Source organism: Scyliorhinus canicula, chromosome 11 (genome assembly GCF_902713615.1).
Source record: "Scyliorhinus canicula chromosome 11, sScyCan1.1, whole genome shotgun sequence".
NCBI classification, from domain to species: domain Eukaryota; kingdom Metazoa; phylum Chordata; class Chondrichthyes; order Carcharhiniformes; family Scyliorhinidae; genus Scyliorhinus; species Scyliorhinus canicula.
In genome coordinates, this window is record NC_052156.1 from 150,437,057 (window position 1) to 150,497,085 (window position 60,029).

The 60,029-nt window shown below is 48.4% G+C and overlaps 1 protein-coding gene across 2 annotated transcripts; it reads right to left on the reverse strand.

Annotated features, from left to right (window-relative positions):
- Positions 1-5,131: 5,131 nt before the first annotated feature.
- LOC119973493 (fascin-3-like) lies at positions 5,132-54,243 on the reverse strand. Of its 2 annotated transcripts, XM_038811723.1 has the most exons (7): positions 54,004-54,243; positions 39,652-40,342; positions 36,978-37,096; positions 30,295-30,454; positions 18,930-19,100; positions 14,166-14,388; positions 5,132-5,301 (listed from the first exon to the last, which is right to left on the reverse strand). In XM_038811723.1, exons 1-6 carry the CDS (start codon positions 54,118-54,120, stop codon positions 14,183-14,185), a joined length of 1,464 nt encoding a protein of 487 aa, XP_038667651.1. In that variant the 5' UTR covers positions 54,121-54,243; the 3' UTR covers positions 5,132-5,301; positions 14,166-14,182. The 2 variants fall into 2 exon arrangements, with proteins under 2 accessions (XP_038667651.1, XP_038667652.1); XM_038811724.1 differs by lacking the exon at positions 5,132-5,301 and having other exon boundaries at positions 14,161-14,388.
- Positions 54,244-60,029: the final 5,786 nt, after the last annotated feature.

The following is a 60,029-nucleotide window of genomic DNA, read 5'->3' on the forward strand; positions in this document are numbered from 1 at the left end:
TGGGACCCTGGAGCTGTGAAGCATTTATGCTAACCACCATGCTAATTCTCCATACTATAACCAAGATTCAAACAAGATTTTCTGCAGCATTCAAAGTGTTTGCACAGGTCTATGTACACCAATCTACTCCCTACAGCTCCCTTTGCTGTCCATTGTGATCTCCTAATGAGGTAGGTAATGTCTCCCATGCTCGAGGTTTGGACCTTGTTTAGTCACCACAGAAGCAAGACCAGTTAGTATAGTGTCTAGATTGCTAATGTATGGTTCAGAGTTAACACCAATTGCACGGGTTCAATTCCTGCTCCACCTGAGGTGGTGCATGCCCCTGTGAGTGCAGAGCAATGGCAAAAGCTGCCAAAGAAATGGCTCAGGATGAAGCATCAGCAGACAATGAGCAAAGGACCTGTCTTTGGACAGACATATGCCTGAATGGGTCTTTAATATACAGATGTATGTTTTCAAAGTTTTCTATGGCTATTCTACTTTGTACCCAAATAACTTACATAACATACCATATTGCAATGGGATCCCAAAATGAATGAAAGAGATTTGCAGATAAAGTGAGGTGTTACCCAATGGAGTAGGGGCAGCCTCTGAGGTGAGGTTAAGTTCTCAGCTGTGATTCAGTGCGTAGCATTTATTCTCTCTGAATCAGAAGTTGCTGAATTCAGATCACGTGCCAGAGACTGGAGTACAAAGCTTAAGCTGACACTTCAGTGCATACTGAAGGAGTGTTCGCTGTCCAAAGTGCTGACTCTCTGATGAGACGTTTAATCTCAGGTTGATGTAAAACAATCTGTGAAGTGATTCAAAGATGAGGAGGGTTTGAACCCTCCTTGGCGTTCTACTCAATATTTCTCTTTCAACCAACCTGACTAAAACAGATGATCTGGTCATTGTCACAATGACATTTGTGCGACCTCAGTGTGTAATAAACTGGCAGCAGCAATTAAAGCTTGTTGGCACTGGCTGAGGTTGTGGTAGATGGGATATCAATGCAAGTCTTTCATTTTCCCTTTTAACTTCCATGTGCTTCACCGTGGCTGAACACCCAGCTGTGAGTGGCAGGATCACGAGAAGCAAGTCTTTCACCTGCCTTCCCAGTTCCGGAGAATAGGAAATGACAGGCCTGAAGTTAGGGGCTTGTTTAGCACAGTGGGTTAAACAGCTGGCTTGTAATGCAGAACAAGACCAGCAGCGCAGGTTCAATTCCCGTACCGGCCTCCCCAAACAGGTACCGGAATGTGGTGACTAGGGTCTTTTCACAGTAACTTAATTGAAGCCTTCTTGTGACAATAAGCGATTATTATTATTATAAGTGTAAGTTTGTGCAGGCAGTTTGTTTTCCCAGTTCTCACTTGAAGTTGGTGAGTTGTGACTCCCCTTGTTGGACAGGTGCTGGCATCTTCTGGTACCTCATCCTCGTGACCACTGTTCATGTTTGAACCTGGCTGCATTCATCAAGCTATTGGTTACACGCAGAAGGGAATAAAGGCAAGCTTGATCCCATCAGATAACCCACATGTAGCGCTGCAGGAGAGCAATCAGGAGCAGAAACACTAACTGAATTTCTCGTTGTAAAATGTAAAATGTGGAGTGGAAGAAAATGGTCTTTAACCGTGCCTATTTTGTGCTCTATTAAAATTGAAAAGTTTGCATTTACCTTTCATGACTGGACATCCTAACGGACTTTACAGGCAATTAAATATTTTTGAAGTGTAATGTAGGAATCTAAGTTCTAAAATGACACCCACAGTAGGCATATTCTGCTAAAGTAGAAGACCTGAGAAATAGGAACAGGAGTAGGCCATTCGGCGCCTCGAGCCTGCTCCTCCATCAACAGGATCATGGCTGATCCGACATTCCTCACTTCTACTTTCCTGAGCTTTCCCTGTAACCCTTGATTCCCTTACTGACCAAGAATGTACCTATCTCAGCCTTAAATATACACAAGGGGCGGGATTCTTTCAGCTCGGGGCCGGGCCGGAGAATCCCTGCGACTGGTGTGAATCGTGCCATGCCGCCCCGACGCTGGCCTGCGAATTCTCCACAGAGCGGCGAATCGGCGCCATTGGCGCCAGCGTGGTTGGCACGGCGCGAGTCGGGGGCCACTCTACGCGGCCAGCCTGCCGATTCTCGGCCTGAGTCCCACCGCCGCCGTCCACACCTGCTCTCAGCCGGCGGAACCTCGGCATGGAAGGGCAGGGGAGGGTCGACCCCGGGGGTGCCTCCGATGTGGCCTGGCCCGTGATTGGTGCCCACCGATCGGCGGGCCGGCCTCTCTGGCTGGGGGCCTCGTTTCTTCCGCGTCAGCCCCTGTAGTCCTGTGCCATGTTGTATTGGAGCTGGCGCGTTGAAGGAAGCCACTGCGTATGTGCGCATTGGCACCGGCTCCACTGCGCATGCACAGATCCCGCGGCACCCAGTTTGCGCCGGGATCAGCAGCTGGTGCAGCGCGAATTGCACCAGTGCCATGCTGGGCTCTTTTGCGGGCCAGAATTAGTTGGCGGGTCGGCCCATTCACGCCGTCGTAAAATGCGAAGGCGTTTACAACGGCGTGGACACTCTGCCGCGGGACTAGAGAATCCCGCCCAAGGACTCTGACTCCACAGCTATCTGTGACAAGGGAGTCCAAAGACTCACAACCCTCTGAGAGAAGAAATTCCTCCTCATCTCATACTGGCACCCCTTTATTCTGAGACTATGTCCTCTAGTCCTAGACTCTGCCATGAGGGGAAATATCGCCTCAGAATTTGCCCTGTCAAGCCCCTTAAGATGTTTCTTCTAAATTCCAATGAGTTGAGTCCCAACCTGTTTAACCTTTGTTCATAAGACAGTCCTTCATTCCGGAGATCATCCTTGTGAACCTTCTCTGAACTGACTCCAATGAAATATATTTCCTTAAATAAAGGGACCAGAACTGCTCCCAGTGCTCCAGACATGGTCTCATCGTTACCTTGTACAATTGCAGCAAGACTTCCTGACTCTTCTACTCCAACGCCCTTGAAATAAGGGCTGACATTCCATTAGCCTTCCTGATTACCTGCTGTACCTGTGTGCTAGCTTTCTGGGTTTTGTGCACAGGTATCCCCAAGGCTCTTTGTGTTGCAGCTTTCTGTAGTTGTTCTCCATTTAAATAATACTGTTCTTTTGGTTTCCCTTCCAAAACGAACATGGCAACCGCCCATCTTGTTAAAGGTGCGTCATGCACAGTTAACATCCGCTGAAAGTATGCCAAACAGGCATGGCGTCCATGACATCAATCACTGATTTTATGCCAGTGTTGCCATTTTGCAGCTCGAACTTCCAGCTGATGACCTCTGAAGTTGATACAGCTTAATAAAGGATCCTTATCATTGGTGTTTAAAGTGATCATCAACTACTAACGGGTTCGTCTTTGGTTGATTTCATCTGTTTTTTTCTCAAATTTTCTGTATTTTGATGCTTTCCATTGTTGCTTCAAGTTGTAGTATCTACAGGCATGGCAGGTGCTGAAGCGCTTTTGCTGACTTTATCACTTCTGCACAAACCAATCACACAGACATGGGGACACCAGTAGATAGTCTTCTTGGATTTGAGCAAGACTGGGAGAATGAGCGCAAGGGAGCAGGACCAGCTACTGGAGGATGGAGGAGGAAAAGGGGAGGGGGAGGCACTCAGTGGAGGCCCTCAGTGGAGGTTATGTCTGCCCAGAGTGTTTGAGCAATCCTGTTACCGGAGCCTCAGGAATGACTAATATCTGTGATGCCCGTGCTTCACGAAGGAGATTATCATTGAAATCTACCGACTGTTGCAGGCACAAATCCAATGGCAGGACAAGGGCCACATTGCCGGTGGGTGCAAAGTTGTCCAAAAAAAAACCTTAAATTTATTAGCGTACCTTTTTATTTCTCTCAGGATGAACCAAATTTACATGCAATGAATTGGTTTGAAGTGTGGCCCCGGATTGCTGTGGAAGTGTGCAGTCATGTCCCACAGAGCAACATCTTTCACACAGCAACAGGACAGTGGATAAAGCATATTTTTTTGTGTGATGGGTTGTGGGGTAAATGAGTTGGCCTGGAGATTGAGAAGATTCTTTTCTTCAAACACTGCCTTTGGACCCTTCGGGTTCCTCTGAAAAGGCAAATAGATCTTCACTTAAATTCCCCATTTAAAGGACAGAACCTTGGACACTGCAGCACTTCCTCAGGATCCCTCAGATTCCATTAGATTAAATGGTGAGACTTGCATTGACAGACGTGAGGAGACTCACAGCTTATTCCTGAGTTGCCGTTTCTCAGATTCTATACATCGATTATTTGGAGTTTGTCAGGAGGTTGTTGACCCTCCATCATACTGCTGAGTTCCGAGTCCCAGGGCTTTTATTACAGACATGGTGATTATTTTACTGGACTGATAACACAGAGGTCTGGATTAATAATCTCGAGGCAGGGAGTTTAAATCCTACCATATTTGAGAATTTGAATTCAGCTCAAGCTAAAAAGAATCCAGATACAAATCTGGTAAAAGTGACCATGAAGCGAATGGGGTGGTTCATACATTTCGTTTAGGGAAGGAAACTTGTCAACCTTACCTGGTCTGATCTAGATGCGAGTCCAGTCCCACATCTAGATGGTTGACTCATAGCTCCCTTTAAAGTGGCTAAGAAAGCGGCTCCAATAGCTTGCCACCAATTTCACAATAAATGCCTGTTATGCCCACTCCTTTTAAAAACAACGGTAATAATAATATCTTTTATTGCCACAAGTATGAAGTTACTGTGAAAAGTCCCTAGTTGTCACATTCCAGCACCTCTTCGAGTGAGCCGCACTGGAATTGAACCCACGCTGCTGGCCTTATTTTGCATTTCAAAGCAGCTGTCTGGCCCACTGAGCTAACGACGCTTCAGTGATTCAGTTCTCCCAACATATAGGAGGAGAGAGAAAAGGATGTCATTCTGGATTGTGCTGGTGACAGAGTGGAAGGAGTTTGGGAGCACCCCACTCACTTATTTCTCCCTCCTCTCCACCATTGAGGCTTCATGAGTTCCTCATGAAGGCCAAATTAGCAAAGAAGAAACTTTAAAAAATAAAATGTGCTCCCCTCAATTTTTCACCCACCAAAAATAAGGAAGACCCCAATCCACACATTTCCAGGAGATATAGGAATTACTTTAGATACAGGCTGAACATTGAACAGAAAGTCACAGCTGGAGAACACAATTTGGGCAACCACCTTCTTCGTCATTGAGGGGTGGGTTTTGTTTCTGTTGCACTCACAACCTTTGGTCGCATATTCCTCTGAATCTTTTATTCTCACCTGGATGTACAAAATAGAATGGAGTTAAAATAATCAGCTACTTCCCACCCACGCCCTCTCCTCATAAAGTAGAATTGCAATAAAAGAGGGTGTTTAGTGAAAAACATTTGACGTGCCAGAAGCAAATTCAACCATGACAGAGGCTTACAAAGTATCTCACAATTTGTGGCCCAGGTTTTGGTTCCCTTTCTGTAATGCTGCTTAGAATCTGGCCCCATGGCTTCCAATGATTGAATAAAATCACGTTATGTTTCCATTAAAATGGGTTTTGACTGATGCTTCTATTGGGAATTGCATTCTGTGATTCCCACCAACGTCTCCATGTTGACAACCTTGACTGTGCTATCTGATTTAGTGGCAACGCATCACGGATGAAGGAATTCAGTTATGTGGAGAGATTAGAGAAGCCGGAATTGACTTCCGGTGGCGGCGATGTTTGAGTGAGCCGCACATTCGGCGGGCTCTCACTCCGGCGGGGCTTGAGGGCTGATTCCCCGCGATAGCGGGACCAAGGAGCGGCAAAAAGGCGGCCGCAAAAAGGCTGAAGAGCGGGCTGCAATCGATGGAACCGTGGGAGTCCAGGAAGCAGAGGAGGAGAGAGAGAAAGAGACAGAGGCAAGGAGCAGAGGAAACTGACCTGAAACTTAAGATGGCGGGCACACGGACCTTTCTTGCTCCAAGAGAAGAAAAACAGTTTTGGAGTTGCTGAAGCAGGACAACTTGGACCCACTTCAGATGCTCAAGAGGTAAAAGTTAAGGAGCGGGGAGAAGGAAGGCGGCAGCGAAAGTGCTGAGGAGCGGGCTGCGGCACATGGAACAGCGGGAGTCCAGAAGGCAGAAGAAAAAGGAGAAAAAGGGACAGAGGCAAGGACCTGAAGAAAATTACCTGGGACTGAAGATGGCGGACACACGGACCCCGGACTCAGCAATCCAGCAGGCGCTGGATAACATGCTCCAGGTAATGAAGTCCAGTTTTGAAGCGCTGAAGCGGGACAGCTTGGACCCAATCCAGAAAACGATGGATCAGCTGAACCAGAGGCTGGATGCGCAAGATGTTAAAGTTAAGGAGCTGGGAGAGGCGGTGGAGGAGCAGGCGGATGCGCAGACGGTTGTGGCGCTAGAGGTTGACGGGCTGAAAGAGCGGCAGAGAAGACTGCTGGACAGAGTGGAGGAGCTGGAGAATAGAGTCCGCAGGAACAACCTGAGGATGGTCGGCCTCCCGGAGGGGGCTGAGGGAGCTGATGCCGCGTTTGTAGCAGACCTGTTGAAGCAGCTGATGGGGGCCGAAGCCTTTCCATGACCGCCGGAGCTGGAGGGGGTACACAGAGTGCAGGCGAGGCAGGGGCGGCCGGACGGACCCCCCCCGCCCAATGGTGATTAGGTTCCACAGGTTCGTGGACAAGGAGCGGGTGCTGCGGTGGGCAAAGAGCGCCAGGAGCAGCACGTGAAACAACAGTATTCTCCGCATTTACCAGGACCTAAGCCAGGAGGTGGCTCGGCGGCGAGCAGCCTTTAAGATTGTCAAGGAGGTGCTGTTCAAGAAGCACGTGAGGTTTGGTCTGCTGTTCCCGGCTCGCCTATGGGTCATGCACCAGGGTCAACACCACTACTTCTCTGAGCCTGAAGAAGCGATGGATTTTGCGAGGGATCAGGGGCTGGTCCCGAAAAGAGGCCCCACGGACGCGAATTAGGGCCCGAGGATTACCGTGGGAAGGTACGCCGAATGGGCCTGGACTGCTGTTCAACGGTTTGCTGGGCCAAAGGTGCCAAGTGGAACATTTGGGACTCTTTCCTTTGTTCATGGACATTGGTTTGGGGGGTTTACTTTTTTTTTCTCTTTTTTTATCATGGGGGTTTTTTTTGATTGTTTTTTCCTCTTATTTCTGTTTGTTCCTTTTTGGGCGGATTTGTACTTTTTGTGCAGCTCGCGGAGGACACTGGAGCCGGCTTGCTCCAGTGGGTTGAAGAGGGGGATAGGGCGCCGGGGAGTGGGGAAGGAGGACGGGGAAACAATGGGAATGCGACAGGAAGGCGCCGGAGTGTTGAGTCACCGGGCTAGCAGATTAGCTAGTCAAGGGAGTCAGGTGGGGGGGGGGGAGATCACAGCCAGTGGATGGCAGGGGTGGGGGTATCGGGGCATGTACTGCTGACATGGGAGGAACTTGAAATAGGCACTGGAAAGGAGGTCGAGGGTGGAGGCAGCCAAAGGGCGGGTCAGGAATGGCGTGACGCACGGGCCGGGGGCCGGCCCGAGAAAGGCTATGGCTGACCGGCGTGGTGGGGGGGGGGGGGGTGGGTTGTGCCCCCCGACCAGACTGATCACCTGGAATGTCAAGGGACTGAATGTGCCAGTTAAGAGGGCGCGGGTGTTCGCGCACTTGCGAGCCCTGAGGGCGGACGTAATTTTGGTGCAGGAGACACATCTGAAAGTGTCTGACCAGACCAGGCTAAGGAAGGGCTGGATTAGCCAGGTCTTCCACTTGGACTTGGACTCGAAGTCCAGGGGGGTGGCAATCATGATCAACAAGCGCGTGCAATTTGAGGCGGAGGGCATATCCGCAGACAGGGGGGGCAGATACCTGATGGTACGGGGCAGATTGGAGGGGAGAAGAGTGGTGCTGGTGAATATATATGCCCCGAACTGGGATGACGTGGACTTCATTAAAAGAGTGCTGGGGAAGATCCCGGACCTGGATTCTCGCAGGCTAATAATGGGAGGGGACTTTAACATGGTCCTTGACCCGGCTTTGGATCGGTCGTGTCCCAGAACGGGTAGACTCCCAGCAATGGCAAGGGAGCTGAAAGGGTTTATGGAGCAAATGGGGGCAGTGGACCCCTGGAGACATAGACAGCCGACAGGAAGGGGCTAGTCGTTTTACTCGCACGCCCATAAAGTATATTCTAGGATAGATTTCTTCGTACTAAGCAGGGATTGTATAGGGGAGGTAAAGAACACGGAATACTCGGCAATTACTATCTCAGACCATGCCCCGCATTGGGTAGACCTGCAGATCGGGGGAGCGAGCTACCAACGCCCGCAATGGAGGCTAGATGTGGGACTGCTGTCGGAGGAGGGGATCTGCAAGAGGCTTCGGAGGTGTATGCAAAATTACTTGCAGGTGAATGACACGGGGGAGGTCTCAGCGGCAACCTTGTGGGAGGCGCTAAAGGCAGTAGTGCGGGGGGAGCTGATTTCAATTGGGGCCCACAGAGTCAAGGCAGACAGGGCAGAGATGGACAGATTGGTCAGGGAAATGGGTCGGATAGATGAAGAGCACGCGGAGTCCCCGGGGGAGGTTTTACTCAGGGAGAGGCAGAGACTACAGGCGGAACTGGGGGCACTATCCACGAGTAGGGCCGTGGAACAGCTTAGGAAGGCGAGGGGAGTGGTGTACGAGCATGGGGAAAAGGCTAGCAGACTGTTAGCGCAGCAACTCAGGAGGAGGGAGGCGGCCAGGGAAATAGGTAGAGTGAGGGATGGGGAGGGGCGCAAAGTGGAGGACCCGGCAGGATTGAATAAGGTATTCCGAGACTTCTATCGCAAGCTGTATACTTCGGAGCCGCCGGAAGAACCGGAGGGGATGAAAAGGTTTCTGGACGGGTTAACCTTCCCAACAGTAGGTGGGGGGCGAGTGGATGAGCTGGGGGCCCCGATTAGAGTGGAGGAGGTATTGGGGGGCCTAAAGGCCATGCAGTCGGAGAAAGCCCCGGGGCCGGATGGATACCCAGTAGAGTTCTATAGGAAGTTTTCTGAGCTGGTGGGCCCGGTCTTGGCGAGGGTTTTCAATGAGGCAAGGGACAGAGGGACCCTGCCGCCGACAATGTCACAAGCCACCATATCTCTGATATTGAAGCGGGGTAAAGACCCGGAGGTGTGCGGATCCTACAGGCCAATCTCCCTGATTAATGTTGACGCCAAGCTCCTGGCAAAGGTACTGGCGGGGAGAATGGAGGACTGTGTACCGGAGGTGATTGGGGAGGACCAAACTGGGTTCGTGAAAGGTAGGCAGCTGGCGGCCAACCTGAGAAGATTACTTAATGTGATAATGATGCCCCCGGTGGGTAGGGAGGTGGAGGTAGTGGTGGCAATGGACGCCGAGAAGGCCTTTGACCGGGTGGAGTGGAACTATCTATGGGAGGTGCTCGGACGGTTTGGGTTCGGGGAGGGATTGGTGGATTGGATCAAATTATTATATCAGGCCCCGAGGGCCAGCGTCAGGACCAACAGAGAAGTGTCGGAGTACTTTAGATTGTACCGAGGGACCAGACAGGGCTGCCCGCTCTCCCCGCTGCTGTTTGCGCTGGCCATAGAGCCGCTGGTGATTGCGCTGAGAGCCGCAGAGGGTTGGAAGGGGATGGTGAGGGGCGGGGTAGAACATAGGGTCTCTCTTTACGCAGACGACCTGCTCCTGTACGTGTCGGACCCAGTGGCCGGGATGGGAAGTATACTGGGAATGCTGAGGAACGTCGGCCAGTTCTCAGGTTACAAATTAAATACGGCCAAGAGTGAAATGTTTGTGGTGCAGGCAAGGGGCCAGGAGAACAGATTGAGAGGGCTACCGTTTAGGCTGGTTGAGGAAAATTTCCAGTATTTGGGAATCCAGGTGGCACGAGACTGGGGCAGGCTGCACAAGTTAAATTTGGCCAGGGTGGTGGAGCAAATGAAGGGAGAGTTTCGGAGATGGGATGCACTCCCGCTGTCGCTGGCAGGGAGGGTGCAGACAGTAAAGGTGACAATCCTCCCTAGATTTCTGTTTATTTTTCAGTGCCTCCCGATCTTTATCCCACAGTCCTTCTTCAAAAGAGTTAACAGGATGATCATGAGCTTTGTCTGGGCGGGAAAATCCCCGCAGGTGAAAAAGGCGATGCTGGAGAGGAACCGCAGCGAGGGAGGGCTGGCTTTGCCGAGTCTGATTAATTATTACTGGGCGGCCAACATCGCTATGATAAGGAAGTGGATGGTGGGTACGGGGTCTATTTGGGAGCGGGTGGAGGCGGCTTCGTGCAGGGGCTCCAGCTTCTCAGCCCTGGTCACGGCTCCTCTACCACTGCCGCCGGCCAAGTACACCACCAGCCCGGTAGTGGTGGCGTCCCTGCGGATATGGGGCCAGTGGAGGAGGCATGTAGGGGAGATGGGGGCGTCTGTCTGGGCGCCAATCTGCGACAACCATCGGTTTGCCCCCGGGAGTATGGATGGGGGGTTCCGAGTATGGCAGTGGGCGGGGGTGGGACGGGTGGGCGATATGTTCCTGGAAGGGAGCTTTGCGAGTTTGAGGAGCTTGGAGGAGAAATTTGGGGTGGTAAGGGGAAATTATTTTAGGTACCTACAGCTGCGGGACTTTGTTCGTAGACAGGTCCCATCTTTCCCACACCTCCCGCAAATGGGGATCCTGGACAGAATAGTCTCTAGGGGGAAAGAAGGGGAGGGTAGAGTCTCGGGTATTTATAAGGTGCTCATGAGGGAGGAAGGGTCCCAGACAGAGGAACTGAAACTTAAATGGGAGGAGGAGCTAGGCGGGGAAATGGAGGACGGGCTGTGGGCAGAGGCCCTGAGTAGGGTAAATTCGACTGCGACATGTGCTAGGTTCGGGCTGATTCAATTTAAGGTCGTTCACCGGGCCCATATGACGGTGGCTCGGATGAGCAAATTCTTTGGGATAGAGGACAAATGCGCTAGGTGCGCGGGAGGACCAGCGAACCACGTTCACATGTTTTGGGCATGCCCTAAGTTGAGGGGGTACTGGGAGGGATTTGCGGGGATCATGTCCCGGGTGCTAAAAACAAGGGTGGTGATGAGTCCAGGGGTGGCCATTTTTGGGGTTTCGGAAGACCCGGGAGTTCAGGGGGAGAAAGAGGCTGATGTTTTGGCCTTTGCTTCCCTGATAGCCCGGCGACGAATACTATTGGCGTGGAGGGAATCAAAGCCCCCGAAGACTGAGTTGTGGCTTGCGGACATGTCGAGTTTCCTGGGTATGGAAAAAATTAAATTCGCCTTGAGGGGATCTGTACAGGGGTTCGCCCGGAGGTGGCAACCATTTATTGACTTCTTTGTGGAAGAGTGAGCGTCAGCAGGGGGGGGGGGGGGGGGGGGGGCGCGTAGAGTAGAGTAGGAGGGAAAATATGGCGGGTAGTACCGGTGGGAGAAGAGCGGGCTTGTGCAGTACGTTACGATTGAAGTATTGAAAGTACATGGATGTTTGCACATTTTTGCCTTTTTTGCTTTCTTTCTGTTGATGTCTGTAACTGTTTACAAAGCCAAAACGACCTCAATAAAATTGTTTATTTAAAACAAAAAGAGAAGCCGGAATTATTCTCTTCCTATTTTTAAAATATATTTTATTACAAACATGTATCAAAACAGGTTACAACAAATAAACAGCCCCCCCCCCCCCCCCCCCCCCCCCCCCCGGCAACAAACAGCTCCTCAAACACGGTCACAAACATCTCCCTGGAATTGTTCTCTTTCAAGCAGAGGGGGTAAAAGGAAATTCAATGGGAGTGTTCAAAATTATGATGTATTTTGATGTTGCAAATAAGGAGGTAGGAAAGCTTTAAGGCAATAAAATGCCAGAGTGGAGATGAGTTTGCAAAGTATGAAGTGGTGTGCATTTCTGTAAAGGATGGTGGAAGCAGATTCAATCGTAACTTTCAAAAAGGAATTGATTACATATTGAAGAGCAATACTTGTCTGTGTTGTATGATCCTGCTGCTGATTATTTATGCCTGTGCTCTGTTATGATCATTTGCTCGTGACTGGTCAGTGAAAATGGAAGTGGGGGTAGTTCATCAGTGATAAGTTACCCTTTCAATTTTGGTTTTGAGTCTAGGCCAGCGGCGTAGGTTCCTTTGACATGAGGGTCAACTGCAACTGGTCTCTGCATTCTCGAGTCCATCGATGTGTTCCACCTGAATATTATTAATTAAACACTGGGGGCTCCTCTGATATGAACAAGTGACCTGCAGCAATTCCATTCCAAGTTCTCCTCTATTGAAAATTACATCTGGAAAGGCTGATATAAAAACAGTCAATGCATTGCCACACCAACTTGAATATTGATTGGATATAATATGAAGTTGTTGGTAGCTATTCCACTGTAGCTGAACTATTCCAAGAGGTTCCATTAGGTGATCTCCTGCTTTCAACTGCCCCGCTCCCACGCTTCTGCCATTGGTTGTCAAATCCATCCATTTGCAAGGTCACTGATGGAACCATACCCCAGTGTTCATTCACCTTCCAGAAGGGAAGGGGAGGATATGTTGGAGGTAAATCCCAGGGAAATGTGTGCAGAGACATCAAAGGCTTCCAGAACTTGAATTCTCCCATATTTCAACAAATGTCCAAAAATAAACTGAGAACCATTTTATAGAAATACAATTTGTTCCTTGAGGCCTCGACCCTGACTTTGTTTTGTCACAATATGTGGATCTTGTAAAGCACATAAAGGGTTAATGTAATGTTACTACCCTAGTCACTAGATGGTGCTATAGAGCAACCATATAAATATCACATGCCTCCTTGACTTCTGGGAGATACATGGATATATCTGGAGAGAGTGGAAGAGAGCAAGACAGAGTAGTTGTGAGATAGTTGAACTAATAGTATAGTTAATAGTGTAGATGTGAGGGCAGTACAGTGGCGCTGTGATTAGCCCTGCTGCCTCACCTTGCCGAGGTCTCAGGTTCGATCCCAGCTCTGGGTCACTGTCCGTGTGCAGTTTGCACATTCTTCCCGTGTTTGCAAGAGTTTTGGATCCACGACCCAAAGATATGCATCATAAGTGAATTGGCAATGCTAACTTTGCCCCTTAATTGGAAAAAATGAATTGGGTAACCAAAATTTTTTTTTAAAATAGTGTAGATGTGTAGTGTAATCTTTACTTAATTAGAATCTAATTCAGTGTGGAGTAACAAATTAGCTTTGTTTATTAAACACAGCTTGCTGTTCTTTGTTAGCGCTACAACCTTCTCTATCCTGAAAGAACTAAAAACAAAGAACACAACAAGTGTGATGGTATAAGATGGGTAAAAATTAATTGGCAGGCTCTTATACACCTCTCCTGATTTTAATCTCAATTGAAGTCAACCGAAATTCAAGTTGGGTGAAGCGTAAAAATGAGCCGCTGAATCGCTATCACCTACATTACTCAACCGTACAAAATAGAGCTCTGTTGCAGCCAAGGGCAGTGCGGCATTTAGGTAAAGGGAACATGGAGGTCAAGGATAATTGGACCAAGGTGTAACGGTGAAATTTAGCCATCACTTCTCTATTTTTATCTGCTTCCAACTGCATTTGTAATGGAAAGTACTGTGTAAACTGGTCACATTGTCATTATATCCTCCCACCAGTGGCTGCGCTGTAGTGCCTGCACTGGTTGAAGGATATAGAAGTACAACCATTTTGCAGGGGCAGTTCCTAATTTAAACGTGGTTGAACAAATTTACAATGGAAAATGTGGAGAAGGAATGCATGAAATTTTTCTTTTAGCTATATTATAATTGTAAATAGGGAGTGAAGCGGTAACCTGAAGTTGGTGTCAAATCTTTGTGGGGCTGATTTTCGGTTGTGGGTGGTGTGATTGCACATTTGTATGTTTGCATGTTTAAAATGGATTCCCAGTGGTTTTGGGTGGGAGTGCTCCTCACATGTTTTCTGACCTGTGCCAAAATTGACATGGGTTGGACGTTGGAAAGAATGGGACAGTAAGTACAGCAGTGCCATTCTCATCCCAATCCCTGGGATGAAATATACTCTTCGCCTACCACACCTGCTCATCCCAGCAAATCTACTTCAGAGAAAATGTCACATTCAATCTTTCAACTGGTTTCCCCCTTAGATTTAAGAGAAGCAAATGAGTAAAGCTTACCTCTGTCTGAATAAGGTCTAGAATTCCCACAGACTGTCATTGCTGATAACTGTACTCAATGCATTCAGTATACCATTGTGGTCACTGCAAAGATAGTGACCATTTGGAACTTTGACTGACAGAAGGTTGTCCGCATGGATTTCGATGGAGAAATCCAGGGGAGTATCTCCGGAGACGGAGAAAATGCCGTTGGGTTTCATGGTCCAGAACTTTCCAGTGTTACCTGAGGAATGAAGCAGGAAGAGGGTTTTTGTCATGTGCCTATCTTCATTTCATGAGGGAAAAAAAAATTAAACAAAGAATTGTAGAATACAATCAGAGAGTTATTGCAGGTGGTAAAAACAAAATGCAGAACACAAGAGACTTGGAGTAAGGCCACTGTTACTCAAATGCATCGACGAAGCACATTTACATTTTATGCGAGTGATGGGAAGACAGCATTCTTGGGACTGGGAAAGTTCAGATGGGGATGCTGGACAATGACATTGACCATAACCATCTCCATTAACAATGTCTCCTAGACATGAATTATATTCCTCTTCCTGACCAATGTTTCAGGAAGAACAGACAGATCAAAATTCTGATGTCTGATTTACACACATGCTGAGCTGGCAACACATCTTCGCCATTACAGGCCTACTCTACTTGTCTCTGTCCCTACCTTAGCCCACCTGCTGCTGAAACTCTGACGCATTCTTTACCTCCAAGACTCAATTATTCCAATCCCCTCCTGACAGGTTGCCTAATTTTCACCCTCATTACACTTGAAGTCATCTAAAACTCTGCTGCCTGAGTCCTAACTTGCACCAGGTTCCACTCAGCTATTACCCCAATGATCTCCATCATGTTTAAATCCCTCAATGGTCTCAACTTTCCCCATCTCTCTAACCGCCCTTAGAACCCTCTAGTCCCTGTCCATTCCGAGATCTCTGGCTTCTTGTTCATCTCCAGTTTGCTTCACCACACCATTGGCAGCTGAGCTTGCAGCCGTCAAGGCCCTAAACTCTTGAATTTCTGCCTCTCCACCTCTTGCCTGCCGAACGTTTCTCTCTTTGACCAAGCTGTTTTAATGTCTCCTGCTCTGAGCTGATTAAAGACCGCCACCATAAAGCTAGGATATAGTTAAAGAGCCCAATTAAACTTTTGAGGAAGTAACTGAAGTAATGGTCAGGGATGGACGATGATTTAATTTATTTCAGAAGGCATTTAATAAAGTTCCACATAAAATATTGTTGCTAAAATGAAAGCTCATGGCATTGGAAGAAAATTGTTGAGCTGATTAGATTATTCAGGAATAGAAGACAGATGAGGGATAAAGGGTATTGTATGTAGCAAGGGGTCGGGTGACGACATAGGCAGGTTAGAGACACAAGGCAGACAATCTGAAGCCCATAACCAATTAGTAGACAATTTATTGATTAATACACACAGGGGCCGTTGTCAGGGGGGAGGTGGAGTGGACGCGGGAGAGCCGGTGACCACTATCGTATCCCTGTAGGGAGGCTGTGGTTCAGCCTCCAGCGCTCCCGATTGGTCCATAGATCCCTGGGGATCACATTGGGATGAAAGGGCAGCTCGATTGAGCTCGGATGCCCATGCTACATCTGGCTCTGCCAGTCCCAGAGGCTCCCCAATGTCTGCACCATGGTGTTGATGGCCTTAGCGATGCCCCTGTGTGAGTGGGCCATGCTCCGCAGTGCCCCAGCAAAGGTCCACCTGCATCAGGGACATGTTCCCCAGCGACTCGGACATGCTGTTGGGGCGCTCGGCCAATGGCCGGCACTGACTGAGCAACACCTTGGGCACCACCGCTTATGGTGCTGACGTTATGCTCCAGGGTTTCTATTGTAGTCACCACCCTAGCAATGTTGGCCTTAGTGCCACGCATTGCCAGCACAGTTTCCTGCACCCATAGCCTTTGGGACTCCTCCAATTCGCTATGGAGTGTCGCTGACATCCCCCTCTGAATCTCACAGCCACACGCTATCGATGCATCAGCTCCAGAATAGCCTGGTCCAGAGGCTCAACATCTGACTGGGACTCAGCCAGGTCCTGGGATCGAGCAGACCTTTGACTGTTATCTCTCTTGGATATTCCTGCCTCCTCCTGATGCACCTCTGACTGCTGTCTCCCCCAGATGTGCATCTGCAGCTGTGTGGTGCTCACCAGATTGTGCCCCGGAAGCCTGTCCACTACTTTTGCCCACCGAGGTGTGCGTTCCTGCGCTGGTGGACAGTGGGGATGACAGCCATGACGCATTGGGATCTCCTCCGAGATGTTCTCATGGATTGGGGGTTAGTGGTGGTGATTGGGGGGGGGTGGGCCCATCCTGGGTGGGACGGCACCATCAGATTGAGATCCTGTGGGAGAATGGACATGTGGGAGCGAATGATCATCATGCCGGCATGAACAATTCGCATGTGACAGACAGGTCATCCAGGTGGGTGCCGGGGGATACTCACCTCTGCGGCACTGGCCAATCTCGACGTTGGTGACCGCTCTGTCCTCGGCAACCCTCGCGACCTCCAGTGCCTGTTCCTCATAGGGGGTTAGCACCTGGGGTCCGGCACCCCACCCACCCGTCAGGATCCTTTCCTGTTTGTTCTGGGCCAACCTCTCCTGCTTGGGGGCATCATGAGCTGCATGCTTCATGCATTGTTGGGGGCGGGGGCGGTTTGGGAGTATGGTGGGGGACAGGCCGGTGCCAGCTGCTGGGCATGGGTGGGGTGTGCTGTGGATGCCATGGTGTGCGGGGGCCGATGACAACTCACTTGTGCAGCCCGATAGAGGCTGTTGAGCTTCTTTCAGCACTGGGTGATGGTCCTCCTGGTCACAATCCCCGTGCTGACGGCTACTGCCGCTGTCTCGCAGGCGGCACCGGCTGACCCTCCAAACCCCGTTGGGGGAACAGGGTGTGTCATCTGGACTCGATGTTTTTCCTCAGTCTGGCCAGGTTGGCATCTCCAAACTGTGAAGCAGATCTGCGCGGTGGCATGGCTGCGTGCTGTCTGGGGTTTGCTCTGTGGGATCGGTTTAAGAGCTGCTCCCCTGATTAACGAGGAGCTTCCGGGCGTTGTCCCGGCGAATCAATTGGCAGGACAGTAATTTGCGGCATGAAGCCCGTGGGGTACCATTGTGCCCTAATTAACATTCGATACCGGTGACAGCCTTGTTGGATTGGCTATCGGGAAACACCCGGCATTTCCTGCTCGCTAACAGACTTAGAAACGTTTCCGTTAGATTACGCCCTCTGGCATTCCCGACCGACTCTTCCTCTGCGGTTTATGTGAAGCCTCTCATAAACGGTCCAAAATGCCTCTTTATCCGGGGTGGAAACCAGCCTCCCTTCCACGTCCTGGATCTGGATACTCTCCCATGAGGCCATCTGTCATGTTCGCTGATGAACCAAGAGACAGCTGGCTTTCTCCCATATTCATAAGTAACCCCCCACCCCTCAGGCGCCACAACTGACACACGCCCTATCAATAGACAGCAGGTCAAACTGCGTGTGCAGCTTTTCCTGCTTACTAGGAGTTTCGGGGTTGGGTCAATCGAATATCCACGGTCCACTCCCAAAATGTCATCAGCTATTCGAATGTTAGCCTTTCTATCATGAGGGCTCAAATCTCAAGAAGAGGAATCTTCGATGTGGATATTAGACCAGGTGACCAACAGCTTATTCAAAAAGGTAGAATTTAAGGGGCAACTTAAAGATGGAGAGAGCAGCAGAGAGAAAGTGAGTTATAAATAGAAATAATTCCAGAGCTTCGGGTTGAGTAGCTGATAGCATTGCTGCCAATGACCGAGACAAATGTTTAGCGATGAACAAAATGAAATCATCTTTATTGTCACAAGTGGGCTTACATAAACACTGCAATGAAGCTACTGTGAAAAGCCCCGAGTCGCCACATTCCGGCACCTTTTCGGGTATACCGAGGGAGAATTCAGACTGTCCAATTCACCTAACAGCACGTCTTTCGGACTTGTGGGAGGAAACCCACACAGACACAGGGAGACTGATAGGGCGTGTGTCAGTTGTAGCGCCTGAGGGGTGGGGGGGGGGTTATTTATGAATATGGGGAGAAAGCCAGCTGTCTCTTGGCTCATCAGCGAAGGTGGCAGATGGCCTCATGGGAGAGTATCCAGATCAGGGACAGACAGATCCACACAGACAGTGACTCAAGCCGGGCAGAACGGTAGCATAGTAGTTAGCACAGTTGCTTCAAAGCTCCAGAGTCCCAGGTTCGATGCCCGGCTTGGGTCACTGTCTGTGTGGAGTCCTCTTTCCAAGGGCCCGTGCAGACTCAATGGGCGAATGGTCTTCTTCTGCACTGTAAATTCAAATCAAATTCTAATCGAACCTGGGACCCTGGCACTGTGACGCAGTGGTGCTAACCACTGTGCTACACTTAAAGAGCAGAATGGGAGGAACCCCGGGTTGTTGGAAGGTGGTGGGGTTGGTGAGTGGGAAGGGAAGATTTTAACACAGGGGTGATATTACAGAGGCAGACTTGATGATGTGAACCCAGAGAGAAAAGCAATATAAACGGGAAAAACGGTCCGAATTGTTATTTCCTTCTGGGGAGGATACGAGATCAGATCTCAGCTCAGGGTCAAGTTGGACGCTGATGTTGTGGATGGTCTGGTTTAGCTTCAGACAGAGAGAGGTTTGGAGTGAGCAGAGAAGTAACAGAGTTTGTAGCAGAGGCCTATGAGACTGACTTCAAGATCTTTGTTACAGTAATGGGACAGCCAGCCACTTGCCTTGGAAGTGATAGAAGCCGCCTTTGCAGTGTATCAGTCGGATGATTTCATAGTTACTCCTGCTGCACTGGAGTTGGTCTGAGTGGCAGTCAGTGGTAATGTAACCGTGTTTACCACGCAGGATCAGGAAGGGTCGGTTCACCAGCCTCACGGTGAACAGCTCATTTGGCCCTGGAAAAGAATGCAGACAGTATTTGAGAAAACACTCTTAAGGCATAGTTTCATGGTGTGCAGTTAAAACTGGCTTATGCTCAATGAACTCTGTCCAACAAACAGTTAGGACCTGGATTAACGTAGAGCTGGAGAGTTGTGCTGAGGAATTGTCTAGGGATCATGATTGGAAGCTCCACTATTTCTGATTCATGTTAAATATGTGGGAAACACAATGTAAGGTGAACAAATTGACAAAGGACATTAAATTGGAGGGAGAGGGCATATGTAATCTGGTCAACCAGGAAAGCGGAATTACAGAAAACCCTGGACAGTGTGTGTCGTGTTATGTACTCTGGGATAACACAGGCTGCAACTGAATGCAGCTTTAACCAAAAGATACTCCAGACCTTGAAGTTAGTTCAATCTGATTTATTGAACCAGTAGCACAGTTAGCACAGTTCTCTATGAGTTCGACTCTCTGCTAACCTAAGTGTGGTTACTCTGTCTGACTGAACCAGACTAGCTCTTAGCTACGTGCTGGAGGTGTGATACTGTAAATACACCCTGACTCACTCTGTAGATGTTCATCAGCGGAAAGAGGTGGAGTGTGAGCGCCTTGTGCCTTTTATAGTGAGATACCACCCCTGAGTGTCCTGCCTGCTCATTGGTCATGTCCTGTTCCCTGTGTTCATTAGCTGCCCCTCTGTGCCTGTCTGTATATCATTATCTGCATGTCTGCATATCATGACAGTGTGTATTGTGCTGCAGTACTATTGTGGATAAGATTCAGTAGTTTACGTATCTGACATGTTGGAAGTAAAACATGGGGAACATATTCTTCAGTGAAGTGGCATATGGAGAAGCTCGAAGACGTGTGGTGGTGATGGTAACTCAACAATCATGTCCAGTCATTGCTGTTGTTATGATCTTGAATACGAACATATGAACATAAAAATGAGCAGAGTAGGCCATTCGGCCCCTTGAGTCTGCTCTGTCATTTAATAAGATCATGGCTGATTGGATTATGGTCTCAACTCCACATTTCTACCTACCCTGACAACACTTGACCCTTCTACTTATCAAGAATCTATCTACCTCTGCCTTGAAAATACTCATTAATCTTGCCTCTGCCACTCTCTGGGGAAGTGAGTTCCCAAAATTCACAACACCCACTCCTGGTGGCCATGAAGGTCACCGCAGCCAGAATTTCTTTGCAACGGGTTCATTCCAGGGCGCGAGCGGGAACTTGTATGGCATTTCCCAAGCCACAACCCACAAGTACATCTGTTGTCATGGTACGCTGGGCTAGTGCACAGTCAATTCCAGTCCCAAAGACCCCAGAGTCCCAACATAAGTGAATTAAGCAATAATTCGTATATATTTTCTGAGATCTTTGACCCTTGACTGCTCCAATGGCTTACAGGCTCCAGAGTTGTAAGTAAAACTTAATAACTGTTTATTTATAAGAAGAAAAGAGATAAACATATAATGGTGAGAATAGAACTACGGTCTGCTAATCTAATCTCATTTTCCTCCCTTCGCCGTCCCACCCTCTACCCACATACACACAAGACAGAAACACAGTGGGGAAACGAATGATAAAAATAACAGGGATTAAAATTGGAATGAGAGATGAGTATTTTCACTTTTGAGGTGTAGTCTCTGTAGTCGATTATCTTCCCGGGACACAACGTGTTGAAATCCCTGTTATTTTTATCTTTCCTTTTCCCACCTTGGACCTTCTGGTTTGTTCCTTAAATTAGAGCCCATAAGCTGTAGAATTTCTTCTGGGGAGTCACTTTCATTTGACTGACCTCTACCAGATTAGCTCTCAGTCTCACTGAGATAAAATTAGAATTATCTGCCTGAGGATTTAAAAGCGTTTTCTTCGTCCACCCCACCCTCGACCGCTGGCCTGCTCTTTCCGCAGGTCAGAACTAATTGTAGTGGAGAGAGAGAATAAAAGGGTCTTTTATTCAAGACCACCGGAGATCTCAGGAGAGATATCAGCCTGGGCTTTCCTCAGCCTTTCAAACAGGGTTAGGCTTTCACGTATGGCCGAGAGACTGCCTTCAGCCTTTTAATCAGAAATTAAACTTTCACATGCAGGTGGGGAGAGTTTTAATCAGAAGTTAAACTTCCACAGGCATAAAATGATAATGGAGTCCAAACCTGTGACCCCCCCCCCCACTTTCCTGAGTCAAAACAGGACTGAACTCTAAATGGAGTCTGCCTTCATTGCCAGAATCTTCTGGAACTCTCCACACCAATCAGGATCAAGGGTCAGTCAAGACCTGTGATTGCAAAGGAGCCGATTGGCTACTAGCCAAGTCCATCAAAATGTGACATCACTGGACCAAACCAAATATCACATTGTTGTCCTGGCTGGCGTGGGGGGGGGGGGGGGGGGGGGGGGGAGAGGGTCTCCTTGGGCCAAATCAAATAGTACCTTGTACCGGGGGTGTTTCAGTAGTCGCCCAGATGCATAAGTTAAAATCCAAAGCGGACAAAAATTATAAAGGAAAACAAGGGGACTGACAAGACTTTGCAAGACTTTCTTTACACTGTGAAGTCATGGATACGTTGTATGCCCGGGTAGCTGACTATAGTAACTTTGAGCTGGATCAAGCCTATCAAGATGCTTGATCAGAAGGATCCTCCGACATCGTTGGGATGTCTCAGGTCCAGGGGAAATAGATGGCATGAGGGAGGCCCTCATCCTCATCCGCTTTTCATAGGACGAGACTTTGTTTGTCAGTCGCTCCCAACTCCCTCCAATCACTCCTCCCCTCATTTACCTCCCCACTTGATCCCCATTCCCCTCCCACCATTTCCCCCCTTCCTACCCCACCTTCCCCCACTTCCTGGCCCTCCCACACACCCCGCCACCCTCCCCGACTACCCTGGTTGACTGTTATAACAAGACACTCAGTTCAAGGACGATAAATGCTGGCCCAGCCAGCGACGCCCACATCCCATAAATGAATGTTAAAATATTCAAACGAGAGCGGAGGACACTAGCCAGTGTGAGAGACAATAGTTATCCTTCTACCGACATCATTAAACACAAATTGATCGCCGCATCTGTTCCATCAGAATAGAGACGACACTTCAAAATGACATAATTACTGCAAAACATGGCAGCACGGTGTGCAGTGAAGCAGTGGTTAGCACTGCTACCTCACGGCTTCGAGGTCCCAGGTTCGATCCCGGCTCTGGGCCCTGTCAATCTTCCACAAGTTGAACCAATCACATCACCCTGCTTAGGTGTGGATTATTCCTCTTCATCTGTAACTGATCAAACTGTTGATGTTTTAAAAGGATAGCCATTAAGTAGTCTGAGCAAAATAGTTAAATGTTAATATTGGGAGCTAACCAGAGGAGTACCGTGAGACAGGACAGCTAATTTGGGAGGAAACACTGGTGCAGAATGAATGACTTATTTCTGTTCCTCCTCTGATTGTATGATTTCTAGAAGCAGAGAACATATCGAGAAGGATGTTTGTGGCTTTGGTACCTCAATGGGTTCCGATGGAGAGCTCAGTGCATCAGATAACAGTGGTGTCTTGAATTTCCAGGTCTGTTTCTAAAAGATCTCCTCAAAACTCTGCTTGAGGGACAGCCAGTGAAATAGCTACTTCATGTTGCAGTTATAATAATCGTAATGCTTTGCAATGTGATATCCTGCCAGGTAATTGTTGTAGGTCAGTTTCAAGACACTTGGGCTCTCAAAGTGCTGATTCACACTTGAAATGAAATGAAAATGAAAATGAAAATTGCTTATTGTCACGAGTTGGCTTCAATGAAGTTACTGTGAAAAGCCCCTAGTCGCCACATTCCGGCACCTGTTCGGGGAGGCTGGTACGGGAATTGAACCGTGCTGCTGGCCTGCCTTGGTCTGCTTTAAAAGCCAGCAATTTAGCCCAGTGTGCTAAACCAGCCCCGTGATTCACCCGAAAAATGACTACGTTTCATTTTGTGCGAGTTTGGTGGAGAGTTTCGCATTGACTGTCATGGTGAGAATACGGCCTGTGATCACCTGCACTTAGTGGAAAAATAGACCCCCATGTGAAAGTTGCCATATCTGGTTCCCACGCCGCCTGTCAGCTGCTCGCCGCTAACAAGGGGGAGCTGCTTTTTAACGCTGCCTCAGCACTCACTCCCAGTCAAGACCTGAGGTTAGCATGCGCAGAGGCCTGCTCCTTGCTTTGTCGATGCCGACCTGGCCAGGCTTCCCAACACTGTGGATGAGGGACGGGGCACCCTTTACCCCAGAGGAGGTCGGAGAACCAGCAGCACAGTCAGCAATGTTACCTGAGAGGCAGTGGCAGCTGCAGTCAGTGCGGGCAGCAAGATCAGGAGGACCACCATCCAATGTAGGAAAAAGATGATGACCTCCTATGAACTGCAAGAGTACACATCTCTCTCCTGGCATCAGTCCCACCTGCCCTATTTCCATTCCTCACCCCCTTCCCAATCTACTAGCTGACACCTCGCAATAAACATTCTCAATAGAAATGCCATAGCGGCCGTTGGGAGATTCCCCCATCATCAGGACCACGGCGGGTATACCGCGACCAATCGCTCTCCGATCTTGCCAACACCTGCCTGCGACTGACCTGTGGATCATAACCCGCTATAACATACACAGGAGCCGCTATTCCCTATAACATACACAGGGGCTGCTATTCCCTATAACATATACAGGAGCCGCTATTCCCTATAACATACACAGTGACCGCTATTCCCTATAACATACACAGGGGCTGCTATTCCCTATAACACACACAGGCTGCTATTCACTATAACATACACAGGAGCCGCTATTCCCTATAACATACAAAGGAGCTGCTATTACCTATAACATACACAGGGGCCGCTATTCCCTATAACATACACAGGAGCCGCTGTTCCCTATAACAGACACAGGGGCCGCTATTCCCTATAACATACACAGGAGCCGCTATTCCCTATAACATACACAGGAGCCGCTATTCCCTATAACATACACAGGAGCCGCTATTCCCTATAACATACACAGGAACCGCTATTCCCTACAACACACACGGGAGCCGCTATTCCCTATAACATACACAGGGGTTGCTGTTCCCTATAACATACACATGAGCCGCTATTCTCTATAACATACACAGGGTGTGCAATTTCCTATAACATACACAGGAGCTCCTATTCCCTATAACATACACGGGGGCCGCTATTCTCTACAACATACACAGGCACTGCTATTTCCTATAACATACACAGGAGCCGCTATTCCTTATAACATACACAGGGGCTGTAATTCCCTATAATGTACACAGGAGCCGCTATTCCCTATAACATACACAGGGGTTGCTATTCCCTGTAACATACGCAGGGGCTGTAATTCCCTATAATATACACAGGGACCACTTCTCCCTATAACATAAACAAGATCTGCAATTCCCTATACCATACACAGGAGCCGCTATTCCCCACAACATACACAGGGGCCGCTATTCCCTATAACATACACAGGGCCGCTATTCCCTATAACATACACAGGGGCTGCTATTCCCTATAACATGCACAGGAGCCGCTATTCCCCACAACATACACAGGAGCCGCTATTCCCTATAACATACACAGGGGCTGCTATTCCCTATAACATACACAGGGCCGCTATTCCCTATAACATACACAGTGACCGCTATTCCCTATAACATACACAGGGCCGCTATTCCCTATAACATACACAGGGGCTGCTATTCCCTATAACATACACAGGGGCCGCTATTCCCTATAATATACACAGGGACCACTACTCCCTATAACATAAACAAGATCTGCAATTCCCTATACCATACACAGGAGCCGCTATTCCCCATAACATACACAGGGGCCGCTATTCCCTATAACATACACAGGAGCCGCTATTCCCTATAACATACACAGTGACTGCTATTCCCTATAACATACACAGGGGCCGCTATTCCCTATAACATACACAGTGACCGCTATTCCCTATAACATACACAGGAGCCACCATTCCCTACAACACACACAGGAGCCGCTATTTCCCATAACATACACAGGGGCCGCTATTTCCTATAACATACACAGGGGCCGCTAGTCCCTATAACATACACAGGGACCGCTATTCCCCATAACATGCACATGAGTTGCTATTTCCCATAACATGCACAGGAGCTGCTATTCCCTATAACATGCACAGGGTCTGCAATTCCCTCTAACATGCGCAGGAGCCGCAATTTCCCATAACATACACAGGGGGCGCTATTCTTATAACATACACATGAGCCGCTATTCCCCATAATATACATAGGGGCCGCTGTTCCCTATAACATACACAGGGGCCGCTATTTCCCATAACATACACAGGAGCTGCTATTCCCTATAACATGCACAGGGTCAGCAATTCCCTATAACACACACAGTAGCCGCCATTCCCTATAACATGCACAGCAGCCGCTATTCCCCATAACATACACAGGGGTCGCTATTCCCTGTAATATACGCAGGGGCTGTAATTCCCTATAATGTACACAGGGACCACTACTCCCTATAACATTAACAAGATCTGCAATTCCCTATACCATGCACAGGAGCCGCTATTCCCCATAACATACACAGGGGCCGCTATTCCCTATAACATACACAGGGGCCGCTATTCCCAATAACATACACAGGCGCCGCTATTCCCTATAACATACACAGTGACCGCTATTCCCTATAAATATTCACAGGAGCCGCTATTCCCTATAACATACACAGGGGCTGCTATTCCCTATAACATACACATGAGCCGCTATTCTCTATAACATACACAGGGGCCGCTAGTCCCTATAACATGCACAGGAGTTGCTATTTCCCATAACATACACAGGAGCTGCTATTCCCTATAACATGCACAGGGTCTGCAATTCCCTATAACATGCACAGGAGCCGCTATTTCCCATAACATACACAGGGGCCGCTATTCCTTATAACATACACATGAGCCGCTATTCCCCATAATATACACAGGGGCCGCTGTTCCCTATAACATACACAGGGGCCGCTATTCCCCATAACATACACAGGAGCTGCTATTCCCTATAACATGCACAGGGTCTGCAATTCCCTATAACACACACAGTAGCCGCCATTCCCTATAACATGCACAGCAGCCGCTATTTCCCATAACATACACAGGGGTCGCTATTCCCTGTAACATACACAGGGGCTGTAATTCCCTATAATATACACAGGGACCACTACTCCCTCTAACATAAACAAGATCTGCAATTCCCTATAACATGCACAGGAGCCGCTATTCCCCACAACATACACAGGGGCAGCAATTCCCTGTAACATACACAGGGGCCGCTATTCCTTATAACATACACAGGGGCCGCTATTCCCTATAACGTACACAGGGGCCGCTATTTCCCATAAAATACACAGGGGCCGCTATTTCCTATAACATACACAGGGGCCGCTATTTCCTATAACATACACAGGAGCTGCTATTCCCTATAACATGCACAGAGTCTGCAATTCCCTATAACACATACAGTAGCCGCCATTCCCTATAACATACACAGTGACTGCTATTCCCTATAACATACACAGTGACCGCTATTCCCTATAACATACACAGTGACCGCTATTCCCTATAAACATTCATAAGGAGCCGCTATTCCCTATAACATACACAAAGTGTCTGCAATTCCCTATAACATGCACAGGAGCCGCAATTTCCCATAACATACACAGGAGCCGCTATTCCCTATAAACATACACAGGAGCCGCTATTCCCTATAACATACACAGGGTCTGCAATTCCCTATAACATACACAGTGACCGCTATTCCCTATAAATATTCACAGGAGCCGCTATTCCCTATAACATACACAGGGGCTGCTATTCCCTATAACATACACATGAGCCGCTATTCTCTATAACATACACAGGGGCCGCTATTCCCTATAACATGCACAGGAGCTGCTATTTCCCATAACATACATAGGAGCTGCTATTCCCTATAACATGCACAGGGGCCGCTATCCCTATAACATACACAGTGACCGCTATTCCCTATAACATACACAGGAGCCACCATTCCCTACAACATACACAGGAGCAGCTATTTCCCATAACATACACAGGGGCCGCTATTTCCTATAACATACACAGGGGCCGCTAGTCCCTATAACATGCACAGGGACCGCTATTCCCCATAACATGCACAGGAGTTGCTATTTCCCATAACATACACAGGAGCTGCTATTCCCTATGACATGCACAGGGTCTGCAATTCCCTCTAACACACACGGTAGCCGCCATTCCCTATAACATGCACAGCAGCCGCTATTCCCCATAACATACACAGGGGCCGCTATTCCCCATAACATACACAGGGGCTGTAATTCCCTATAATATACACAGGGACCACTACTCCCTCTAACATAAACAAGATCTGCAATTCCCTATAACATACACAGGGACCGCTATTCTCTATACCATACACAGGTGCCGCTATTCCCTATAACATACACAGTGACTGCTATTCCCTTTAACATACACAGGGGCCGCTATTCCCTTTAACATACACAGGGCCGCTTTTCCCTATAACATACACAGGAGCCGCTATTCCCTACAACATACACAGGGGCCACTAATACCTATAACATACACAGGGGCCGCTATTCCGAATAACATGCACAGGAGCCGCTATTCCCTATAACATTCACAGTGGCCGCTCTTCCCTGTAACATACACAGGAGCCGCTATTCCCTATAACATACACAGGGACCGCTATTCCCTATGACATACACAGGAGCCGCTATTCCCTATAACATACACAGGGACCGCTATTCCCTATGACATACACAGGAGCCGCTATTCTCTATAATATACACAGGGACCGCTATTTCCCATAACATACACAGGAGCCGCTAGTCCCCATAACATACACAGGGACCACCCCTCCCGATAACATAGACAAGATCTGCAATTCCCTATAACCTACACAGGAGCCGCTATTCCCTATAACACACACTGGAGCCGTTATTCCCTATAACATACACAGGGTCTGCAATTCCCTATAACATGCACAGGAGCCGCTATTTCCCATAACATACACAGGAGCCGCTATTCCCTATAACCTGCACAGGAGCTGCTATTCCGTATAACATGCACAGGGTCTGCAATTCCCTATAACATACACAGGGTCTGCAATTCCCTATAACATACACAGGAGCTGCTATTTCTCATAACATACACAGGGGCCGCTATTCCCTATAACATGCACAGGAGCTGCTATTCCCTATAACATGCACAGGGTCTGCAATTCCCTATAACATACACAGGAGCCGCTATTCCCTATAACATGCACAGGAGCCGCTATTCCCTATAACATACACAGGGTCTGCAATTCCCTATAACATACACAGGAGCCGCTATTTCCCATAACATACACAGGAGCCGCTATTCTCTATAATATACACAGGAGCTGCTATTTCCCATAACATACACAGGAGCCGCTAGTCCCCATAACATACACAGGGACCACCCCTCCCGATAACATAGACAAGATCTGCAATTCCCTATAACCTACACAGGAGCCGCTATTCCCTATAACACACACAGGAGCCGTTATTCCCTATAACATACACAGGGTCTACAATTCCCTATAACATGCACAGGAGCCGCTATTTCCCATAACATACACAGGAGCTGCTATTCCCTACAACATGCACAGGAGCTGCTATTCCCTATGACATACACAGTGACCGCTATTCCCTATAACATACACAGGAGCCGCTATTCCCTATAACATGCACAGGAGCTGCTATTCCCTATAACATGCACAGGGTCTGCAATTCCCTATAACATACACAGGAGCCGCTATTCCCTATAACATGCACAGGAGCCGCTATTCCCTATAACATACACAGGGTCTGCAATTCCCTATAACATGCACAGGAGCCGCTATTTCCCATAACATACACAGGGGCCGCTATTCCTTATACCATACACAGGAGCTGCTATTTCCCATAACATACACAGGGGCCGCTATTCCCTATACCATACACAGGAGCTGGTATTCCCTATAACATACACAGTGTCTGCAATGCCCTATAACATGCACAGCAGCCGCTATTCTCCATAACATACACAGGGGCCGCTATTCCCTGTAACATACACAGGGGCTGTAATTCCCTATAACATACACAGGGACCACTACTCCCTATAACATACACAGGGACCACTACTCCCTATAACATACACAGGGATGATATTCCCCATAACATACACAGACATTGCTGTTCCCAATATCACACACAGGGCTGCTATTCCCTATAAAAGATCCCGGGACCGCTATTCACTATTAAAGATATGGAGGTAGCTATTCCCTCTAAAATACACATGTATTCTCTCTAAAATTTGTTCATGGTCCATGGGCATGACAGGCTGTGCAGCATTTATTGCCCCTGATGGTGCTGTGGGGCCTGGAGTCACATGTAGGCCAGACGAGGTACAGATGGCAGATTTCCTTCTCTAAAGGACATGAGTGAACCAGATGGGTTTTTACAATAATCACGTTAAGGTCATCATTAGATTCCAGAGTTTTACTGAATTCAAGCTTCACCATCTGCAGTGGTGGGATTTTGAACCTGGGTCTCAGAGAATTACTCTGGGTTTCTGGTTGAGTGACGATACCACTACGCCATTGCCTCCCCACAGGGGTTGCTATTCTGTATAACATACACTGGGGTTCCTATTCCCTACAATATACACAGGGGCTGCTATTCCCTATAACATACACAGATTCTGCTATTCCCTGTATAAAATACAGGGGCTTCTTTTCCCTAGATTATATCCCCTGGATCTGCTATTCTCTAGACTATGCACAGCGAACACCATTTTCTATAATGTCCAAAAGGGCTGCTACTTATAGTATAGGGAGGGGCAATTATTTTCTAGAAATGGTGACCTGTATCCCAATCCATTTCCCACCTTTGCTCCATATCTCTCGATAACCTATGCAGCAAACACCTGTCCACCTTTTCCAAGGATCTTTGCCCTTTTGGGGGGGAGGGGGGGGGGGGGGGGGGAGTATTCCAGATGTCCAGTACCGTTTGTGTGAAAAAGTCTTTCCTAATTTCCATCCTAAAATAGCCTCTTCTAATTTTCAGGAAAAGTTTTTGTTTAGGTCTCCCTTACCTGCCTGCTGAGCACTGGCTACGATCTGTCCAATGGGTTTCATTGTCAGGTATTGTTTGTTAGCAGCTTGTAACGCTACTTTGCCGTGACACCATCTCACGGTGAAGTAAGTGGTCTCCTCAATGTCTTGCCCATCAGCCAAAATGGCAGCTTGTCTCCGCTGTTCAAAAAGTCAGATGAGAGAAAGCAGGCAGATATTTGTATTTAAATATCATTAAAGTCTGTTTTTATTGCCAATTTAATAAACCATGGGCCTGTGAGGGGGTGAATTTCTACTTTTTTCCATTGCCCTATCATGAACTCACCATCAGGTTGGCGGGTACCCCATTTAGGCACCATAACCAGGGCCTCTCAAACCTCTCACCTCAACTTCAGCTCAGCCACAACTCTGCTGCAGATCTTCTCATCCACGCCAAATCTCATTCACTCATCATGCCTGTGCTTTCTGGCCTACGTTGGATCCTGGCAATGCTTTGATTTTAACGTTTTAATCCTGATATTCAAATCCCTCCAAGCCCTCACCCTCCCCATTCTGTAAACTCCTCCAGCACTACAACCCTTGAGATCTCAGCATTCACTAAATTCTGGCCTCTTGTGCACCCCTGTTTCATTGCTCCACTGTATTGGAGGCCATGTCTTCAGCTGCCTAGACCCTCAGCTCAAATTCCTTCCATAAACCTTTCTAACTTTATCTCCTCATTGAAGTTGCTTCCATTCTTTTGGTCATGTGTCCTCACATCTCCTAATTTTGCCTGTTGCCAAATTCTGGTTGATAACACACCTGTGAAGCACCCTGGAGCCACTAACGACTTTAAAGATGCATTATGAATGCAAGTCATGGGTGTTGTTGTGGATCTGATGGTTCAATGGGAGAAGCTCCTCAGGATTTGGTCTTAGTGGCGGGTGTGGGTGGAGCAATTGGACTCCAAGAAATGACGAAGCAACAATCGGCTTTCAATGTGAATATTGCCAGAAATCAAGGGAGCGGCTGAGGGGTTTCAGAAAAGTCCAGTCAAGCTAAACCACAAGCCAGAGATTTAAATCAGGAAGAATATTGGAGCTGGTTAAGTCAGGTAAAGAATGTTGTATTGAATTGACCGTCTGTTTTTCAGTGGAAAAGGTACATGAGGATGGTGTATTGCCAGCAGATTATCCAAATTCACTTATAGCCCCGCCACAATTGAAAATTCCAACCCAATTTCTTCAGTCTCACTATCATTCCCCCACGATAACCCCCTCTCCATGGAGCTTAAAGGGTTAAATTATAAAGACAGGTTATATAAATGTGCTTTGGAGTCTCTTGAATTTAGGAGCCTCAAAGGCCGCCCTCTTGAGCTGTTTAAAATGTGAAAGGGATGCAATAGATTAGATGGAAAGAAACAATGGAGCTCAATATCCTGCCCCAAGGCAGGTTTGGAGTCAGGGGGCATTTAATCAGGTGGAAGGGTGCTGGGTGGGCACCCCGACCCCTTCCCGCTCCTGCCCCGATTATATCCGGGTTGGGCGGGTATGGATGGATTTCCCGCCCCGATGCCAGTCGAGGCCCTTAATTGTGCAATTCCTTTATTATGTCTGCTTTCATCAACCTTACAGAACACTTTCATATAAATAAATATGAATAAATAAAAAACCATTCCCACATGCCGCCTTGGATTCTTCTGCCAATCACTTTAAATCAGTTTCCTCTGCTTCCAGAATGTTCTGCTCCTCAAACTGTTTCTTCTTGTTTTCTTTAACATGCTGTGAGATTTTGAACATTTCTAACTAATCTCCCCTTAACCTTTTCTGCAACCAGGAAAATAAATCCAGCTGCTTTATTCATCTTTCGAAACATTCTGATAAATTTCCTCTCCACCTTCTCGAAGGCTTTCATTTCCTACCTAAATTGCGATGCTCAGAATTGGTCGGCGTACTTCAGCTAGGGGTTAACCAGTGTTCGCCAAATGTCTAGCACACATCCTTCCTTCCTTTTTCTACACGACGTCTCTCTTGATCCCGGAATCTATCTTTTAACCAACTTCCCAACTTGTCCTGCCACCTTCAAAGATGTGTGTACAAACCCTTGCTCCATGCCTTTACCTTCTTTAAAATGCTACCATTTGGCTTGCATTGCCCCTATTCATTCTTCCTACAAAGACAAATCACTTCTCACTTTCTGTGTTATCTTCCGTCTGTCCGCACATTTCACCAGTCTGTCTGTGTTCCCCTGATCTGCCTCACTGCTCAGGGGTTCTGCTTCATCTGCGAATTTTGAGATTATCTCGAAAAGAACAATAGTTCTATCACTGACCCCTGGGGTCACCATTACATATTTCCCTCCAATCTTGAAAATAACTCTGCTTTCTGTCCCTCGAGACAATTTTGTATTTACACACCCTCAGTCCCTTTAATCTTCAATTTTCCTCATAAATCTATTAGGCGATTCTCTATTAAACACATTTTAAAAGTATAAAAATGCACAACTGCATCGAAGATCCTGACACACTTTCTCCATTACTTCATCAAAGAACTCAATCAAGTTGTTTGTGCTGGATTTCAATTATTAATCCACGTTTTCCCAAATGCAAGATAATTTAGCCCAGATTATTGTCTTGAAAAGTTTCCCACTTCCGACGTTGGTCTGACCTCCGTGTAATTGGCAGGTTTATCTTTGTCCCTTTGTTTGATCGGGGATGTAACATTTGCAATGCCCCAGTCCTTCGATACCACTTCCACATTGAAGCATTGAACCACATTGAACCCCACATTGAGGGGGTTGGAACATAGTGACCACAGCCGCTGTAATTTCCACCCTAAATTCCCTCATCAATCTCATCTGCCCTTGTACTTTGAGCACAATAAACCCTTTCAGTATCTCCTCTTCATCTATTCTGAACTTATTCAATTGCTGTGTTACTTCAGTGACAGCATTTTGTCTTTCACATTTTAAAATCAGCCATCTCTTTCTTTTACGGTAGCATAGTGGTTAGCACAATTGCTTCACAGGCTCCAGCGTCCCAGGTTCGATTCCTGGCTTAGGTCACTGTCTGTGCGGAGTCTGCACGTTCTCCCCGTGTGTGCGTGGGTTTCCTCCGGGTGCTCCGGTTTCCTCCCACAGTCCAAAGATGTGAAGGTGAGGTGGATTGGCTGTGATAAGTTGTCCTTAGAGTCCAAAACTGCCCTCAGTGTTGGGTGGGGTTACTGGGTTATGGGGATAGGGTGGAGGTGGGTGCTTGGGTAGGGTGCTCTTTCCAAGAGCCGGTTCAGACTCGATGGGCTGAATGGCCTCCTTCTGCACTGTAAATTCTATGTGTCTATGTAAACGTTCGAAATTATAAATAAAAATAGAAAATTCCTGGAAAACCTAGCCGGTTGGCCTACATCTGTGGAGAGAAAATGGAATTTTTCATTCTGGAGATTAGGTTCGGTGGCGGAAGTGAAGATTGGAATGACTTCAGTTGGAGAATGGAGGTGGCGGAGCAGATCTTGTACAGATCAGCCCAATAATTTTGTAACCCATCAAATCTTACAGCAGGGTGGGCAGGATGTGGTCTGTCCCGTCATTACCTCAGGCTCCAATGTCTGCAATACTGTGAACAGTTTTGGGTCCCTTATCTAAGGAAAGATATACTTGCATTGGAGGCAGTCCAGAGAAGGTTCACTAGGTTGATCCTGGGGACCTGGGTATAGAAGCATTTCTTATGAAGCGAGGTTGAGTAGGTTGGGCCTGTGCTCATTGGTGTTCAGAGAATGAAGGGCGACTTTACTGAGACATATCGGATACTCAGGGGGCTTGACAAGGTAGATGATGAGATGATGTTTCCCCTTGTTGGAGAGCCTTTGACCAGAGGGCATAATCTCAGAGTAAGGTAGGTGTCACCCATTTAAGACAGAGATGAGGAGGAAGTTCTTCTCTCAGAAGGCAGTGAATGTGTGGAATTATTTACGACAAAGAACTGTACCGTCTGGGTTGTTAAGGCTGAGATAGATAGATTCTTAATCAAGTAATGTGGGGAGTAGGCGTAAAGTGGAGTTGGGGATTATCGCATCAGATCAGTCATCATCTTGTTGAAACGGGGAGTAGGCACGATGGACCGAATGGCCTACTTCTGCCGCTATGTCTTATGGTCTTATTCTGGTCAGGGCACCATATTTAAATGGTACCTTGGCAACCATTCACTCTGCCACTCTGCTCATTGACTATCCCCCACCCCACCCCGGTTTCAAGGCAACCTCACTAGATGCACGCCACTTAGGTACAGTTGTGGAAGTGAATGTTTGAGATTCCTGCTGGTGGGTGCTTAATTTGGAGCGGGGTGGGGAGGCAGGATTCCGGTGTGCTGGCCTTTTAACGAACATTGGTGAGGTACCAATGGGTAGGAAGGAAGAGATAATGCAAAAAATAGCTCAGTTTTTAAATTTGCCAGAGACACAGCCTGAATGTGAAAGTAGACTGTTAATCTCTTTTAAATGAATGGCAGTCAGAGCAAAACTGTCTGACTTGTGGTCACAGCTTCATCCAGAACTGCACTGCCCCGCTTTTCCTACAAAATGCCTGACGCCTTTGTTCCACCCAGCCATAACATCATATTACCAAGTTGAAATCTAGTTAACTCCACAAGGAATCCCCTTAGTCAGAACAAACCTCCATTCGCCCAAAGCTTTTACGATGCTTTAATTACACCCCTGGCTCCTAACCTTTCACATCAAGATTCTTTTAAAACATGACTACAGCAGTCAAACACACTCTAACCCAGGCTTTCAACCCTTACTGCAGCAAATATTCATGATACAATACATCTGCAATTGCTATATTCATCACACCACCGATTAGTAAACGTGTGGGTCTTGTGAAGAGGAGAGTTGGAGGAGGTTCACTCAGATAATAAACAGTAGCATAGACCATTTAGGCTTGTTTCTGGTATGTCAATTTTGCGCAAGGCAAGTGTGTCAATTTGTGGTATCCATAATGCCGCTGCCCCCCCCCCCAACCACCATTTCCACATTCAGGAGAAGAATATATCTTTTTAAGTTTCAACCAAAATGTTTTACTCGTGTTTACCATATTCCAAAAAAAAAGAAAATCTTGGAATTTATTGGTGGAAGTCCAAGGGCTGTAACAATCTCAGTTCAGACTACAATACTCTTCTCAGCAGGAATATTAAGAAAGTTCAGGGGATGTGAAGCCCAGAAAACCCCACGTTTATTTATTGCTTCTCTCTAATTCTTTCCTCCCCGCCCCCCCCCCCCCCCTTCCCTCTTTCGAGTACCTCACCAGGTATAGTTTCACTGAGCGTCTCTGACTCTCTCACCTTACATTATTTGGTGCAAGTGCTGAACACACATGATTGCCAAGTAAATATCATGAGCAAAAGTAGCAGAAGGCAAAGCTCCTAGGCTCTGTACATCAGTACAGATAGTGCCAGTGAAGGGGATTACTGGCATATGATTAATAGAAAATTAATCACCTTAGTGTGATTTGAAGTGACGTTTATATAAAATTGTGGATTATGCAAGCTTTATCAGCAACCCTTCCTACTGAGCCCTTGGCCTAGTGGATAGTATGCACACCACTGAGCCAGCAGGTCAGAAATTCATGTCCCATTCTGGACAGTTTTGAACACGTTATATTTTGGTGCAGTAGTGAGAAGAGTGTTTCACTGCCAGAGGTGCCACCTTTCTAATGCGATGTCCAACTAAGGCCGCGTCTGCCATCGCAGGTGGATTGACAATATCCCCCATGGTGCTATATTGGACAAAACCAGGAGCGTCCTCCGCAGTGCCCAGGCCAACATTTATCCCTCTAGCAACATCGCTAGAAACAGATTGCCTGCTCATTATTTCATTGCCACATGTGGGAGCTTTGTGTGAGCACATGAATGCGTCGGTGCAGACTCGATGGGCTGAAGGGGTTCTTCTGCACTGTAGTATTCTGTGATTCTGAAATTGGCTGCCGCAATTCCTACATTGCAGCAGTGACTACACTTCGAAAGTATCGCATTGGCTTTAATGTGCTTTGTGACATCCTGAGATTGTGAAAGGTGCTGTTATTTGTTTTTGCCCATATCTGTATCTAACTACAAAGCACTTTGAGCCGTTTTTTTCTGACATTCTGGAACTTTTGTGAATTGCAGTAGTTGATGTGGTATTTCTTTCAAATGTGCTGAACGCTCATTTTCCAATTGTATTTTTCTTTCTTTAACCTCGGTCAAGATAGCACATAATGATTATCTTGTTCCTAGTTTACTGTACCTTTGTTTACAGAAACATCTTAGGGACACCAGGAAGTTGCTTGACAAAAAAAGGTCATCCCCTGCTAAACTTCATTCATTTTAAATGAGGGCAGATTGAAGTTTTGCAATGATGTTGGCCCAAATATCTCACATTAAATTTATCTTTGTCAGATTCAGAGTGTGTTACAGTGCAGAAACAAGACACGTCAATCGAGCCTGCACTCGTGGCTTCCCCCACACAAGGCACACTGGCTAACCCTACTCTTCTGTGTGTTGCATTTAATATTTAATCCATTTAATATTTATCCTTTTCCAGCAACTATCTAATTCCTTTTTAAAATAATTTTATTGACCCTTTCCTCCCACTTATTTGTAGCTGGGGTTGGGTAAATGCCTGGAAGATTCACTGCATTTGAACTCTGCATGACCTCACCATGTGATAATATTATGTGATAATACTGTGTGACCTACCTGTGCCAGGAGCTGCCCATTGATTGTTCTTAGTCTCACACGGTCAGAATTCAGGTTGACCTCATACTGAAACAGTGAGAGCTGAGTGCAATTCTCAAAACGAGCATAAACCTCCACCCCTAGGAAGCAGAGCAAAACACAGCAGAGAGTTGAGTAATCATCACCTTGTGATTGTTTATCACTGTATTGTTTGATCTGCTAATGGTAAAACACAGAATGTGACGGGAAAACAGAATGACTGTACAATGATAGGAACGCCAAATCAAAGCCCTATCTATTCCATCAATAAAAGACCTCAAGGCGTAATGGTATTGTCACTGGACCCGTAATCCAGAGACCCAGGGTAATGCTCGAGGGATCTGAGTTCGAGTCCCATCACGGCAGATGGTGAAATTTGAATTCAATAAAATTCTGGACTTAAAAGTCTACTGGTGACCATGAAACCATTGTCGATAGTCGTAAAAACACATCTGGGGGCCGCACGGTTAGTATTGCTGCCTCATGGTGCCGAGGTCCCAGGTTCGATCCAGGCTCTGGGTCGCTGTCCGTGTGGAGTTTGCACATTCTCCCAGTGTCTGCGTGGATTTCGCCCCCACAACCCAAAGATGTGCAGGGAAGATGGATTGGCCGCACTAAATTGCCCCTTAATTGGAAAAACTGAATTGGCTACTCGGCTACACAACATTTACAAAAAAAAACCCATCTGGTTCACCTAATGCCCTTTAGGGAAGGAAATCTGCCATCCTTACCTGGTCTGGCCTACATGTGACTCTATACCCACAGCAATGTGGTTGACTCTTAGCTGCCATCTGAAATGGCTCAGCAAGCCACTCAGTTCGAGGACAATTAGGGCTGGGCAATAAATGTTGGTCCAGCCAACGACACCTACATCCTAGTAATGAATGAAAAAATACATTTAAATAAGACAGAGAGAGCTTTCCCCGGTAACCTGGTCAATACTTGTCCCTCCACGAACATCACAATACAGATTATAATATTGCTGGTTGTGGGATATTGCTGTGAGCAAATTGGCTGCTTTATTTCCAATAGTAACTACTCTTCAATAAAGTGTAAAGATAATGTTGCCGTAGCCCAGATGACCGTAGGCTGCTTTCCCTTTTGAGGGGGAGAGCTGACAGGTGGTGATTTAACCCAAGGATGACTACATCTCAGGCGAGGGACAAGGTTGAGAAGGCGGGCCTTACAGTAGTACCTCTTTGGCTGGGTAATGCCTTGGAACATCCTCAGGTCATGAAAGACATTATGTGAATGTATGTTTCTCATTTGTACAGTTACTGATTATTCAACAGGTTTATTTAGCAGGTTAAAAGTTAAGTTGGTAAACACAATAACAATAATTCTATTTTTTTTAATAAGGTATGTTTACAAGACGGATTTGTCACATGATAAACCCGCCAGGAATATACCCGATCTGAGTTGACAACCTTATCAACTATTGACACTTCTTTACTCAGACTCCAGGATTTGTTTCATAATCAACCTTCTGTTTCAGCAGCATTTATGGAGCATGTATTTTGCCTATTCTGTCTATCAGTGTGGAGAACTATATACTTGTCTGCATTACATTTTATCTGCCATCACTCTACCCACTTGTCCAACTTTATTCTGTAATCTGTGAGCTGTCTCTTCGTGTTCCTCGGGCTAGATCCTACAGACCACCGTGGGCAGGAAAACAAGCGGGCGGGCTGTACATTAGGCTGCTGTGCTACGCCACGAGTCCACCCACTCTCGCCCCACCACAAATTTACATGCGGAGTGGGGGAGGCATTGAATGGGTCATGTGCCTGTGGCCCAATTCAGCTCTTTAAGTGGGAGATTAGTGCCCAATTAAGGATCTCACCCTGCTGCCCCTTCAATATAATGAGCAGCAGAAGATAGTGCACAAGGTTCCACTTCCTCATTCTTGGTGAATTGTTTGAGACTCCCAGCACCACTTATCTTTCCATGCCAGTGCTTTGTGCTTACCATGATGTGGAGATGCCAGTGTTGGTCTGGGGTGAGCACAGTAAGAAGTCTTACAACACCAGGTTAAAGTCCAACATGTTTTTTTCAAACACTAGCTTTCAGAGCGCAGCTCCTTCCTTAGGTGAATGAAGAAGTATGGTTTTATGGGGGCCTGCGCCCCTGACACCTTCACTGCTTAATCAGCCAAAAGCACCTGAAAAGGCAGCGACTGGTTGCACCAGCAAATACCCATGCCATTTGTGCAGGGTAGGAGCCCACACCAAAAGCGAAACTGGAATTGTTTCAGGTGGAATGTTAGCTAGAGGGCCATGGTACTTACTGCCCTACCAAGTGTGCCACATAAATTTGCTAGAATTGATTTTGGTTTATCAATAACAGCGGATAAGTTTGGATAAAATAAGGTGGGAGGAAGCTCATGGATAGCATAAACAGTGGCATCAACCAATTGGGCCATGTGACATGTTTCTGTGATGTAAATATGTTTAGCTTCTCTGGCAGTGTAGCATTCCCTCAATAAAGTACTGCAGTGCCATTATAGATTGTTCACTCCTAGCCTGGGATGGACCTTGAACTTTTAACTCACTGGCTCATGGATAAATATTCCAACAAACCATTATTCGGCAATTGGTAGAACAAATAAAAAACTCAACCACACAGTGCATGGGGTGAACCTGCTAGTTTGCCTCACCGTAATTAATTGCCACATATTTCTGTGACTTAGTCTTCAGTGTGATCCAAGGCTTGCTCCTCTTGATGATGAAGATATCTTGCATATCTGATGGATGCATCCCAATGGACAACAGGCCAGTTCTTGAGTGAGGATACAAGACCCCTCGGTTTCCAGCAGAAAAGGTGGCCATGTAGCCGGCCTTCAAGTGCATAATGAAAGCCGTCAGCTTCGAACGTTTGCTCAGCAGTTGATTTTTAACGGACAAGTAGCGACAGTCACTTGTTTGGAGGTGATACTTTCCATTGTCAAAGTGAATCAAGAAAATACATTCCTCCGAGAAAGGAGCTGGGGCCTCAGCAAAGCCATTGTCCTCACTACAGTGCATCTGTACATAGGTCTTCGACTGAGGGTGGTATAGTACAACTTGGGGATGAATGGCAAGATGAGGAATCCATTGCTGGGATCTGTTCGTCTCCTTCTGTGTGCAGCGAACCCCATCAATATTCTTCTCAAGGTAAGTTCCAAGCACGATGGACTTGAAGATCCAGGATCCATTAGGCTGGTATTCCAAGAGAAACAAGCTGAATTCATTGGGAGGCGCACATTTAACTAAACCATCTGCATTTGTCTGCAAAGCCAACCCGTTAAATGCTATCAGTTCCACTCGGACCTGAAATCCTTGACTGGATTTGAATCTCACTTCCCAGATCTGCACAAGAAACAGTGAGAGACAAAGTTCATTTCTGGAGACCACTGTTGCAAATAAAAGCACAACAATCAGCAACAACCCACTTAACTCTTGTCACACATTACTGCCCCCCCTCCCCCCCCCCCCCCCCCCCCCCATCCCTGGTGACCAATAGGAAAATTGCCCCCTGTTTCCCATGCAGGCAGCAGAAGTACTTACTCAATGCTTGTTCAAATAGTTAGTCTCCATCATGGGAATCTGGAGAATAAGTGGCCAATTACTATTTGGCTAAGGGAGTGAGTGGTGTTGAGCTTGGTCATGTTCCCAATCAACAGCCCAGTCAGTGATGGTTATTTTCGAAAATGCATCACTTGGTGATATTGCTTTTCTTGTCAAAATGGCAACACTGACTGTAGGGGCAGCACGGTAGCATTGTGGATAGCACAATCGCTTCACAGCTCCAGGGTCCCAGGTTCGATTCCGGCTTGGGTCACTGTCTGTGTGGCGTCTGCACATCCTCCCCGTGTGTGCGTGGGTTTCCTCCGGGTGCTCCGGTTTCCTCCCACAGTCCAAAGATGTGCAGGTTAGGTGGATTGGCCATGATAAATTGCCCTTAGTGTCCAAAATTGCCCTTAGTGTTGGGTGGGGTTACTGGGTTATGGGGATAGGGTGGAGGTGTTGACCTTGGGTAGGGTGCTCTTTCCAAGAGCCGGTTCAGACTCGATGGGCTGAATGGCCTCCTTCTGCACTGTAAATTCTATGTAATCTATGCAATCTCCCCCAACACAACTGAAGCAAGGGCAGCACGGTGGCCTAGTGGTTAGCACAACCGCCTCACGGCGCTGAGGTCCCAGGTTCGATCCCGGCTCTGGGTCACTGTCCGTGTGGAGTTTGCACATTCTCCCCGTGTCTGTGTGGGTTTCGCCCCCACAACCCAAAAATGCGCAGAGTAGGTGGATTGGCCACGCTAAATTACCCCTTAAATTGGAAAAAATAATTGGGTAATCTAAATTTAAAAAAAAAACACAACTGAAGCAATTGGAGTTATTAGTGACTGGCTTATTTCTGTGTATGCATCTTAGTCTTTCCCCACAAAGTGCTCACATTTATTCCACATAAACCCCTTCAGAATTTGAACGAGTCCAATTGGGTCACCTCTTTAGCGAAAAACCCTCACTTGTTCAATCAATGCGAATCAATGAGGGGATCCTGAGGGGTCAGTAACCCGGGGATATAGATTTTATGTTATGGGTAGGGGATTTAGAGCGGTTTTAAGGAAAAACCTCGTCGGCCAGAGGGTGGTGGGAATCTGGAACTCACTGCCTGAAAGGGTGGTAGGGGCGGGAATTGTCACAGCATTTAAGAAGCATTTAGATGAGGAATAGCAGATAAGGCTACGGACCAAGTGCTGGGAAATGGGATTAGAATAGGTAGGTGCTGGTTTTCGGGGATTTCCCCGAGCTTCAACGCATCCCCCAACTATTGTCGGCTTTTGGGGCCGTCACAGGCTGCCAACGGGGCCGGTTTAAAATCCGGTGAAGAACCCCGCTCGGGTGTCGGGCCGCGGGGGCTGAGGCGCTGGACCCAGCGCGGCGTCGGGGCCAAAGCAGCGGGGGCGGAGCTACGAGGAGGCCGAGGAGTCAGGCCCGAGTCCAGGGCACCATGTAAGTGGGGTGTCCCACATCGGATGGCTCCCATCTAGGAGGAAGAAAGAAGGCTGGGACCTGGTCCCAGGGGAGCTCTGGATGAATACAGAGGAGAAAGAAAGAAAGTTGGAAGATTTAAAGAAATTTAAAGAAGTTTGGTGAAGTTTTTGTTTTCGTCCCCCAAAAAGAATAATTCAGATTGATGAAGGACAGAAGGGTGGAGGGAGAGAGAGGAGAAGAGAAAAAAAGTAAAAAACAATAAGCCGCTAAAGGATGCGAAAAGCAGCGTCGAAGAAAGGAGGAAACGCGGGTTCGCCGCTGAAGGAGAGACGAATAAAAGTGGTGACAGGATGGCGGAACCCGAACTGCAAAGGGGGGGCTCTTTATGGTGGAGAAGATGACCGAGGTGATGGCGGGGGAGCTGGAAAAACAGTTTGCGAGGCACATGGAGGCCTGGAAAAAGGAGACAGCGGCCGCATTGAAGTTACTGGTGGAGGAAGCAATCGCCCCGATAATTGCCCCGTTGAAGGTGTCGGTGGCAAAGGCATTGGCCGAGGTGAGAGAGCAGGGCAAGAAGTGGAGGAAGTCATGTCACGACATAGCGACCAGGTCACCTCGATGGGAGATGAGTTACGGAGGGCTGTGGAGATTAATAGAGGACTCCAAGCAAAGCTGGAAGACTTGGAAAACCGCTCAAGGCGGCACAATTTGAGAATTGTGGGCTTGCCCGAAGGGACAGAGGGCCCAAGGCCAACACAATACTTCGCTAAGAAGTTGGCGGAGCTGATGGGGGAGGTTGGGAGCCCCTCCCAGTACGAGCTAGACCGAGCCCATCGGTCATTAAGGCCGAAGCCCAAAGTGAACGAGCCGCCAAGGGCAATAATTATCTGCTTTCATAAGTTTAGCATGAAGGAGAAGGTGTTAAACTGGGCAAAGCAGAATCGGGAGATACTATGGGATGGTACTACGGTCCGGATCTACCAGGACTTGACGGTGCAGTTGACAAAAAGACGAGCGGCGTTTGGGCGAGTGAAGGCGACGTTGTACAAGGGGGTGTGATTTGGAATGGTGTACTCAGCGAGGTTGAGGATGCGGCTGAGGCGTTCGAGAAGGCAGAAGGCTTGAGACAGACATGAAGAGTGGAACTGGAAGAGAGACTGTGGACTGTGTTTGAACAGCCCGAAAATGTATAAATGTTATAACTTTCTTTTTACGGATTTGTATTGTAATCTACTTCTCTTGCATTGTTATAGAGTTCAAGTTAATGGTGGGTGGATAAGTGCTCTGTGTTACGACGGTTAATTGTTATGTTAGTGAACTGTATGGGTTGGATTGTTGGGTTTGGTTTTTTTTCTCTGGGACTGGGTGGAAGGGGATGATATGTCTTGGCGGGGGGGGGGAGGGGGGGGGGGGGCGAGCCACCCACACTACCTAGCTAAAGTCAGCTAGTGAACAGAGGTGAGAGGAGAGGAGGGCTGCGGACATTGGAGCCTGGATATCAGGCGTCAATGGGCCTACGAGGCGAGCGAGAGGGGGGGAAGGGATGGATGCTGGGGGATGTTGTTTCAGGGGGAAATTTAGGGGGGTTTTCGGGAGGGGGGAAGGGATTCGATGTTAACAATGGACGGGGGGGATTTCCGGTGGCGGCGATGACGTAGGAAGCTGCACATTTGGGAGCTCCCATTTCAAACGGACTTTTCGGCTCTTTGTAGAGCCCAAAACTGAATTTTTTCAACGTCTCCCGGTGGGAGAAGGTGTGCTGATCGACTTTCTCTGCATTTCATGACTTGAACTTGGAGTGGAAAGGGGGAAAAAACGGCAGCAGCTCCCCAGAAAAAAACGGGGGAAGGAATCCAAGATGGCGGCCGGCGGAGCACCAGAGGAGTGGAGGCTGTGGGCACAGGAGCAGCAAGCTGCTCTCCTGCGCTGTTTTGCAGACTTCAAGGCTGAGGTACTGAGCTCTCTGCAGGAAACGAACAGAAGGCTGTCGGAGATTCAGACGACCCAGGGTGCTGCCATCCAGGCGTTGCAGACGCAGGCCACTGAACGAGAGGAGGAGGCCGTGGTCCTCGTGAGTAAGGTGGAGGGGCACGAGGCACTCCATAAGAAGTGGCAAGACCGCTTTGAGGAGCTTGGTCACCGCATGAGGCGGAAAAATCTGAGGATCTTGGGCCTTGTGGAGGGGCTGGAGGGGTCGGATATGACAACCTACGTGGCTACAATGCTGAACTCGCTAGTGGGGGCAGGATCTTTCCATCTGCCCTTGGAGCTGGAGGGAGCCCACAGGGTACTGACCAGGAGGCCTAAGGAGAATGAACCCCCGCGTGCGGTGCTGGTGAGGTTCCACCGGTTTAGTGATCGGGAGTGCGTGCTGCGCTGGGCCAAGAAGGTGAAGAGCAGTAACTGGGAGAATGGGGTAGTACGGATCTACCAGGATTGGAGTGCGGAGGTGGCTAAGCGGCGGTCCGGGTTTAATCGGACGAAAGAGGTGCTTTACAAGAAGAAGATAAAGTTTGGAATGTTGCAGCCTGCACGCCTGTGGGTAACTTATTCGGACCGGCATTATTATTTTGATTCCCCGGAGGAGGCGTGGGCCTTCGTGCAGACAGAGAAACTGGACTCGAACTAGGGGTTGGGGGTTGCGGGGTCGGTTGTAATGCTTTATTGCTGGTTTCTGCTGTTGCTGTGTTTTTTCTGTACTTTTGTAATTTTGATATGATTATTTATTGGGGTGTTGTTCTGTTTTTTTGTTGTGGGGCATTGTTTGAGTTTTGTATCTTGCGGGGAGGGTTGGGGGGGTTTCTTGTATTCTATGTCGGGTTGGGGGTATGGAGTGGGGCTGGTATTTGGGAGCTGCGTCAGAAGGGTGTGGTGGGGCAGTGTGAAAGCGCGGGCTTTCCTCTGGTTTCCCGCGTTGCGGGGCTGGGGGGTGGAGGCGGTGATGGGGTGGGGCGGGGCCTTAACTGGCTCTTCCCCGCGCTGGAGCGGTGCCTGGAGGAGGGATAGGATGGGGGATGATCCCACTTTGCGAGGGGTCGGGTTATTGGCGGGAGTTTCCGGGGTCAGCAGAAGTTAGCTGACCCACGGAAGTACAATGGAGGACGGTTCACGGCTAGGAAGGTTCCTAGCCTGGGGGGGAGGGAGGGGGGGGAAAGGGGAATACCGGGTTGCTGCTGGCAGGGTCAGGAAGGAGCTGGTGGGGGCTGGGGGGACAGAGGTGAGGTGTTGTCGCTGTGGGGACTGGGTCGGGCGGGGGGTGCTGGCCTGGGGCGGGCAGTCGACGGGCTATGGCTAGTCGACGGTGGAGGGGGGCGGGACGCCCTCTGATCCGGTTGGTCACCTGGAATGCGAGAGGATTGAATGGGCCGGTGAAGCGGTCGAGGGTGCTTGCTCATCTGAAGGGGCTAAAGGCAGATGTGGCAATGCTTCAGGAGACCCACCTGAAGGTGGCGTACCAGATCCGTCTGAGGAAGGGGTGGGTGGGGCAGCTTTTCCACTCTGGGTTGGATGTGAAGAACCGGGGAGTGGCGATTCTGGTGGGGAAAAATGTGTCGTTTGAGGCATCGGAGGTGGTGGCGGATAAGAGGGGTAGGTATGTTATGGTTAGGGGCAGGCTACAAGGAGAGAAGGTGCTACTTGCTAGTGTGTATGCCCCAAATTGGGACGATGCGGGCTTTATGAGGCGTATGCTGGGACGGGTCCCGGATCTAGAGGCGGGAGGTCTGATCATGGGGGGGGGGACTTCAATACGGTGTTGGACCCTTCACTGGATCGGTCCAGCTCCAGGACGGGTAGGAGGCGGGCGGCGGCCAAGGTACTGAGAGGGTTTATGGACCAGATGAGAGGAGTGGATCCATGGAGGTTTGTGAGGCCGAGGGCACAGGAGTACTCTTTCTTCTCCCACGTACATAGGGTCTATTCTCGGATAGACTTCTTCGTGGTGAGTAGGGGACTGATTCCGAGAGTGGAGGAGGCCGAATATTCGGCCATTACAATCTCCGACCACGCTCCGCATTGGATAGAGTTGGAGATGGGGGAGGTGCGGGACCAGCGCCCGTTGTGGCGGTTGGATGTGGGGTTGTTGGCGGAGGAGGAGGTATGTAGGAGGGTCCGGGAAAGTATTGAGGGGTACCTCGAGGTGAATGATACGGGGAGGTCCAGGTGGGGATGGTCTGGGAAGCCCTGAAGGCAGTGATTCGTGGGGAGCTGATATCCATCCGGGCACACAGGGAGAGGAGCGAGAGGAGTGAGAGGGATAGACTGGTGGGAAAGATGCTGGAGGTAGACAGGAGGTTACGCAGAGGCACCAGAGGAGGGACTGTTGGGGGAGAGGCGCAGCCTACAGGCTAAATTTGATTTGCTGACCACTAGAAAGGCTGAGGCACAGTGGAGGAAGGCACAAGGGGCAGTGTACGAACATGGTGAAAAGGCGAGTAGGATGCTGGCTCATCAGCTCCGCAAGCGGGATGCGGCTAAGGAAATTGCTGGAGTGAGAGATAAGAGTGGGAATGTGGTGCGGAAGGAGGTAGAGGTGAATGAGGTCTTCAAGGACTTTTACGGGGAACTGTACCGGTCGGAGCCAACGGTGGAGAGGAGGAGAATGGAGAGGTTCCTCGACGGGCTTTCTTTCCCGAAGGTGCAGGAGGAGCAGGTGGAGGGGTTGGGGGCGCCGATTGAGCTGGAGGAGCTAGTTAAGGGGATCGGGCAGATGCAGTCAGGGAAGGCGCCGGGGCCGGATGGGTTCCCGGTGGAATTTTATAAAAAGTTTGTGGACCTAGTAGGTCCCTTGCTGGTGCGGACACTTAATGAAGCGTGGGAAGGGGGGACTTTGCCCCCGACGATGTCGCGGGCGCTGATTTCGTTAATCCTAAAGAGGGACAAGGACCCCCAGCAGTGTGGTTCATACAGGCCCTTCTCTCTCCTTAATGTGGATGCCAAGGTGCTGGCAAAGATCCTGGCCACCAGGATAGAGGACTGTGTGCCAGGGGTTGTACACGAGGACCAGACAGGGTTTGTGAAGGGAAGGCAGCTGAACACGATGTGTGGAGATTGTTGAATGTCATCATGATGCCGGCGATTGAGGGGGAGGCTGAGATAGTGGTGGCGCTGGATGCGGAGAAGGCCTTCGATAGAGTGGGGTGGGGGTACTTATGGGAGGTGTTGAGGAGGTTTGGATTTGGTGAAGGGTTTATTAGGTGGGTGAGGCTGCTATATGAGGCCCCGATGGCGTGTGTGGCCACGAATGGGAGGAGGTCGGAGTACTTCTAACTTTACCGAGGGACCAGGCAGGGTTGCCCCCTGTCCCCCTTGTTGTTTGCATTGGCAATCGAGCCGCTGGCGATGGCATTGAGGGGTTCAGGGAGGGAGGTGGAGAGGTTTGGTGCGAGGGGGGGAGGAACATAGGGTGTCGTTGTATGCCGATGACCTGTTACTGTATGTGGCGGACCCGGTGGGAGGGATGCCGGGGGTGATGGATCAGCTAGCTGAGTTTGGGACCTTTTCAGGCTATAAACTAAATTTAGGCAAGAGTGAGGTGTTTGTGGTGCACCCTGGAGACCAGGAGGAAGGAATTGGTAGGCTCCCGCTTAGGCGGGCAGGGGAGAGTTTTAGGTACCTGGGGGTGCAGGTGGCCAGGGACTGGGGGACTCTTCACAAGCATCATTTCACCAGGCTTGTGGATCAGATGGAGGAGGAGTTCAAGAGGTGAGACATGCTGCCATTTGTCGTTGGCGGGGAGGGTGCAGTCCGTCAAAATGACGGTGCTTCCGAGGTTCTTGTTCCTCTTTCGGTGCCTGTCCATCTTCATCCCCAGGGCCTTCTTTAGGAGAGTGACTAGCAGTATTTTGAGCTTTGTGTGGGCACATGGGACTCCGAGAGTGAAGTGGGTTTTCCTGGAGCGAGGGAGGGATAGAGGCGGGCTGGCGCTGCCCAACCTTTTGGGGTACTATTGGGCGGTCAATGTGTCAATGGTGTGTAAATGGGTGATGGAGGGGGGGGGGGGGGGCAGCGTGGAATAGAATGGAGACGGCGTCATGTAGAGGTACGAGCCTGGGTGCCTTGGCAACGGCGCTGTTGCCGCTCTCTCCTAAGAGGTATACCACGAGCCCGGCGGTGGCGGCGACCCTAAGAATCTGGGGACAGTGGAGACGGCATCGGGGGGAAACAGGGGGTTCGATGGAGGCTCCATTGGGTGGAAATCATCGGTTCATCCCGGGGAACAATGATGGGGGATTTAGGGGGTGGCAAAGGGTGGGTATCAGTAAATTGAGGGACCTGTTTATTGGCGGGAGATTTGCGGGCCTGGGGGAACTGGAAGATAAATTTGGCCTTCCCCAAGGGAACATATTCAGATACTTGCAGGTAAAGGCGTTTGCTAGACGACAGGTAGAGGAGTTCCCTTTGCTGCCCTCGCGGGGGGCGATGGACAGAGTGCTTTTGGGGGTGTGGGTTGGAGAGGGGAAGGTGTCTGACATTTATAAGGTAATGCAGGAGGTGGAGGAATCGTCAGTGGAGGAGCTGAAGGCTAAATGGGAGGGGGAACTTGGGGAGCAGATAGAGGACGGGACTTGGGCGGTTGCCTTGGAGAGAATCAACTCTTTCTCTTCAGGTGCGAAGCTTAGTCTCATCCAATTTAAGGTGCGGCACCGGGCCCACATGTCCGGGACTAGGATGAGTAGGTTCTTTGGGGGTGAGGACAGGTGTACCAGGTGTTCGGGGAGTCCAGCAAATCATGCCCATATGTTCTGGGCATGCCCGGCACTGGAAGAATTCTGGAAGGGGGTGGAGGGGACGGTGTCGAGGGTGGTTGGATCCAGGGTCAAACCAGGATGGGGACTCGCGATTTTCGGAGTTGCGGTGGAGCCGGGAGTGCAGGAGGCGAAAGAGGCCGGTGTCCTGGCCTTTGCGTCCCTAGTAGCCCGGCGGAGGATCTTGCTGCAATGGAAGGATGCGAGACCCCCAAGTGTGGAGACCTGGATCAGTGACATGGCGGGATTTATAAAATTGGAGAAGGCCAAATTTGCCCTGAGAGGATCAATACAAGGGTTCTATAAAAGGTGGCAGCCTTTTCTGGACTTCCTGGCTCAAAGACAGGTATATTGGTCAATAGCAGCAGCAACCTGGGGGGGGGGGGGGGGGGGGGGGGGGGGGGGAAGGGGGGGGGGGGGGGGTGGTCCTTATTGTAGTTTCTATTTTTTTTCTCTACAGTTATGTAACTTAACATTGTGTTAATTTAAGTTGTTAATAAGTTGTGTTGTTCATTGAGGAGGGGCGAATGTTTATGATTGCTATCATTATTGTTATTGTTGGTATTTTATTATGGTCAGATGTTGTTGTATATTCAAAATTTTTCAATAAAAATTATTTTTTGAAAAACAATGGACAGGGGCGGGTCAGGCTTATGGGGCAGGGCCTGGTGGTATGTTGATGGTGGATAAGAAAGGTGGGGGGGGGGGGGGTGAGAGACCCCCAGTAAGGATAGTCACGTGGAACGTGAGAGGGCTAGGCAGTCCGGTCAAGAGGTCAGGGGTGCTCGCACATCTTAAAAGTCTGAAAACCGATGTGGCAATGCTGCAGGAGACTCACTTGAGGGTGAAGGACCAGGTGAGACTTCAAAAGGGCTGGGTTAGTCAGGTGTTTCACTTTGGATTTTATGGAAGGGCTCGAGGGATAGCGGTGTTGGTCAGCAAAAGGGTACGCTTCTAGATGGAGAAGGTGGTGGCAAATCAGGGGGGGTAGATATGTGATTGTGGCCGGGGCGCTGGACGGGGGATTAGTGACGCTGTTAAGTGTATACGGTCCCAACTGGGACGATGTGGGATTGATGAGGAAGGTGTTTGGAGCCATTCCTGACTTGGACACACACAAGCTGATTGTGGCGGGGGGGGGGGGGGGGGGGGGGGGGGGGGGGGGAGTGCCGGAGCCAAGGTTGGACAGATCACGGCCGCGCTTGCTGGTCCCATCGGGGGGGCAAAGGCGCTAGCTGGGCTAATGGTGAAAATGGGAGGGGTGGACCCTTGGAGGTTCCTGCACCCAGGGGAACGGGAATACTTGTTTTTCTCAGCAGTCCATAGGGTATACTCGCGGATTGACTTTTTTGTGGTGGGAAAGGCTTTGCTGGCTGGAGTCACGGGGTCGGAATACTCTGCAATTGCTGTGTCAGATCACGCGCCACATTGGGTGGATATGGTGCTGGAGAAGGGGGTAGTGCAGAGGCCGGGGTGGAAATTGGATGTGGGGCTTTTGGAGAACCAAGTATTCTGTGAAAAAATTGAAAAGGTAATTAAGGAATATGTAAGATTCAACTGTACGGGTGAGGTGTCAATGGCAGTTGTCTGGGAGCCTCTAAAGGCGGTAGTGAGGGGTGAGGTAATTTTGCTTAAGGCCAGGGTGGACAAAGAGGAGAGGTTGGAGCGGCAGAGGCTAATGGATGAGATGTTGGAGGCAGATAGGAGTTATGCAGAGGATGGGGACCCAGTGATGCTGGGAATGAGGAAGGAACTACAGGCGAGCTTCGACCGACTATCCACCAGGAAGGCGGTGCGCCAACTGAGACGAGCGAGGGGTGCAGTTTATGAGCATGGAGACAAGGCGAGGCGTATGTTAGCAGGTCAGCTCCAGTGGGAGGCAGCAGCAAGGGAAATTCTTCAGGTAAGGGATAGGACAGGGAAGTTGGTGGTGGCTCCGGAGCTGATTAACAAGGTTTTTGAGGAATTCTACGAGAGGTTGTACAGGTCAGAGCCACCCGGGGGAGACCATGAGATGCTGGAATTTCTAGATGGGAGTACCTGAGGTTAGGGGAGGGAGACAAGGCTACGATAGAAGGACCAATACTGGAGCAGGAGATAAAAGACACGATTGGGAGGATGCAGTGGGGGAAGGTGGCAGGGCCGGATGGGTTTCCGGTGGAATATTATTAAAAATTTAAGGATAGGTTGGCACCCCTGATGGTGGGGATGTTTGAAGAGGCGATAGGGAAGGGAGTGCTGCCGCAAACCTTGGGGCAGGCATCGATTTCACTGTTGCTTAAAAAGGATAATGATCCAACGGAGTGTGGTCGTATAGGCCCATTTCACTTCTTAATGTGGACACAAAGGTATTGGCGAAGGTACTGGCGGGTAGGCTGGAGGGGTGCCTCCCGAAGATGATAGGTGAGGATCAGACAGGGTTCGTGAAAGGGAGGCAGCTGTTTTCGAATATTAGGAGATTTTGAACGTCGTTATGGCACCGGCGGAAGGGAAGGAAACAGAGGTGGCATTGGATGCCGAGAAGGCGTTTGATCGGGTGGAATGGGGGTACCTGATGGCAGTGCTGGAGCGGTTTGGGATTGGACCAAGATTTGTGAACTGGGTAAAGCTATTATATAAGGAGCCGAAGGCGAGTGTCCGCACGAACAATATTTGTTTGAGATACTTTTCTCCACCGTGGGACGAGGCAGGGATGTCCTATGTGTATGCCGACGACTTGCTGCTGTATGTGTCGGAACCGAGTGCGTCAATAGGAGGAATATTGGAGTTGCTGCGGGTATTTGGGTCTTTCTCGGGGTACAAGCTGAATTTGGACAAGAGTGAGTATTTTGTGGTGTCTCGGCCGGGGGTGGGGGCCGGGGTGGGGGCAGGGATGGGGGGGGGGCTACCACTCCGTAGGGTAGGGACTCACTTTAGGTATTTGGGGGTGCAGGTTGCCCGGGAGTGGGGAAGGCTTTGCAGATACAACATCACTAGTTTGGTGGGGAGAGTGAAAGCTGACCTGGCAAGGTGGGATGGTCTCTCTCTGTCACTGGCAGGTTGGGTACAGGCGGTTAAAATGAATGTGTTGCTGCGATTTCTGTTTATTTTTCAATGCCTACCGATTTTCCTGCCAAAGTCTTTTTTCAGGGAGATTGAGGGAAGGATGAACTCATACATATGGGGAGGGAAGGTGGCCAGAGTGAGGAAGGTGCTGCTACAGAGAGGACGGCAGGCAGGGGGTTTGGGTCTCCCGAACCTGATGTACTACTACTGGGCGGCGAATGTGGAGATGGTGCGGGGCTGGGTCAGAGGGGTTGATTCCCAGTGGGTCAGAATGGTGGAGAGTTTGTGCAGGGGGTCGGGGCTGAAAGCATTAACAACAGCGCCGCTCCCGATAGCTCCGGGGAAATACTCAGGGAGTCCGGTAATAATAGCTTCAGTGAAAATTTGGAGGCAGTTTCGCCAACACTTCGGGTTGGGGGCAGGGTCGAGGGAAATGCCAACCCGGAGAACCACAGATTTGAGCCAGGGAGGTGGGACGGAAGCTTTCGCAAATGGGAAGAGAAGGGGATTAAGACCCTAAAAGATTTGTTTCTTTGGGGTTTATTTGCAGGATTGAGGGAGCTGGAAGCGAAGTATGGGCTGGAGCAGGGAGAAGTGTTTAGATATATGCAGGTTCGGGACTTTGCCAGGAAAGAGATACAGAGCTTCCCGGAGGAACCAGCTTCCACGTTGCTGGAGGAGGTGCTGACGGCAAGGGGACTGGAGAAGGGGGAAGTGTCGGCGGTGTATGGAGCTATTTTGGAAGAGGATAAGGCACCACTGGAAGGGATCAAAGCAAAGTGGGAGGAAGAATTGGGAGAGGTTATAGAGGAGGGGGTCTGGTGGGAGGTGCTCCGGAGAGTAAATGCCTCCACCTCATGTGCGAGGTTGGGGCTGATACAGCTGAAGGTGGTGTACAGGGCACACCTCACGAGGGCGAGGATGAGCCGATTCTTTGAAGGGGTAGAAGATGCGTGTGAACGTTGGGGGGGGGGGGGGGGGGGGTGGGGGGGGGGGGGGGGGCGCGCACTAATCACGTTCATATGTTTTGGTCCTGTCCAAAGCCCGGGGAGTATTGGAAGGAGGTGTTTAGGGTAATTTCCAAGGTAGTGCATGTGAAACTGGACCCGTGTCCCCGGGAGGCCATATTCGGGGTGTCGGACCAGCCGGGGTTGGTAACGGGTGCAGAGGCAGATATTGTAGCCTTCGCCTCATTGATCACCCGAAGGCGGATCCTGCTGATGGAGAGCAGCCTCTCTACCCTGTGCCCTGGCGTGGCAGGGGGGACCTGTTGGAATACTTGACCCTTGAGAAGATTAAGTTCGAATTGAGGGGAAGTTCGGAGGGGTTCTGCAAGTCATGGGCACTATTTATTGTGCAATTTCAAGAACTGGATAACATTGAACATTAGTTGGGGGAGGATGGGTGGGTGGGTGGGGGGGGGGGAAGGGGGGCTGTGTGTATTAAGGGTGACTATGGGTAATCCCTGATTCCTTTTTGTCATTTGTTTATGTAAACATGCGGGCTGATGTTTGGGGGTTGGTGGGAGGATGGGATCGTTGTTATTGTTATGGGGTTTGAGATATTTGTTGTTGGTTATTGTTTGTTGTTGGTGGGTGTAAATTCGGGAGAAAATTTGTGATAAAGGAGAATAAAAATATTTAAAAAAAAAGAATAGGTAGGTGCTTGATGACACAGACACGATGGGCTGAATGGCCTCTTTTTGTGCTGTAAAACTCTACGGGGATGATTTTCAGCCGGCATTAGCCCTGTTTGAGATTGGCAATACGTTCACAAAATCCCGAGAGAATTGGAAAACGCGATTCTGTCCGGAGAGATCAAATTTCTCGATTTCCCCCACCCCTCGCCGGTGACATCATGAAGTTAACACACAAAGGACGGGAACCTCATTTAAATAGATTTGAATTAATTTAAATATTATGAACAGCCCCCCTGCCACATGATCCCCCCCTCACTAAATATTCATACCTCACCGACGTCATGTCACATTGGGGATCCCATTGGGAATGCAGAAGTAAGTATTGCCCCTGGGCAGGGTGCGAGGGACATGCTCCCAGCACAGGTTGGCACTACCAGGTGGGCACTGCTAGGTTGGCACTGTGCCAGCCTGACCATTCCAACCTGGCAATGCCAAATTGTGCAGGGGGGCAGTGCCCGGGCAAGCCCGAGGGGGAGTCCCATGGGGGGGGGGGGGGGGGCAGGTAGCATTGAAATCCTGAGTCATAGCTTTCTGTTGCGTAGTTACCTGTTTTGGACCAAGTGCTGTGGTTATTAGTGATACGACATTTCCAATTTGTTCTGCTGTCAGGTATTTGCCACAACTGGTTCTCAGACCGATTTTAACTGCTTCAGTATTTGACATGGCAATGACAGGTGGCAGCCCTTTGCCAAAATGTCACAAAACTGCCAAAAACAAAATAATCGGCTGCAAATTCTCCTTGCCGTAAGAAATCGTTCATCGTTCAGAAACTCCAGGACCACTTGATTTGAATCATGCAATATAATCAGCTGAGATTGATTAAGGCTGTCATTGTGATGCCATAAAGGGACGGCAGGGTGGGGGAGGTGATGTCATCATGATTCAGTTGCTGCTGATGGCTGGGGAGGGGAGGGTTGGTTATTATGGGTGTGGCAGGGTTTATAATCACAGGACAGGCCCAATCTCCCAGGTCTCAGTGTATATATAGTCACAGGACTGGCCCAATCCTCCATGCCTCAGTGTATATATAGTCACAGGACTGGCCCAATCCTCCATGCCTCAGTGTATATATAGTCACAGGACTGGCCCAATCCTCCATGCCTCAGTGTATATATAGTCACAGGACTGGCCCAATCTCCCAGGTCTCAGTGTATATATAGTCACAGGAAAGGTCAAATCCCCCATCCCTCAGTGTATATATAGTCACAGGAAAGGTCAAATCCCCCATGCCTCAGTGTATATATAGTCACAGGAAAGGTAAAATCCCCCATCCCTCAGTGTATATATAGTCACAGGAAAGGTAAAATCCACCATCCCTCAGTGTATATATAGTCACAGGAAAGGTAAAATCCCCCAGGCCTCAGTGTATATATAGTCACAGGACAGGCCCAATCTCCCAGGTCTCAGTGTATATATAGTCACAGGAAAGGTCAAATCCCCCATCCCTCAGTGTATATATAGTCACAGGAAAGGTCAAATCCCCCATCCCTCAGTGTATATATAGTCACAGGAAAGGTCAAATCCCCCATCCCTCAGTGTATATATAGTCACAGGAAAGGTAAAATCCACCATCCCTCAGTGTATATATAGTCACAGGAAAGGTAAAATCCCCCAGGCCTCAGTGTATATATAGTCACAGGACAGGCCCAATCTCCCAGGTCTCAGTGTATATATAGTCACAGGACTGGCCCAATCCTCCATGCCTCAGTGTATATATAGTCACAGGAAAGGTCAAATCCCCCAGGCCTCAGTGTATATATAGTCACAGGACAGGCCCAATCTCCCAGGCCTCAGTGTATATATAGTCACAGGAAAGGTAAAATCCCCCAGGCCTCAGTATATATATAGTCACAGGAAAGGTAAAATCCCCCAGGCCTCAGTGTATATAGTCACAGGACAGCCTAAGCTCGCTGCCTCAGTATAAATATTCACAGGACTGGCCCAATTCCCCACGCCTCAGTGTATATGTAGTCACAGGACAGCCCAAACCATATGCTTCAGTGTATATATATATATATACACAGGACTGGCCCACTCCTCCATGCCTCAGTGTATATATAGTCACAGGACTGGCCCAATCCTCCATGCCTCAGTGTATATATAGTCACAGGACTGGCCCAATGCCCCATGCCTCAGTGTATATATAGTCACAGGACTGGCCCAATGCCCCATGCCTCAGTGTAAATATTCACGGGACAGGCCCAATTCCCCACGCCTCAGTTTATATATAGTCACAGGACTGGCCCAATGCCCCATACCTCAGTGTATATATAGTCACAGGACTGGCCCAATGCCCCATACCTCAGTGTATATATAGTCACAGGACTGGCCCAATGCCCCATGCCTCAGTGTATATATAGTCACAGGACTGGCCCAATCCTCCATGCCTCAGTGTATATATAGTCACAGGACTGGCCCAATGCCCCATGCCTCAGTGTATATATAGTCACAGGACTGGCCCAATTCCCCACGCCTCAGTGTATATATAGTCACAGGACAGCCCAAACCATATGCTTCAGTGTATATATTATATACACAGGACTGGCCCAATCCTCCATGCTTCAGTGTATATATAGTCACAGGACTGGCCCAATCCTCCATGCCTCAGTGTATATATAGTCACAGGACTGGCCCAATGCCCCATACCTCAGTGTAAATATTCACGGGACAGGCCCAATTCCCCACGCCTCAGTTTATATATAGTCACAGGACTGGCCCAATGCCCCATGCCTCAGTTTATATATAGTCACAGGACTGGCCCAATCCCCCATCCCTCAGTGTATATAGTCACAGGGAAGGTCAAATCCCCCATGCCTCAGTGTATATATAGTCACAGGAAAGGTCAAATCCCCCATGCCTCAGTGTATATATAGTCACAGGAAAGGTCAAATCCCCCAGGCCTCGGTGTATATATAGTCACAGGACAGCCCAAGCTCGCTGCCTCAGTGTAAATATTCACGGGACAGGCCCAATTCCCCACGCCTCAGTGTATATGTAGTCACAGGACAGCCCAAACCATACGCCTCAGTGTATATATATATATATATACACAGGACTGGCCCAATCCTCCAGCCTCAGTATATATATAGTCACAGGACTGGCCCAATCCTCCAGCCTCAGTGTATATATAGTCACAGGACTGGCCCAATGCCCCATGCCAGTGTATCTAGCCACAGGACAGGCCTAATCCCCCAGGCATCAGTGTATGTAGGAAGAAGTCTCACAACACCAGGTTACAGTCCATCAGGTTTGTTTTGAATCACTAGCTTTCGGAGTGTAGCTCCTTCCTCAGGTGTATGTACCTGAGGAAGAAGCTGCGCTCCGAACGCTGGTGGTTCGGAACAAACCTGTTGGACTTTAACCTGGTGTTGTAAGGCTTCTTACTGTGCCCACCCCAGTCCAAGGCCGGCATTTCCACATCATGGGCAGCACGGTAGCATGGTGGTTAGCATAAATGCTTCACAGCTCCAGGGTCCCAGGTTCGATTCCCGGCTGGGTCACTGTCTGTGTGGAGTCTGCACGTCCTCCCCGTGTGTGCGTGGGTTTCCTCCGGGTGCTCCGGTTTCCTCCCACAGTCCAAAGATGTGCGGGTTAGGTGGATTGGCCATGCTAAATTGCCCGTAGTGTCCTAAAAAGTAAGGTTAAGGGGGGGGGGGTTGTTGGGTTACGGGTATAGGGTGGATACATGGGTTTGAGTAGGGTGGTCATTGCTCGGCACAACATTGAGGGCCGAAGGGCCTGTTCTGTGCTGTACTGTTCTATGTTCTATGTTCTATGGCTATCATTGTATATATTCACAGGGCAGACCCAATCCCCCAGGCCTCAGCTGAAAATTTATTGCTTCGAGTGGGGATTAAGCTTTTCAGTGTATAATTTGCTGAAGGACAGTCAGCCAGATTAAAGAATTGTCAGGATCTTGTCAGGTGGATATACCTTTAAGAAATGGGTGATTAACAAATAGCTGCAGTGATGTCAATGTGTGGGTGGAGCTGGGCTGTCTGTGTGTCCTTTTTACTACCGTTTTGAGCTGTGAGCTGCAGTGTGTCTTAGTTTCACTTTCAGTTGGAGAGCCACATTGGAACCAAGCAGATGTATTTTGGCCTCTGATGTCTCCAGATCACTTGATGATTTCAAAGTAATACCTGTTTCTGTAGAGAACTTAAACCTGCTGTCTTTGTAAAAAGGGTTTAACTTATGGATGTTGCTAGAAAAGGTTAAGGGTTACCGATAGAGTATTGTATCTGTGGGGATATGTGTGTTGGTGGTTGATAAGATGTTTACTGTGTGTTTATAAAATGTTAACTGGGTTCATAGAATTAACATTGTTTTGTTTTTAAAATACTTTTAGTTCTCTGTTGCACTACACCTGTAAAGTGGGCCTTTGCTGAGCATTTAAAATTGCATGAGATACAGACTGACTCATTATAAATGGCAAAAATTCAGTTACATATTAAACAACTTGAACATGAAAAAGAATTAAAGCAGCTTGAATACGAAATGAGGGAAAAAGAAAGAATAGCCCTAGCAGCACAACAAGAAAGAGAAAGGGAGGTACAGATCAGGGAAAAAGTAACAGAGAGAGAGGAAAAAGAAAGAGAGAGAGCGGAAAGTGAAAGAGAGAGTGTTTGAACTTCAGATAATGGCCATGAAACATGACAGCCAGTTAAAATTGACGGCGGCAAAGGGAAACAAACAGTTTGAGGATAGTGATGAGGATAAAGAGAAAGAGCATCATAGTCAAAGGCTTGGTGGGGATCTATTTAAATATGTCCAAGTATTGCCAAGGTTTGATGAGAAGGAGGTAGAAACCTTTTTCATTTCATTTGAGAAGGTGGCTAAACAAATGAAATGTCCACAGGACATGTGGGTATTACTGATTCAAACAAAGTTGCTAGGTTGGGCTAGTGAAGTGTTTGCATCACTATCAGAGGAGGTATCTGGGACCTATGAGGAGGTGAAAAAATCCATCTTAGGTGCATATGAATTGGTGCCTGAAGCTTACAGACAAAGGTTTAGAAATTTAAGGAAAGAACCTGGTCAAACATATATGGAGTTTCAAAGGATCAAACAGTAATTTTGATTGGCGGATAAGGGCTTTGAAAATTGACCACATGTATGAAGCTCTCAGAGAAATTATACTTTTGGAGGAGTTTAAAAGTTCAATTCCTGATGCACTGAGAACTCATGTGGAAGAGGGTTAAAACTGTGAAATTGGCAGCAGAAATGGCAGATGATTATGAATTAGCTCATAAATCAAAGCTTGGTTTCCGACATCAGTTTCAGCATGTGAAGGTGATGGATCTGTATTTTGTTAATATATTCAAGTGGCGCCACATTATATACTAATCTTACAGAACTCGAGACTGAGCTTCTTGGGTGAAGTCAAGTATAACTTTATTTATGTCAGTTTCAAAGTCTATTGATCAAGTCAAATTTTATACGAATACAGAATCTAGAAAGTTGTTTGTCCAACGCAAATACAGATAGTTGAGTTGAATTCCAAATACAATTCAGTTTGGGGTAATTTCTTCAGATCAAAATGCACAATACAAAAATGAAACGAAAGGAAATAGCTGTTTGCAAAGCAAAGTAGAAATAGGTTTCAAAGGTTAGGTTAAAGATGAATTCAGAGAGCGTGGACAAAGGTTTTCTCCCAGTCTCTTAAGGAATCGTAATCTTTTGAGGCTCTATCCCCTTTCTGACTGTGATTGGGTTAAAATAATTATAATTCATTTAATTCAACAAAATGTCTGTCTATCATTATAAGAGATAATGTGGTATGAGAAAATTCCCCTGTGTTTCCATAATATGGTGTGAACGAACTACCTGTTTCCCATCATATTCTCCAGAACTGGGATGGTTGCCCAGTAATGATACCAATGCATCTATTCTGCAACGTGGATAGTCAGTTTGAATACCGACTTCCTTATCAGATATTTTCCCATGCTCTCAGCATCCTCTGCTGTCATGGCTTAATATATGATTTTTAATAGTATAATGTCACTAAATCATTTCTTCCCTTAAACCTTTATTACCTATAATTATGTAGGTTTCTACCAGAAGGATAGAAACTGGGGAAAAGAGAAATAATCGAGTGGTATAGGTAAAGAAGATCTGATGGGAGATAATAAGGAGAGTGTACTTCAGATTTAAAAAGAAACCAAGGAGGGTAGAAGAGAAATGAAAAGTTTCAAATGTTTTCACTGCAATAGACAAGACCAATTAAAGTCACAGTCGGAACTTACATTATTACGTGTCAAATTTTAGGGAACGATGAAATAGAGCAGGGGAATTGGCAAGACAACATTTAAAAGTTGCACAACAGGTGATGAAACGGGTAGCGGACAAGAAAGCAAAAGTTTGTAGTTTTGCCAGTAACGATAAAGTTTTAGTATTGTTACCAGTGGTAGGTGAACCGTTAAAGGCAAGGTTTTGTGGACCTTATCAGATTGAAAGGAAATTAAATGAGGTGAATTATATGGTAAGAACGCCAGATAGAAGGAAAACTCACCGAGTGTGTTATGTGAATATGCTTAAAAGGTACTTTGAAAGGGAAGGAGAGAAAAAGGAGG

What these genes read in the sequence shown, in the direction of transcription:
- LOC119973493 (XM_038811723.1), bottom strand. Translation starts at nt 54,120, where the DNA reads ATGTCAAATACTGAAGCAGTTAAAATCGGTCTGAGAACCAGTTGTGGC. An exon ending in CAGCACTTGGTCCAAAACAG is followed by an intron (nt 40,343 to 54,003) that starts GTAACTACGCAA and finishes TTTCTTGTGCAG; the next exon opens with ATCTGGGAAGTGAGATTCAA. An exon ending in AGCCAGTGCTCAGCAGGCAG is followed by an intron (nt 19,101 to 30,294) that starts GTAAGGGAGACC and finishes ATTCTTTTCCAG; the next exon opens with GGCCAAATGAGCTGTTCACC.